Source organism: Zea mays, chromosome 5 (genome assembly GCF_902167145.1).
Source record: "Zea mays cultivar B73 chromosome 5, Zm-B73-REFERENCE-NAM-5.0, whole genome shotgun sequence".
Taxonomy (NCBI): domain Eukaryota; kingdom Viridiplantae; phylum Streptophyta; class Magnoliopsida; order Poales; family Poaceae; genus Zea; species Zea mays.
Genome location: NC_050100.1, coordinates 90898028 through 90970116, shown reverse-complemented (window position 1 = coordinate 90970116; position 72089 = coordinate 90898028). Strand labels below are relative to the sequence as shown.

At 45.9% G+C, this 72089-nt stretch overlaps 1 protein-coding gene and 5 long non-coding RNA genes across 6 annotated transcripts; 3 read left to right on the top strand and 3 right to left on the bottom strand.

Moving 5' to 3' along the window:
• Positions 1–37078: 37078 nt before the first annotated feature.
• On the bottom strand, positions 37079–37454 carry LOC118472035 (uncharacterized). Its single transcript, XR_004849516.1, has 3 exons — positions 37342–37454; positions 37225–37272; positions 37079–37141 (listed from the first exon to the last, which is right to left on the bottom strand). It is a non-coding gene; the product is annotated as an uncharacterized lncRNA (long non-coding RNA).
• Positions 37455–41661: 4207 nt separating this feature from the next.
• LOC111589277 (uncharacterized) lies at positions 41662–42139 on the bottom strand. The gene is made up of 3 exons (XR_002748272.1): positions 41938–42139; positions 41791–41863; positions 41662–41696 (listed from the first exon to the last, which is right to left on the bottom strand). It is a non-coding gene; the product is annotated as an uncharacterized lncRNA (long non-coding RNA).
• An 8615-nt stretch (positions 42140–50754) lies between these two features.
• LOC118472034 (uncharacterized) lies at positions 50755–51490 on the top strand. Its single transcript, XR_004849515.1, has 2 exons — positions 50755–50851; positions 51137–51490. It is a non-coding gene; the product is annotated as an uncharacterized lncRNA (long non-coding RNA).
• A 7964-nt stretch (positions 51491–59454) lies between these two features.
• Positions 59455–60305, top strand: LOC103626692 (probable E3 ubiquitin-protein ligase HIP1). Its single transcript, XM_008647086.2, has 4 exons — positions 59455–59495; positions 59681–59731; positions 59815–59913; positions 60111–60305. The coding sequence occupies exons 1-4, from the start codon at positions 59478–59480 to the stop codon at positions 60282–60284; spliced, it is 342 nt and encodes a 113-aa protein (XP_008645308.2). The 5' UTR covers positions 59455–59477; the 3' UTR covers positions 60285–60305.
• Positions 60306–60485: 180 nt separating this feature from the next.
• LOC103626691 (uncharacterized) lies at positions 60486–61210 on the top strand. The gene is made up of 5 exons (XR_553081.2): positions 60486–60524; positions 60603–60665; positions 60737–60841; positions 60951–61063; positions 61157–61210. It is a non-coding gene; the product is annotated as an uncharacterized lncRNA (long non-coding RNA).
• Positions 61211–62812: 1602 nt separating this feature from the next.
• LOC103626690 (uncharacterized) lies at positions 62813–63555 on the bottom strand. The gene is made up of 4 exons (XR_553080.4): positions 63469–63555; positions 63258–63382; positions 63104–63175; positions 62813–62998 (listed from the first exon to the last, which is right to left on the bottom strand). It is a non-coding gene; the product is annotated as an uncharacterized lncRNA (long non-coding RNA).
• Between the last annotated feature and the right edge of the window lie 8534 nt (positions 63556–72089).

The window sequence follows — 72089 nt, the reverse complement described above, 5'->3', positions numbered from 1 at the left end:
GAAATTACATACATGTTCAGGCCCCGACAGCCACAATGAACAAAAAACACTGGCATTCGAAGTGCCATCACAAACGGGACTCCGGTTCCGTCCCCGAGGGTACGAGCGACCTCGGGCCTGCGGGGCGACGAACGCCGGGAGGCTCGCCAGCGACCTCTGCAGCGGCAGCCATGGCCCCAGGTGAACGCGGTCACCGGAAGGCTCTTGTTCGCGGTCCCACTCAAGGGATGTGAACAAGCCATCAAAGCCAAAGAGCAGGCCACTCCCAAGCGCTCCGGTAGATCCTCGCTGCCGTCCTCACCCCGAATGCGAGGGGGAAGACGGAATGTTGCATCCTAGCTGGACAGCAACAGTTCGCCTTCCCCGGCATGACTGGAGGACGACTCCGTCGTAGCGCGGGAGGACGATTGCCACCACCAGAAGCTAGAAGAGGAGGTGGTTCGCCGACCCGCACGCGAGGTAGAGCCCCGGCTCGCCTCGACCCCCGCCCCAGCGAGGATGACGAACGCACCCGATGCTGAGGGTGGAATCACAGCCTGGTTTGCCTCTCCCCATCCAGGAGCTGGAGGTCACCGTCTTGGGTGGCCGCCGGCGGAAGGGGGCAACCAGGCTGCCTGATGAAAATCCTTGAAGCCGAATGATGGCTGAGAGGTACCAACTCCCATGGAGTTGCGTTCCTCCAACGAGGAGGCGGAAAGGCGGCGGATACCCCCCATCCGGGGGCTTGGAAGATGGGAAGACACGACGCTTAAGGGAGGAAGAAGACATGGTTGCCTTCCGAAAGGAGTCTCCCTCCTTTTAAAGGCAACTCTCCCTACGTGCGCCCCCAGGCGCCACAGGCTGAGTCTTCTCCAACACACTCCAAGGCCCTCCCCTGCGACTCGGGGGCTGGGTCCCGCATGTCATGCAAGCCGGCTCAGGGCAGAAGAAGCCAAACCGCCGCGCGTGATGCGCACGACCGTCCAGCGGTTACAAGCGACCCCCCATTTTCGCCCAGACCAACGGGCAGAAGGGGCGGGCAGCCATGCAGGCGGCATGCAACCGCGCCAGGCGGACGCGCTTCTCCAACTTCTGACACGTCAGCTTGGGAACCCAGGCCCACGCGTCGAGCAACCGGCGCGCCAGTTGCTGCATGCAAGCAACCGCACCGCCACTTGTGCCACCATCGCGCCTCTTCGGTTGCGGAGCCAATGCCGCGACTCGAGGCAACCCAACAGCGCCAGCCTGGCGCGTCGGTCAAAGCGACCGAAAGTGGACCGGCAGTAATAGCGGTGGCAGGCGGGCGGGCGCAGCGGTCACGTCGTCAGCCAGGCTCACGTCCCATCCCGGGATAGCAAGAGAGCCTCCTCTCACGGCGTGGAAGCGGTGTACCCGTGACCCGTTCCTTGAACGGATCGCACACGCGCAACGGCCGCCCCGCCAACCACTCGCCCCGTCGCATTTACTCCGCGGCGGGACAGGCGGCGTCTCTAACGGGAGGAGCGCGCGACGCTTCACCTTCGCCATAATAACCGCGTCAGAAAAGGTACGCCACGTCGTCCGATTTCGTATCCTTTTCCGTTTTCCTCTTTCTCTATCTCTTGCAACAGGGACCGGGAAAGGGGGATGCCCCGAAAGGGATCCTTCTCCGCGAAGGAACCGGGCTCCGAGCCCCCCACTACTGATCAGGGGTTCGAAGGCTGGCCCTCCGAAGGGTTCAACAGCCGCCTCAGATCGCGTGGGCCCGACACCCACTACTGGTCAGGGGTTCGAAGGCCAGCCCCCCGAAGGGTTCCATGGCCGCCTCAGGCTACTCGGGCTCCGCGCCCATTACTGATCAGGGGTTCGAAGGCTGGCCCCCGAAGGGTTCACAGTCGCCTCAGACACCGAGCGAGGGATGACCAGGGGTACGTTCGATACATAACCGAGGCTCGGGCTGCGCTCCCGAGGTACCCTAGGACATTTCCGAGACCAGCGGGAATGATCTTGTAACGGAATCCCATCGGAGGGAGGCATCGAGCCCTCGGACCCCGTCGCCAGGGGACCGGGTCCGGCAAATCACCCGCAGGTACTTTTGGGCGTGCCTCTGGGCCCCTAGCCGACCCCCAACGAACGGGGCACGGACGTCCACTCGGATTACCCGCTTGCAGCTCACCGGAGACACCATGTTCGGTGCCCATCGAGGGTAACATGGCGCACTCCCCCCCTCCTCCTTGCGGAAAGGCGACGTAGGGGCGTATGTAAAAAGTCGAGTCTGTCTCTGATCGTCCTCTCGCCCTGTGCGGAGGCTCGGGGGCTGCTCTCGCAAAAACCGGCTCCGGCCAAATCGTTGACAGCGTCAACATACCAGCCCGAGAGCTTGGGCCCCGACCGTGCACCCGGGCTACGGCCAGTTCGCATGAGGGAACGACAAGGCCAGCCGAAGCGTTACGCGAGGTATTAAGACCTCGAAGGAGTGTAACCACTCCTCCGAGGCCTCGGGGGCTACACCCGGCGGGTGCGCTCACGTGCACCCGCCGGAACGAAAGGCAACCGAGAAAGGCTGGTCCCCTTGCAAAAAAGTGCGACAAAAGCCTCCAAGCGAGTGCTAACACTCCCTTCGAGGCTCGGGGGCTACTGTCGGGGACCATAATTAGGGGTACCCTCAAGACGCCTAATTCTCAGCTGGTAACCCCCATCAGCATAAAGCTGCAAAGGCCTGATGGGTACGATTAAGTCAGGGATCAGTCCACACGAGTGACTCGATCATGCTTCACCCGAGCCTAGCCTCGGCCAAGGGCGGCCGACCTCGAGAGACTTCCGTCTCGCCCGAGGCCCCCTTTTTATGGCGGACACATCACCGGCTCGCCCGAGGCCTTGGCTTCGCTCAGAAGCAACCTTGACTAAATCGCCACACCGACTGACCAAATTGCAGGGGCATTTAACGCAAAGGTGGCCTGACACCTTTATCCTGACACGCGCCCCCGGCAGAGCCGAAGTGACCACCGTCACTCCACCGCTCCACTAACCAGTCTGACAGAGGGACAGCGCCGCCTGCGCCACTCCGACTGTAGCACCACTCGACAGAGTGAGTCTGACCGGCAGTCAGGTCTTGACAAAGGCGCCACGGCGAACTCCGCTCCGCCCGACCCCAGGGCTCGGACTCGGGCTGAGACCCGGAAGACGGCGAACTCCGCTCCGCCCGACCCCAGGGCTCGGACTCGGGCTGAGACCCGGAAGACGGCGAACTCCGCTCCGCCCGACCCCAGGGCTCGGACTCGGGCTAAGACCCGGAAGACGACGAACTCCGCTCCGCCCGACCCCAGGGCTCGGACTCGGGCTGAGACCCGGAAGACGGCGAACTCCTCTCCGCCCGACCCCAGGGCTCGGACTCGGGCTAAGACCCGGAAGACGACGAACTCCGCTCCGCCCGACCCCAGGGCTCGGACTCGGGCTAAGACCCGGAAGACGACAAACTCCGCTCCGCCCGACCCCAGGGCTCGGACTCGGGCTAAGACCCGGAAGACGGCGAACTCCGCTCCGCCCGACCCCAGGGCTCGGACTCGGGCTAAGACCCGGAAGACGGCGAACTCCGCTCCGCCCAACCCCAGGGCTCGGACTCGGGCTAAGACCCGGAAGACGACGAACTCCGCTCCGCCCGACCCCAGGGCTCGGACTCGGGCTAAGACCCAGAAGACGGCGAACTCCGCTCCGCCCGACCCCAGGGCTCGGACTCGGGCTAAGACCCGGAAGACGACGAAACTCCGCCTCGCCCGACCCCAGGGCTCGGGCTTCGCCTCGGCCGAACGACTTCCGCCTCGCCCGACCCCATGGCTCGGGCTCGGCCACGGCAACAGAAGACGGACTCGACCTCGGCTTCAGAGGAACCCCCACGTCGCCCTGCCTAGGGCACAGACCGCCACGTCAACAGGAAGCGCCATCATCATCCTACCCCGAATCGACTCGGGTCACGGAGAACAAGACCGGCGTCCCATCCGGCCAGCTCCGCCAGAGGGGCAATGATGGCGCTCCGCAAGCTCTATGACGACGGCGGCCCCCAGCTCTCTTACGGAAGCAGAACGACGTCAGCAGGGACTCGACCGCTCCAACAGCTGTCCCTCCGCCAGGCTCCGCCGCACCTCCGACAGCCACGACATCACACCAGGAGGGTGCCCAGATCTCTCCGGCTGCCACATTGGCATGTACCTAGGGCGCTAGCTCTCCCTCCGCTAGACACGTAGCGCTCTGCTACACACCCCATTGTACACCTGGATCCTCTCCTTACGACTATAAAAGGAAGGACCAGGGCCTTCTCAGAGAAGGTTGGCCGCGCGGGACCGAGGACGGGACAGGCGCTCTCTTGGGGCCTCTCGCTTCCCTCACCCGCGTGGACGCTTGTAACCCCCCTACTGCAAGCGCACCCGACCTGGGCGCGGGACGAACACGAAGGCCGCGGGACTTCCACCTCTCTCACGCTCGACTCCGGCCGCCTCGCCTCTCCCCCCTTCGCGCTCGCCCACGCGCTCGACCCATCTGGGCTGGGGCACGCAACACACTCACTCGTCGGCTTAGGGACCCCCCTGTCTCGAAACGCCGACAAAATGTTACTGATGTTTCTGTTGCCATCATCTTTATTTTGTAGCTTGGTGTATGATAAAGTCGCAACAGAAACATCAAAGAGACAGAACTCTCTATTGCTGACGCTGTTTCGATGATTCAGTGGAGCCTTCTTGCAGTTTGTCTATTTTATATGAACCATGGTCGATGTTACTATTTATCTTTAACTTAATTATTGTTAACAATCGAATACTACATTTGTGTGGATTTGGAAGCAAGTGTATTTTACAGAAAAGTTTTTTGAGAGTCATTTATATGAACCATGGTCGATGTTACTATTTTCATATAGCTTAAAAAGTTCTTGTACTCATCTTTTTATTTTGATGATGACTGTAATATAACCACTTGTATTTATAGTTTGGGATCATGTGTGGCCTCCAGATTAGGTGCGACCCGGCCATTGGCTAATCTGCGCTGCCGTTCCGCGTCGGGACCTCTATCACCCTCGATGGAGAGCCCGCCCAACCATGTCGTCCCTGACGACACAGCAAATGTCACCGGTGTAGCCTCCCTAGTCGGGCGCTGCCACCTGATTTGTTTCTTCCTTTATCGTCGTGCCATATCCTCCGGTGGCGATGAGCTACACTTGCTGCTTATGAGGTATGTTGCTTTTGAGCCACGAACCAACGAACCAAATAGGCTCTACTGCTCTTGAGTTTTTATACAACACCTGTCACCTAGGTGCCAGACCAGGTAGAGAGCTAGAGACGATTGGGCACTTGGATTGTTTTGGTTAACTGTTGCAGCGGTACAGATCAAGAGTTGATTCCAGTGTTCGGTGCGTTGGTGATGCACCTCTGCACCGGCTTTGGCCCCGAGGCGCTACCGGTTGGGATACGGTGGACCATGGACGAGAGGGATCCGGGGTGCTTGTATGGAGATCTGGCTGAACTGCCGTGCTGGGGATTCTTCAGTCTCATTGTACATCCACTGCTAGGCGAGGCACGATGTCGACGTGCTGGCGTGCTGCTACGGAAGGTGTTAGATATATGCAACAATATGATATTCCATACTACCTTAACCATGTGGAGGTAAGGATAGATTTTCTATAAGCAATTGCTAGAATGCCATACATCTACAATTATTGAGAAGATGACCATTTACATTTACAATATATACTTTTTTTTATGCAGCTTCTCGAAGCATGTGAGTTTCTATGTTTATTGTTGAGCATGATCTGAAACTTTGTTTTCTATCAATGCTAGGTTCCAGGTAACAAATAGATCTCTAAACTTCTTATTTTTTTACACAGATTTTCTTATTTTCTTCATATCTAACCGGGAGAGCTTGCTATCCTGCACTTGAACTACTTCTGCATTTTTATAAAATTTATTTTAGTGATTCATTGCATCAAGAAAACTATTATTTGTGGACAGCCTGGGGACAAATGAGTCCTTTTAAGTAGATGTTGTTATCTGCTCATACCATGCAATACTTTTCCTCAACAAGTGGTGTTGTTTTAAATACTAGAGTAGAACTACATCCATGAAAACTATCACTGCTCATATCCACGACAAAGCACCAGTGAACGTGTGTGCGACGAGGAGGGACCGCCTGCTGTTCTGAGTCCAACCAACTAGACCTACAACTAAAAGGTATGCTATATATATATAATATGGTGCTATTTTGACGTGATCCAGATTGTTATTGTAGGCCGCACACAAAACAGGGATCGATAAAATAAAACCACAATTACTTCTGATTCTAAATTGAAAGCATTACATAGCTTCGAAGGTATATACTTCTCTTTCGATTCTTTGGGCAGTTCAACCACATTAGCTACTCCATCCTGAGATTCTAGAACTGATCATCATTCTCTTCATCCAGGTCAACACCTTTATCATCTCTAATTATTTTAGCGTCTTGATGTCATTGTACTTGTGGACAGGGGCTAGCTTTCTATGTGTCATTGTACTTGTGTACAGGGGCTAACTCATGTAATTTCAGACTCTCTGGTATTCTCTATTACAACATTTTCAGGCTAGAGCACAGTGTTGTTACCTAATCCTTTGTTTTATTTTTTTACCTTCAAGCTCTGGAATTACATTCTCCTTAAGCAAAAAAGGAATGCCACTGTAATTCTGGAAACATTAGCACATAATCCTATCTTTTAAAGGGTTATACCTGGTTCTTCGTGTGCAATCTTACCAATTTTTGCATGCAATTGATCATTTGTTTCTTATGTGGTTATATCCTCTTTTTCTTCAAATAGCCTGTACGTTTGCTGCCAACTTAGTCTCTTTGTCTCCATTGTAGATCAGGGCCAATGTAGCCACATTTGGATTTGGAGGACCAACTAAGGTACTCCTCGTGGCAACGCCTTGAAGTTTTATGCTTCTGCTCGCTTGAACATCAAGCGTATTGGTCTGGTAAAGAAAGGCGTGCAGGTAATTAACTAAATCATATGTTTGGCGTTTATCTGATTAGTTTAGTCTTGTACTTTAATGTGTGACATTCAGTACATTCATAACGTAACTTTGATTTAACAGAGATATACATGTCTACATGAGACCTATTTAACTGAGCCAGTACTAGACACATGTAATAGGCATCTACATGTGTTGTCACTCGACAATTGTAAATGATTAGTGAATTTAAAATAACTGACTCTACATATGCCATATTGGTGGGGTGAGCGCTTGTGCAGACCAAATGATCACTTTTCAAAGGTAGCAGCGGCAGCATGCGTATGCCATGTAAGTACTGAACTTCTACATATGCTCGAATAATTGTGCATGATTTATTGGTTACTTTTTATCACGATACGAAGTCTGTTATGCTCCTAGCTATGTGTACTGTCATGTATAAATATTTTTGTCAAAAATAATTATTTTGCATAAGGCACCTTTCTCCCGAACGATTTGGAAAACACATGTATTGTGTTGTGCTTCCCTGTATCCTCTAGAACGATGTAATAGATTACTACCTTCTTATGTAATAATTTATTATCTGATATTTTGTAATATTTGTATCTTAACAAACTAACATATGAATTTGGTGATTTTTTTATTTCTATTGCATAGTACGAGCACATACATATATTATTTCAAAATGAAATATTGTGATTGCAAGCTTAAATGTATTTTTTGTACAACTAACACATTTCATTTTTATACCAGCTGCATGAAAACTCTTACTGAGTTGTTCGACAGTATGCCGCACCGGAATGTGTTGTCGTGGACGATGGTGTTCGTGGGATACACACAAGTATAATTATAATTAAGGTCTTGTTTGGGAGCAAGAGTATTGGAGGGGCTTGAGAGGACTGCAATCCCTTACTTCCTCTTCATAGTTATTTTTATGAAACACCTTAGGTTTTGACCAGTCGACAATGAAGATAACATATCTTGATCCAAATGCACTGATGAAAGCAATAAACACGCGACTCTACTCTAAAATGACATTGCTGATGATATTATTTTGTTAAATATTTCATGACACTCTTTTGCATGGAAGCCATCTTCTCAGAGGTGCTAATTGAATGGCAAACACTTTATATTAAGGCTATGAGTTTAGGATAAGGTTATCGTGGTATTATATGTTTCCGTTGCAACGCACGGGCACTCACCTAGTAATGTTATATGATTGTTTATCTTGTCTCTTATATTTCATATACTTCTTCTTTTATTAACATATATCGCGTTGACGAAGGTATGTCCTTCATAACCTTCGTCTGAAGATCATTATATCCTAAGGGAAATAATGCTTTGAAGGACGAAGGACATTAATTTTTAACATTTGTGTTGCCTTGTTCTTAACTCATATAACAAGTCCCCAACACTTACCTTACTCTGATTCTTGCTATACTTTTCTTGATCCTGTCTCACCTTCTACTATTCTACTCTGATTATTCTTACCTTTTCTATTCTAAGACAAGGAGGATTTCACACTTTGGAATCCTACATCCATGACCCTCTAAAGAGATAGGAGACCCAAGACAAAATTTAAAAATTATTTTCTCTGCTAAAATGTTGGTTGATTGTTCTGATGATAGATGCCTGATTTGCTTCTTTGATTGATTGAAACATTATAGTTGGGCATCTTAGCATGTACCACCATAAGGTAATGTATTAGCTTTAGTAGGTGACACACTTAGCTAATAAATCCCCCAAAGTAACATGCTTCGTAATTACCTGCCTTGTCTATAATCCTTTCTTTCTTACCATATGTTTCTAACTCAGATGGTCAATACCAGGAAGGGTGATGGAATTGATCTACCCCCTAATCGACACAGTCGGAGGATATACAGACAACCACAACAACAAGAAGAAGAGATGAATCCTCCCAATCCTCCACCAGCCGGAGCTGACCCAGCTGTTGCAGCCCAGATGCGGATAATGCAATAGATGGCAGATACTATGGCAGACATGCACGCGCAGATGCGGCAGGAACGCCAAGAGATGCGCCAGGAGAGGAGGGTGCAACAGCAGCAAGCACCACTTCCACCACCACCACCACCACTTCCACCCCGGGACAAGCACCGGGAGTTCATGAGCCACAAGCCGCCTACCTTCGCCAGCTCGCCAGATCCACTACATGCTGATGATTGGTTCAAGTCAGTTGAGAAGATGCTAAACATCGCCAGCTCGCCAGATCCACTACATGCTAAAGATTAAAAAGAAGTAATTTCTGTCATTGAAGCAAGGCAACATGTCTGTCAGCGAGTATCGTGACAAATTCATCCAGCTATCAAGATATGCTCCTGAGTCAATGGGCCACTATAGTACGCACTGGTTGCTCACACATTTCCATCATTCTAGAGGATGCTTGATAAAGCTCTCGCTATTGAACACAAGCGTGTTCAACTGGGAGACTTGAAGAGGAAGGCCATTCCTAGGGGTAGGGTAGCAGCAGTGTTCGTCCTCGCTATGTTTCGCCCTAGGGTACCCCAGCTCGTTCAGGAGGAGGACCACCTCCAGCTCAGTATGCTCCACAGGGAACTCCACAGACGCCTCACACTCGTCAGGCTACCCCCACTAGCACCCCGGCAAGGCCTACAAGACAGAAGACCGACCCTACATGCTTCAAGTGCAGTCAGATTGGGCACTATGCTAATGCTTGTTCGGTGGGGAATTCCAGTGCACTAGCTCAGAACAAGCAACATACTCCTGGCAAGGGATTCTCTATTGCTAGGGTTAATCAAGTCAGCGCTGATGCTACTACTGAAGGAGCTGACATCGCACTTGGTATGTTTTATATTAATGCAATTCCTGCAACAATATTATTTGATTCAAGTGCTACACATTCATTCATGTTTGCTTGATATGCCAACACAAATGAGTTACCACTGAAAAATATGGAAACACCAATGCTAGTAACTACACCTAAAGGGTCTGTTGAGGCAAATTATATGACACATAGATTAGCGTTGACAATTATGGGAAGCGAATTCTGGGCTACCCCTAGAATATTAGCAGAAAGCAGTGTAAATCTGATCCTTGGTATGTCATGGTTAAGAAAGGCAAAGGTCGTTATACAATGTGGTAGGGGTACTGTAGAACTCACCAGCCTTAAAGGAGGAAGATTTGAAGTTGAAATTACAGTAAATACCTCTACCAGACGTGTGGTATTCTTAATAGATGGGAAGTTTGTTGGTGACAACATCCATGTGGTTAGGGATTATCCAGATGTCTTTTCGGAGGAGTTACCACGGATGCCACCAGAGAGGGAAGTTGAGTTTGTCATTGATCTCTTACCTGGGACTGCTCCTATTTCTAAACGCCCCTACCGAATGTCCATAGAAGAGTTACAAGAACTTAAGAAGCAGTTAACGGAGTTGCAGGAGGCAGGGTACATTCGTCCGAGTTCCTCACCTTGGGGAGCACTGGTACTGTTTGTACAGAAGAAGGATGGTTCGCAACGGATGTGTGTGGACTATAGATCACTTAATGATGTCACCATCAAGAGCAAGTACCCATTACCTCATATTGATGACTTATTTGATCAGATGAGAGGTGCTAGGGTGTTCTCTAAGATTGACCTCAGGTCAGGCTACCATCAAATGAAGATTAGGCCATCTGATATTCCCAAGACAACTTTTTCTACCCGATATGGTCTATATGAATTTACAGTCATGTCATTTGGCTTAACCAATGCATCAGCTTATTTTATGAATCTAATGAATAAGGTGTTCATGGAGTATCTCAATAAATTCGTCATGGTATTCATCAACGACATTCTTATTTATTCCAAGAATGATAGTGAGCATGAGGAGCATTTGTGGATGGTGCTACAGAAGATATGGGATAATCAGCTTTATGCCAAATTTACCAAGTGTGAATTTTGGCTTGATGAAGTACATTTTCTCGGGCATATCATCTCCAAATAAGGAATTGTTGTGGATTCGGCTAAAGTAACATCGATAGTTGATTAGAAGATACCAAGTACAGTCTCGAAGATCCGGAGTTTCCTGGGACTCGCAGGTTATTACTGGCGATTCATTGAAGGGTTCTCCAAGATTGCTAAGCCTATGACCTCATTGTTAAAGAAGGGCAAGGAGTTTAAGTTGACTGAGGAATGCCAAGAGAATTTTGACCAATTGAGATCTAAGTTGATGGCAGCCCCAGTGTTGATTATGCCAGATCTACAGAAGAATTTTGATATATATTGTGATGCAAGTCGCCAAGGCCTGGATGTGTGCTTATGCAACAAGGACACGTCATCGCCTACGTGTCTCGCCAGTTGCGGAAACATGAGTTGAATTATCCCACTCATGACCTAGAACTGGCAGCCGTTGTGCATGCTCTCAAGATTTGGAGACACTATATTATGGGAACCAAGTGCCGAGTCTACACTGATCACAAGAGCTTAAAATACATCTTCACTCAGAAGGATCTCAACCTTAGGCAACGTCGATGGTTGGAGTCATCAAGGATTATGACCTGGAAATTCACTATCATCTTGGCAAGGCGAATCTGGTTGCGGATGCCTTGAGTCGGAAAGGGAGGTCCATGCAGCTATTGTCACCCAGTTACCCGATGAGTTAGCAGAAGATTTTGAGAGGCTCAATCAGGGAATAGTTGCTCATACTGAAGGAATCACTATCGAAGTGGAACCTACCTTAGAGCAAGAAATACGAAAGGGTCAGATCGGTGATGCCAAAATTCAGGAGATCAAGGATCTGATAACGGAAGGTAGAGGCCCAGATTTCACGGAGGATGAGCAGGGCACGATATGGTTCAAGAATCGGATTTGTGTTCCTGATATCGATAGTCTTCGTGAAACCATATTGAAGGAGGCACATGACTCAGTTTACTCCATCCACCCTAGTAGTACTAAGATGTACCAGGACTTGAAGCAGAAGTATTGGTGGTATGGACTAAAGAAGGATGTTGCTTCACATGTTGCACTATGTGATGTTTGCTAGAGGGTGAAAGCGGAACATCAAAGACCTGCTGGTTTGCTACACCCTCTTAAGATACCTGAGTGGAAATGGGAAGAGATTGGCATGGACTTCATTGTGGGTCTACCCCGCACATCTGCTGGGTATGACTCTATATGGGTGATTGTGGACAGGCTAACTAAAGTAGCCCACTTTATTCCAGTGAAGACCACATATTCAGGAGCCAAGCTAGCAGAGTTGTACATGGCACGGATTGTGTGCTTACATGGTGTGCCTAAGAAGATTGTGTCAGACCGGGGATCACAGTTTACTTCTCGGTATTGGAAGAAGTTGCACGAGTGCTTGGATACTGTAACACCCTAAATTTAGCAAATGCAAACAACCCTATTTGAATTATTAAATTTTAGTGGAAAGGAAAATATTTTTTTTCAAATAAGGAAACCTTGATATATATAATTTGAAGAATTTTTTTTAAATAGATAAAATTTTACAGAGTGTTTGAATGCATTCGTGCCGAAGCATATGTTTTGTTTGATTCCATTTTTAAATCTAATTCTGGGATTTAATTTTGTGAAGAAAACTTTATTTTATAGAGTAATAATGAATTGTTAAAATAATATACATAGATTAATAATGTTCGTTTGTAGGTACTTCATTTAATTGATTTCCTTTTCATGAAGCCCAAACTATTTAAATAATAGACTTTTGACTAAAATAATTTATTCTTTAAATTGGGTATTTTTATTTATAAAATACTGTCTTTTAAACTTATTATAATTTTTGAAATATTTATTTATATATATTAACATTTAACTATTATAAAGGAATTTCGAAATTAAAAAAAACAAAAAAAACCCAAACGTTGGCTCGCTCAGCCCACCAGGCTGTTCAACCATTTGCCAGCATATGACTTAAGTGCCATCTCTCGCTTACTCCCTCCAGTGCAGTAAAGGTAGTCGTTTAGGACATGATTGTGCATACCAAGGAGTGATTAATTTTCATAGAGTTTTCCCTGTTTGCCCCTATTAAATAGGGATATGGTGCATTAACGTCACTAAAACAATCAAGCTTGATTGGTTGCTGCAGCAGCTCCAAGGCATTCTAGACTGGAGGTCTTAAGTTCGATTCCTCTTAAATACATCTTTTTTTGTGCAATTACTAGGGGCAACAACGTCCAAATCCCAGACCCACGCGCGCTATGACTTCTTTTTGTGCACGCTCGGTCACGCGCAGGATGACTTCTTTTACTGCACCGGAGGGAGTATGTGTATGACGAATGGGTCCACTAGGCTCAGCTCTTCTTTTCCATTTCCCTCACCCGTCGCTCTCTGACGGTGCCCAAATTCTAGACGCTACAACCATTAGTTGTCAGGAAATTGCGTCCGCCGCCGCCATCCCTGATCTGGAAGCGATGCCGACCTAGCTCCCCTCGCTCTGCCTGCTCGTGTTCTTTGTGAGCGGACATGACGCGCCTGTTCTCCTCCCGCGCACTAACTGCGACATCCGTCCTTCTCCAGTCCCCAATAATCACTGACTGTTATCTCTACCATTAATGGCGACAAGGCCCTTCGTCTCCCTCTCACCGTTTGATTTTCTCTTCCCGGCCTATAAAAGCGATGCCCGCGCGAGCGTTGAAGCCCCTTAAGTGTCAGCAGTTTCTATTGCCATTAATGGCTGCAACGTTTTTCCGTGGAATAGTAAAGACGACGCCGTTACTCACCTCCCCGACCTATATAACATGCTGCCTGCACCTCGCCATGCTCGTTCCTCGCCCTCGAACGAGCTCTCTCCTCCCCTCTGCTGCTCGGCTCGCTGTTGCTCCCTCGCCACGCACTGCTACTTGCCGACATCTCACCAGTGTGTCACGTCGTCATCTGGAGCCACGACGCCCCCGTCTTCTCGCCGTGCCGTGCCGAGGACCATAGTCCTTGCTCGTCGGTGAGCAGCAACTCCCCCTCGCTCTCTGTTTCCATATGTCGATCGACATTCATGCCCGACGTCGAAGATCCCAGCACCCTCGCTGCAACGTCGTGTCACCACGGCAAAGCCCTCACCAAGCGCCACCCAACCCCGTGATGTCAACGCGTTGTTCCCTACTGCCCAGCCTGCTCTGCTCGTGCCGTGTCGGAGGTAGAAGAAGGTGAAAAACAAAATCACAAGCCATCCCTCCAATTATATGTTTAATCACGTATAGTCCTTGCGACAGTTTTTCTATTTTAAAATATTTATTTGATACTCAAATAAATTAAATACTATTTTGTTAGCTTTATAAATTTGTGCTAAAAACTTTAAATCAGTGTTCGCAACAATTTACATGTTTTTTACGTAATTTAAATTTTATTAGTAATTATTATAATTGATGCATAGTTTTATAAATAAGAGAGGAATGAAATGATACATATTTTTAACAAAAAAAGATATTTATTCATATTGTTGGTTGTACACAAAATGTAAATTCACTAGCTAACCCTTCTAGTCTACTTTTATTTATGTGTAGGTCCCTATTACAATTTTTATTATAAAATTTAAATTTAGAACTAAATAAAATAGAAATGGTTTTGTTAGTTTTATTAATTAGGTGATAAGCATTTTAATTGGTGTTTCCAACAATTCACGTATTTTCATAGTTCAATTTGAATTACGGTTGTTATACAATAAGTATTAACAATAAGTGTTAAAATGGATTAATTAGTGTTCTTGCTTTTGTAAACTAAAATGGTAATTTGTATAATGTCGAATACAATTTCAATTTCCTTCTTAAAGAATTAGATCATTTGTTCCTAATTTAGAACTAAAGAGAATTAATAAATTAATTATCCTTTATCATAATTTATTAATCAAACTTATAGTCAATTTGTTCTTAACTAGATATATGGCATGATTAATAATTTTATAGAATTTAGTTCACATTATATACGAATCACTTAGCTTTTCCTAAAGGAATAAAATAAAATAATAAGAGTTTAAGTTCTTTTATAACTTAAAATGTTACTTTATATATTGACTTCGAATATAATAATATAGGCTATGTGTTTTCTAATGAAATTAAAAAGATGGTTAATTGTTCATTTTCTTTTGCATGAAAATCTACTTAAGGGCCTATAACCTAGCTTTTCATAAAATAGGTGTTTAATAATAATGATCGTTTCACATAAAATCTATTTAGACTTATATCTTAATTTATCATAAGTGATAGGTTTAACAATGAATTATATGTTTCATAATGCTTCATAAATTAACAATGTATTTCATAAAGCATTAATCCTAGATATATAACTTATATCTTTTCTAAAAGGTTAAAAAAAGGTTTAATATCGTTATAACGTGTTTTATCGTCTTATAAACCCTTAATCTGAGACGTATCACATATGGCGTTTTATAAAAGATTAATTTGTTGAACCAAATATTTGTATATTTTAATTAATATATTTTAAGCTCATGTCTTGTTTTATAAAGTATATATCACACCTTTTTGAAAAGAATATCTTTTTATTATAACCCTTGCGACATTTTTGAAAAGCAAACGTTCTTTTCGTTAGGCTTTCTTTTAGCTTTACGTATGGTGAATGTGGTATGTTATTGAGTGGTGTTTGTTCTTCTTGTTTGTTATGTGATGTTTAGAGATTGATTCGGTAATTGAGAATCAAGATATATTCTGTGGAAGAACCTCAAGTTTTCTATAAGCAAGGCAAGTGGACTTCTCCCTCTGCATACTCTATTTGATCCCAAATAATACATTTAATAAAGTTTACTCTTTTGGATATATATGCATAACTTGACGGGTTACCTATTTAGATAAGCTTTCCAACCTTTTACTCCTTGTTTAACCTGGGATTATGATTTAACCAAGTAGCTATGCTATTGCTACAACTTAACTTTATGCAGTCACTCCCGCTTATGATATTAATGTTCCATAATTGTAAGTTTACATTATTGTTGTTAACCCGATGGTTAAACAAGATTATTGCATATTAATTGGAACATGGAGTGACCACCCGGGAAAACAGTGCTACCATGAGAACTATCATGGCTCTGGTCTTTGCTAAATAACTAGGGAAGTCTTATGTTGGGTGCTGGTCGTGGTCGACAGGAACGGGGCACCTGGCAAGCTCTTATAGTTCTGGCTCAGGTAGATTGGATACGGGCATAGTTCCCAAAGCTTTACCCTGCAGTCTAGGCTATAAGTTGGTTACGTTAGGTGTGCCTTATGCAGTTTGACCATTTCCAGCATTTGCGTAATGAGAACTCTAGGGAGAAGCCTTGTAGTGAGACCCTGGCCATTCACCTCGGAAGTGAATACAGGTCTAGCTAACCCGGGCTAGAAGGGAATCGCGACTCATGGGTAAAGATGTGCCACCTCTGGAGAGTGTAAAACTGATATATCAGTCGTGCTCACGGTTAAGAGCAGCCTGGACTCCTCACATGATAATTGAACTTGAAGATCGAAATAAATCGAAATCCGATGATCTGCCAATGGTTTGCTTAAGTGGTTTCACTTAAGTGTTTTTGATATACTCTTATACCTTTGTTTAATGGGAATACTTGGGATTCACATCTATTAGTAATCAGGTGTTGATAATAAAATGTTGACCAACTAAAATGCTTACTGCTCAACCTCAGCCTCACCTTGTTACCTTGCATTAGTTTTTTCCCCACTTGCTGAGCCCCGATCATAAGTGAGCTCACCCTTGCTTAATTTTGATCAGAAGTTGCAGTTGAAGATATGATGCTGAACTCCATGGATGCTAGTCTAGTGATACCCCCGGTCATCTTCCTGTGCATGGATGTCCATGTTTCGCTGTACTTTGATGAATAAAGGTTGAGACATTATGTCTATTCGAAGTGTACTATGTTAATATACTCGTTATTTACGCTTTTATGCATTGTTCTTTTGATATATTACACTTGTGACGTCAACATATGTGTGGAAATAGATCCTGGCATGCATATTATCGGGGACCATAATTAGGGGTACCCCCAAGACTCCTAAACTCGGCTGGTAAACACCATCAGCACAAAGCTGCAAAGGCCTGATGGGCGCAATTCAGGTCAAGGCTCCGTCCACTCAAGGGACACGATCTCGCCTCGCCCGAGCCCAGCTTCGGCCAGGAACAGTAGACCCAGGCGGATTCACGCCTCGCCCGAGGGCCTCCTCAAGCAATAGGCGCACCTTCGACTCGCCCGAGGCCCAGCTCAGGCAGGCTTCGCGGAGAAGCAACCTTGGCCAAGATCGCCTCGCCAGCCGACCAGATCGCAGGAGCATTCAACGCAAGGATCGCCTGACACCTTATCCTGACGCGCGCTCTTCAGTCGACAGGGCCGAAGTGACCGCCGTCACTTCGCCCCTCCACTGACCGACCTGACAGGAAAACAGCGCCGCCTGCGCTGCTCCGACTGCTGTGCCACCCGCTAGGGTGAGGCTGACAGCAGCCAAGTCCAGCCTCGGGTGCCATAGGAAGCTCCGCCTCGCCCGACCCCAGGGCTCGGACTCAACATCGACCCCGAAAGACGGTCTCCGCCTCGCCCGACCCCAGGGCTCGGACTCAACCTCGACCTCGGACGACGGTCTCCGCCTCGCCCGACCCCAGGGCTCGGACTCAACCTCGACATCGGACGACGGTCTCCGCCTCGCCCGACCCCAGGGCTCGGACTTAGCCTCGACCTCGGAGGAGCCTCTGCCTCGCCCGACCTTGGGCTCGGACCGACCACGTCGCAAGGGGGTACATCATTACCCTACCCCTAGCTAGCTTAGGCTACGGGGGACAAGACCGGCGTCCCATCTGGCTCGCCCCGGTAAAACAAGTAATGATGACACCCCGCGTGCTCCATGACGACGGCGGTTCTCAGCCCCCTACGGAAGCAAGGAGACGTCAGCAAGGTCCCGACAGCTGTGCTTCTACAGGGTTTAAGCGCTCCTCCGACGGCCACGACATCACATGAACAGGGCACCAACGCCTCTCCGACAGCCACGTCGGCATGTACATAGGACTCTGGCTCCTCTCTACCGGACACGTTAGCACACAGCTACACCCCCCATTGTACACCTGGGCCCTCTCCTTACGTCTATAAAAGGAAGGTCCAGGGCCCTCGTACAAAAAAGGGTGGCCGCGCGGGAGAACGGGCTAACGGATAGGCTCTCACTCTCTCCCTCGCGAACGCTTGTAACCCCCTACTGCAAGCGCATCCGCCCTGGGCGCAGGACAACACGAGCCATGGTTCCCCTTATTGTTTTCCCCCTTGTGTTCCGTCTCGCGCCGACCCATCTAGGCTGGGACACACAGCGACAATTTACTCGTCGGTGTAGGGACCCCCCCAGGGTCAAAACGCCGACAGTTGGCGCGCCAGATAGGGGCCTGCTGCGTGTTGACGAACGGCTTCCCGTCAAGCTCCAGATGGGTAGTCTCCATCAACCTCTCCAACACGGGACGATGCTCCGTTTCGGGAGTCTCGAGTTCATGTCCCTCGACGGCAGCTACAACATGGTACTCCTTCCTCCGCGCCGCGACAACGACAATGGCGGCCTTCAGCCCGCCCGACGGCGGCGGAATCGACGACGTCTTCCCCGCGTGGCGGAAGAGCAGCATCCGGGTCTATCCCTTCACCTTCCCCGCTGACGGAGGAGGAGGCGGGGCAACCATGGCCAAGCTAGAGGCGGCACCTCATTGGCTGTCGAGCGAGTCGACGACGCCGGCGCCCCAGCGGGGGACACGTCGGGCGTCGACCTCGCGTCTGAGACGAAGACGGGCGTCGTTTCCCCGCAACACGCCAACCCCAAGCGGACGGATGACGCCAGCACGCTCGCGAAGGACTTGCTGGGCGTTAGCCTCGTACCCGAGATAAAGGTGCAGTCCGTCCCCGACGCGACTTCGTCACCATCCATCGATCAAGAGGTACCGTTCGTTTTCCATCCTGTGCCTTTTAGATTCAGCTTCGATCCACCAAGCGACCCTGCTTCGGTAGACGCTTTCATAAAGGCATATCTAAACCTTCCGGGGTACCATATGTGGTCAACCTAGGACCGACTGACGGCCGTCTCGACCTACGGCCCCCCGGGTTCCGAGGAAGATGACGAGCCCGACTATGGTTGGGATTTCTCCGGGCTCGGTAACCCTAGTGCCATGCAGGACTTCATGACCGCATGTGACTACTGCCTCTCCGATTGCTCCAATGATGGCCACAGCCTTGATGACAAGGACTGTGGCCCAAGTCGCGAATGTTTCCACGTCGATCTAAGGGGTCTTGACGAAGGCAACCATCTTGGTATGCCGGAGGACGGCGTTCCCCCTAGGCCTATGCCTCGCGTTGACATCCTTTGGGAGCTAGCTGTGGTCCCAGTCCCTGCGGGGGGTCAGGACACACAGCTCGAGCAAATCCGCGAGATGCAGGCCAGGCTCGACGAGGAAGCAGGACAACTTGTGTAGCTCCGGCAGAATATCGGGCAGGAGTGGGCAGGCCGAGCTCCGGCCGGAGAAGCGCGTCACCTGGCCCAGGACGTCCAGCACCGCATCGCTGACGATGCCAGGGCAAGGCTGTCCCCGGCTTCCAATGGGGTCGGCCAGAACCTGGCTGCAGCAGCAATACTACTCCGAGCGATGCTGGAACCATCCACCACCGAGGGGCGGCGTATCCAGGGAGAACTCAAGAATCTCCTCGAGGATGCCGCGGTCCGACGGGCCGAAAGCTCTACCTCCCGAAGGCAGGGGTACCCCCCGGAGCATCGCGCCGCGACTTCCCGATTCATGCGGGAAGCCTCGGTCCACACCGGGCGCACGCAGGACACAGCGCCTGCAGCCCCGGGTCGCCTCAGCAACGAGCACCACCGCCGCAACCGTCGAGCCCACCTCGACGAGAAGGTGTGCCAAGGCTACCACCCCAGGCGTGGGGGACGCTACGATAGCGGGGAGGATCGGAGCCCTTCACCCGAACCACCCGGTTCGCAGGCTTTCAGCCGAGCCATACGACGGGCGCCGTTCCCGACCTGGTTCTGAACCCCGACTACCATCACCAAGTACTCGGGGGAGACAAGGCCGGAACTGTGGCTCGCGGACTACAGGCTGGCCTGCCAGCTAGGTGGAACGGACGATGACAACCTCATCATCTGCAACCTCCCCCTGTTCCTCTCCGACGCCGCCCGAGCCTGGCTAGAGCATCTGCCTCCTGCGCAGATCTCCAACTGGGACGACCTGGTCAAAGCCTTCGCCAGCAACTTCCAGGGCACATACGTGCGCCCTGGGAACTCCTGGGATCTCCGAAGATGCCGCTAGCAGCCGGGAGAATCCCTGTGGGACTACATCCGGTGATTTTCGAAGCAGCGCACCGAGCTGCCCAACATCACCGACTCAGATGTCATCGGCACGTTCCTCGTCGGCACCACTTGCCGCGACCTAGTGAGCAAGCTGGGTCGCAAGACTCCCACTAGGGCGAGCGAGCTGATGGACATCGCCACCAAGTTCGCCTCTAGTCAGGAGGCGGTCGAGGCCATCTTCCGGAAGGGCAAGCAGCCTCAGGGGCGCCAGCCGGAAGACGTCCCCGAGGCGTCCGCTCAACGCGGCACCAAGAAGAAGGGGAAGAAGAAGTCGCAAGCGAAACGCGACACCGCCGACGCAGACCTTGTCGCCGCCACCGAGCACAGGAACCCTCGGAAGCCTCCTGGAGGCGCCAACCTGTTCGACAAGATGCTTAAGGAGTCGTGCCCCTATCATCAGGGTCCCGTCAAGCACACCCTTGAGGAGTGTGTCATGCTTCGGCGCTACTTCCACAAGGCCGAGCCACCGGCGGAAGGTGGCAAAACCCACGACAACGACAAGGAGGGCCATAAGGCAGAGGAGTTCCTCGAGGTCCATGACTGCTTCATGATCTACGGTGGGCAGGTGGTGAACGCCTCGGCTCGGCACCGCAAGAAGGAGCGCCGGGAGGTCTGCTCGGTGAAGGTGGCGGCGCCAGTCTACCTAGACTGGTCCGACAAGCCCATCACCTTCGACCAAGGCGACCACCCCGACTGCGTGCCGAGCCCGGGGAAGTACCCGCTCGTTGTCGATCCTGTCATCGGCAACGTCAGGCTTACCAAGGTCCTCATGGACGGAGGCAGCAGCCTCAACATCATCTACGCCGAGACCCTCGGGCTCTTGCAGATTGATCTGTCTGCGATCCGGGCCGGTGCGGCGCCCTTTCACGGGATCATTCCCGGGAAGCGCATCCAGCCCCTTGGACAACTCGATCTGCCCGTCTGCTTTGGGACTCCCTCCAACTTCCGAAAGGAAACCCTCACGTTCGAGGTGGTCGGGTTCCGAGGAACCTACCACGCAGTGCTGGGGAGACCATGCTACGCCCAGTTCATGGTCGTCCCCAACTACACCTACCTCAAGCTCAAGATGTCGGGCCCCAACGGGGTCATCACCATCGGCTCCACGTACCGACACGCGTACTAATGCGACGTGGAGTGCGTGGAGTACGCTGAGGCCCTCGCTGAATCCGAGGCCCTCATCGCCGACCTGGAGAGCCTCTCCAAGGAGGTGCCAGATGCGAAGCGCCACGCCGGCAACTTCGAACCAGCAGAGGCGGTTAAGACCGTCCCTCTCGACCCCAGCAACGACGCCTCCAAGCAAGTCCAGATCGGCTCCGAGCTCGACCCCAAATAGGAAGCAGTGCTCATCGACTTTCTCCGCGCGAACGCCGAGGTTTTTGCGTGGAGTCCCTCGGACATGCCTGGCATACCGAGGGATGTTGCCGAGCACTCGCTGGATATCCGAGCTGGAGCCCGACCCGTGAAGCAGCCTCTGCGCCGATTCGACGAAGAAAAGCGCAGAGCCATAGGCAAGGAGATCCACAAGCTGATGGCTGCAGGGTTCATCAAAGAGGTATTCCATCCCGAATGGCTAGCCAACCCTGTGCTTGTGAAAAAGAATGGTAGGAAATGGCGGATGTGTGTAGACTACACTGATCTAAACAAAGCATGTCCGAAAGTTCCCTACCCTCTGCCTCGCATCGATCAAATCGTGGATTCCACTGCTAGGTGCGAAACCCTGTCATTCCTTGATGCCTACTCAGGGTATCACCAAATCAGGATGAAAGAGTCCGACCAGCTCGCGACTTCTTTCATCACACCCTTTGGCATGTACTGCTATATTACTATGCCATTCGGTTTAAGGAATGCAGGCGCGACATACCAAAGGTGCATGAACCACGTGTTCGGACAGCACATTGGCCGAACGGTCGAGGCTTACGTCGATGACATTGTAGTCAAGACGAGGAAAGCCTCCGACCTCCTCTCTGACCTTGAAACGACATTCAAGTGTCTCAAAGCGAAAGGCGTAAAACTCAATCCCGAGAAGTGTGTCTTCGGAGTCCCCCGAGGCATGCTCCTGGGGTTCATCGTCTCCGAGCGGGGCATCGAGGCCAACCCGGAGAAAATCGCGGCCATCACCAACATGGGGCCCATCAAGGACTTGAAAGGAGTACAGAGGGTCATGGGATGCCTTGCGGCTTTGAGCCGCTTCATCTCGCGCCTCGGCGAAAGAGGCCTGCCCCTGTACCGCCTCTTAAGGAAGACCGGGCACTTCACTTGGACCCCCGAGGCCGAGGAAGCCCTCGGGAACTTAAAGGCGCTCCTTACAAGCGTGCCCATCCTGGTGCCCCCCGCTGCGGGAGAAGCCCTCTTGATCTACGTAGCCGCAACCACTCAGGTGGTCAGCGCCGCGATCATAGTCGAGAGATGAGAAGAAGGGCATGCATTGCTCGTCCAGTGGTCGGTCTACTTCATCAGTGAGGTACTGTCCGAGACCAAAATCCGCTACCCGCAAATTCAGAAGCTACTATACGCGGTAATTCTGACGCGGCGAAAGTTGCGACACTACTTCGAGTCTCATCCGGTGACTGTGGTGTCATCCTTCCCCCTGGGGGAGATCATCCAGTGCCGTGAGGCCTTGGGTAGGATTGCAAAGTGGGCAATGGAGACCATGGGCGAGACAATCTCATTCGCCCCTCGGAAGGCCATCAAGTCCCAAGTCTTGGCGGACTTCGTGGCTGAATGGGTCGACACCCAGCTTCCAGCAGCTCCGATCCAACCGGAACTCTGGACCATGTTTTTCGACGGGTCACTGATGAAAATAGGAGCGGGCGCGGGCCTGCTCTTCATCTCACCCCTCGGGAAGCACCTCCGCTACGTGCTGCGCCTCCATTTCCCGGCGTCCAACAACGTGGCCGAGTACGAGGCCCTGGTTAACGGGTTGCACATCGCCATCGAGCTAGGGGTTCGACGCCTCGACGCTCATGGCGACTCGCAGCTTGTCATCGGCCAAGTCATGAAGAACTCCCACTGCCGCGACCCGAAGATGGAAGCCTACTGCGACGAGGTTCGGCGCCTGGAAGACAAGTTCTACGGGCTCGAGCTCAACCACGTCGCCCGATGGTACAACGAGACTGCGGACGAGCTGGCTAAAATAGCCTCAGGGCGGACAACGGTCCCCCCGGACGTCTTCTCCCGAGACCTACATCAACCCTCCGTCAAGACCGACGACATGCCCGAGCCCGAGAAGGCCTCGGCCCTGCCCGAGGCACCCTCGGCCACCGAGGGTGAGGCACTGTGCGTCGAGGATGAGCGGAATGGGGTCCCGCCTAATCGAAACTGGCAGACCCCGTACCTGCAATATATCCACCGAGGAGAGCTACCCCTCGACAGAACCGAGGCTCGACGATTGGCGCGGCGCGCTAAGTCGTTCGTCTTGCTGGGGGACGGAAAGGAGCTCTACCACCGCAGCCCCTCAGGCATCCTCCAGTGATGCATATCCATCGCCGAAGGTCAGGAGTTATTGCAAGAAATACACTCGGGGGCTTGCGGTCATCACGCTGCGCCTCGAGCCCTCGTTGGGAACACCTTCCGACAAGGTTTCTACTGGCCAACGGTGGTGGCTGACGCCACTAGGATTGTACGCACCTGCCAAGGGTGTCAATTCTACGCAAGGCAGACCCACCTGCCCGCTCAGGCTCTGCAAATAATACCCATCACCTGGCCGTTTGCTGTGTGGGGTCTGGACCTCGTCGGTCCCTTGCAGAAGGCACCCGGGGGCTTCACGCACCTGCTGGTCGCTATTGACAAATTCTCCAAGTGGATTGAGGTCCGACCCCTAAACAGCATCAGGCCCGAACAGGCGGTGGCATTCTTCACCAACACCATCCATCGCTTTGGAGTCCCAAACTCCATCATCACCGACAACAGCACCTAGTTCACCGGCAGGAAGTTCCTAGACTTCTGCGAGGACCACCACATCCGAGTGGACTGGGCCGCCATAGCTCATCCCATGATGAATGGGCAGGTAGAGCGTGCCAACGGCATGATTCTACAGGGACTCAAGCCGAGGATCTAAAACGACCTCAACAAGTTTGGCAGGCGATGGATGAGGGAACTCCCCTTGGTGGTCTGGAGTTTGAGGACGACGCCAAGCCGAGCCACGGGCTTCACGTCGTTCTTTCTAGTCTATGGGGCCGAGGCTATCTTGCCCACAGACTTAGAATACGGTTCCCCGAGGCCGAGGGCGTACGATGACCGAAGCAATTAGACCAGCCGAGAAGACTCACTGGACCAGCTGGAGGAGGCTCGGGACATGGCCTTACTACACTCGGCGCGGTATCAGCAGTCCCTGCTACGCTACCACGCCCGAGGGGTTCGGTCCCGAGACCTCCAGGTGGGCGACTTGGTGCTTCGGCTACGACAAGATGCCCGAGGGCGCCACAAGCTCACTCCTCCCTGGGAAGGGTCGTTCGTCATCGCCAAGATTTTGAAGCCCGGAACATACAAGCTGGCCAACAGTCAAGGCGAGGTCTACAGCAACGCTTGGAACATCCGACATCTACGTCGCTTTTACCCTTAAGATGTTTTCAAGTCGTTCATATACCTCGTTTACATACACAAGTAAAGTCTAACCATCAAGGAAGGGTCAGCCTTGCCTCGGCAAAGCCCGACCCTCCCTCGGGGGCTAGAAGGGGGGAACCACCTCTACGTCAAAATTTTCCTCGAAAAAAGTCTTTCTGTCAGAACGTCTTTCGCGCTTTTCGACTACTTCGATAGTGGGATCTTGAAAACGACAGAGTACACGTAAGCAGCAAGGCCGACCGAGCTGAGGGACTCCTACGCCTCCGGGATACGAATACCTCACTCATCACCTTCTGCGATAAGTAACTCACGCTCGGATAAGCGATTCCGCTGACCGGACAAGTCTTAACGCTCGAAAACATTTCTGCCGAAACGATTTCTCGTGCCTTCTTGACTATGTCGATGATAGAATCCTGCGGACGAGTAAGAGTACATGTAAGCGACGAGGCCGACCGAGCCGAGGGACTCCTACGCCTTCGGGATACGGATACCTCACTCATCACCTTCCGCGATAAGTAACTCTCGCTCGCACAAGTAATTCTGCTACCGACAAACAAGTCCTGATACTCGAAACAAGGGGAAAAGAAACACAGCTTTATAACACGACAATGATATGTTTGGGCCTCGGCGGCAGCAAAAAACAGACGCACGCTACAGATAAACTGTTCCCGCAGGTTCAGACATCAGTGTGGGGAGCAGCAGCACCCTCGGCATCGACTCCACCTTCGGTGGAATCCGACCCGGCCTCGGACAGCAACACGGTCGGAGGATCTCCACCTTGAAGGAAGATGTCAACACTGCGCCTGAGCCATCGCCGCCAGGATCTCCTCTAGGAACCTGGCCCGAGTAGACAGCTGGACTAGCCGCTCCGTAGCCTCAGCCAGCCGTCCCCCGAGGACGCCAGCCCGGCTCATGGCCTCGGCAGCCCGACTTCAGGGTTGTTTCCGCCAATGGACGACCCGGCCAGGCTCCGGCCGACGAAGCTTCTTCTCTAGCCGACTCCGCCTCTGTCCACGCTCACACCGCTGCCTCCGGCTCATCGCAGAGCGGCCGAGGGTTCTCTTTAACTGAGCAAGAGAAGCCTTGATTGGCAAGGCCAACCGAGCCGAGGGACTCCTACACCTCCGGGATACGGATACCTCACTCGTCACCTTCCGCGCAGGGCAACTCACACTTGGTTAAGCGGTTCAGCTAGCCGACAGGCGAGACCTGGTGCTCAAAATGAGGAAGAAACACTGTATTACACCCAAAATACCTAGATGTTCAGGCCCCGACAGCTGCAATGAACATACACCGGCACTCAAGATGCCATTACAAACGGAACTCTGGTTCCACTCCCGCAGGTACGAACAACCTCCACATCGGAGAGCCTGCGGGACGACAAACTCCGGGTGACTTGCCAGCGACCTCTGCAGCAGCAGCGATGGTCCTAGGGCGGACGCTACCGCTGGAAGGCTCTCGTTCGCGTCCCCACTCAAGGGACGAGAACCAGACATTAAAGCCAAAAAGCCAGAGGTAGGTCCACGGGTGGCGCTGACGGTCTCGTCGGCGGAGAAGCTTTCTCCAGCTGCCACCACCTCAGCACCGGCGGCGGCGTCCACCTACCCACCAACACCGCACCAGCGGGCGCCGGGCGCCCCAAAGCGCATCAGCAGGTCCTCACTCCCGTCCTCGCCACGAAAACGAGAATGAGACCGTCCCGGAACACGAGTACCGCCCTCGTGGCGTACGACGTGTTGTGAGACCCCCCGGTGCGGCTGGCCACCGTCGCCCGGACGGAAAACGGAATGCTGCACCCTGGACTGGGCAGCAACAGTTCGCCTTCCCCGGCATGGCTGGAGGGCGCCTCATCCGCAGAGCTGGAGGATGGTTTCCACCCCCAGAAGCCGGAGGAAGAAGCTGCACGCCAGCCTACGCGAAGGAAGGCCCCGGCTCGCCTCACCATCCTCCCCAGCAAGGATGATGAAGATCCTTGAAGCTGTGGGCGGGGCAGAGGCGGCAGCCCGGCTTGCTTCTCCCCACCATTGAACTGGTGGTCACCGTCTTGGGTGACCATCGGTGAGGGGATGCAGCCGGGCTGCCTGATGAAAATCCTTGAAGCCAAGCGATGGCTGAAAGGTGCCAACTTCCGCGAAGTTGCGCTCCTCCAACGTTAGCAAGACGAAGGCAACGCGGGTGCCCCCCATCTAGGGGCTCAGAAGGCGGAAGGGCGCGATGCATGAGGAAAGTGCGAAGGCATGGCTACAACCCAGGAGGTCGATCCCTTTTTAAAGGTGACTCACCCCACTCGCGTCCTCAGGCGTCGCGGGCTAAGTCTTCACAAAAGCGCTCAAAGGTCCTCCCCCTACGACACGGGGGCTAGGTCCCACACGACGTGCAAGCTGGCCCAGGACAGAAGAAGCCAAACCGCCACGCGCGGAGCGTGTAACTGCCCAGCGGTTACAAGCACTCCTCCGTCTTCGCCTAAACCAGCGGGTGAAAGTGCAAACCGCCATGCAGGTGGCATACAACCGCACCACAGGGATGCACCCTTTCGACTTTGACGCGTCCAGCATGGAGTCCCAGGCCCACACGTCATGTAACCGGCGCGCCGGTTGCTGCGTGCGAAAAACTGCACCGCCACTTACGCCAATGACTGCGCCTTCTCGACTGCGAAACCAGTGTCGCGACTCAAGGCGACCCTGCGCATAGCCCAACAGTGCCAACCAGGCGCATCGGTCACGGATCAGTCAGCCACGGGAGAAGGCGCGACGATCGATATGGCCAAAAGTGGGCCGACAGTAATGGCGGTAGCAGGCGAGCGGAAGCGGCGGTCAAATCGCCTGCAGGCTCACGTCCCCTCCTGGGGCAGCAGGAGAGCCCTCTCCCACGGCATGAAGACGACGCGCCCGTGTTCCGTTCCTCGAACGGCTCGCGCAACAGCTGCCTCGCGAACCACTCGTCCCGTCGCATTAACTTCGCGGCAGGGCAGGCGAATCCTTTGGCAGGCGAAGCGGGCGACGCTTCACCTCCGCCATAATGATCGCGTCAAAAAAAGGTGCGCCACGTCGTTCGATTTCATATCCTTTTCCTCTTCCCCTTTCTCTCTCTTGCTACAGGGACCGGGAAAGGGGATACTCCGAAAGGGATCCTTCTCTGCGAAGGAAGCGGGCCCCGAGACCCCCTACTGATCAGAGGTTCGAAGGCTGACCCCTCAGAAGGGTTCGACAGCTGCCTCAGAGCACTCGGGCTCCGAGCCCTCCTACTGGTCAGAGGTTCGAAGGCTGGCCCCTCGGAAGGGTTCAACAGCCGCCTCAGGCCACTCGGGCTCCGCGCCCACTACTGATCAGGGGTTCGTAGGCTGGCCCCCCGAAGGGTTCGACAACCGCCACAGAACACGCAGAGCGAGCGATGACTCTGGGTACGTCCGATACATGGCCGAGGCTCGGGCTACGCTCCCGAGGTACCCTAGGACATTTCCGAGACCAGCAGGAGCGATTCTGTAACGGAATCCCATCAGAGGGAGGCATCGAGCCCTCGGACCCTATCAAATGGGACCGGGTCCGGCAAATCACCTGCAGGTACTTTTGGAGCGCGCCTCTGGGCCACTAGCCGACCCTTATAGAACGGGGCACATGCGTCCACTCGGATCACCCGTTAGCAACTCACTGGAGACACCATGTTCGGCGCCCTCCGAGGGCAACATGGCGCTTTCCCCCCTCCTCCTTGCGGAAAGGCGACGAAGGGGCGTATGAAAAAAGCCGACTCAGTCCTTGACCGTCCTCTTGCCCTGTGCAGAGGCTCGGGGGCTGCTCTCGCAAACCCGGCTCCGGCCAAACCGTTGACAGCGTCAACATACCAGCCTAAGAACTCAGAACCTGACCATGCACCCGGACTACGATCAGATCGCATGAGGGAACAACCAGACTGGCCGAGGCATCACAAAAGGCATTAAGACCTTGAAGGAGTAAAACCACTCCTCCGAGGCCTCGGGGGCTACACCCGGCGGGTGTGCTCGCGCGCACCCACTGGAACAAAGTTTAACCGAGAAAGGTCGGTCCCCTTGCAAAAAAGTGCGATAAAGCCTCCAAGCGAGTACCAACACTCCCTTTCATGCTCGGGGGCTACTGTCGGGGACCATAATTAGGGGTACCCCCAAGACTCCTAAACTCGGCTGGTAAACACCATCAGCACAAAGCTGCAAAGGCCTGATGGGCGTAATTCAGGTCAAGGCTCCATCCACTCAAGGGACACGATCTCGCCTCGCCCGAGCCCAGCCTCGGGCAGGAACAGTAGACCCAGGCGGATTCACGCCTCGCCCGAGGGCCTCCTCAAGCAACGGGCGCACCTTCGACTCGCCCGAGGCCCAACTCAGGCAGGCTTCGCGGAGAAGCAACCTTGGCCAAGATTGCCTCGCCAGCCGACCGGATCGTAGGAGCATTCAACGCAAGGATCGCCTGACACCTTATCCTGACGCGCGCTCTTCAGTCGACAGGGCCGAAGTGACCGCCGTCACTTCGCCCCTCCACTGACCGACCTGACAGGAAAACAGCGCCGCCTGCGCTGCTCCGACTGCTGTGCCACCCGCAAGGGTGAGAGTGACAGTAGCCAAGTCCAGCCTCGGGTGCCATAGGAAGCTCCGCCTCGCTCGACCCCAGGGCTCGGACTCAACCTCGACCCCGGAAGACGGTCTCCGCCTCGCCCGACCCTAGGGCTCGGACTCAACCTCGACCTCGGACGACGGTCTCCGCCTCGCCCGACCCCAGGGCTCGGACTCAACCATGACCTCGGACGACGGTCTCCGCCTCGCCCGACCCCAGGGCTCGGACTCAACCTCGACCTTGAACGACGGTCTCCGCCTCGCTCGACCCCAGGGCTCGGACTCAGCCTCGACCTCGGAGGAGCCTCCGCCTCGCCCGACCTTGGGCTCGGACCGACCACATCGCAAGGGGGTACATCATTACCCTACCCCTAGCTAGCTCAGGCGGACCAGCATCCCATCTGGCTCGCCCCGGTAAAACAAGTAATGATGACACCCCGCGTGCTCCATGACGATGGCGGTTCTCAGCCCTTTACGGAAGCAAGGAGACATCAGCAAGGTCCCAACAGCTGTGCTTCTACAGGGTTTAAGCGCTCCTCCGACGGCCACGACATCACATGAATAGGGCACCAACGCCTCTCCGACAGCCACGTCAGAATGTACATAGGACTCTGGCTCCTCTCTGCCGGACACGTTAGCACACTGCTACACCCCCCATTGTACACCTGGGCTCTCTCCTTACGTCTATAAAAGGAAGGTCTAGGGCCCTCGTACAAAAAAGGGTGGCCGCGTGGGAGATCGGGCTGACGGATAGGCTCTCACTCTCTCCCTCACGAACGCTTGTAACCCCCTACTGCAAGCGCATCCACCCTGGGCGCAGGACAACACGAGCCGCGGTTTCCCTTATTGTTTCCCCCTTGTGTTCCGTCTCGCGCCAACCCATCTGGGATGGGACACGCAGCGACAATTTACTCGTCGGTCCAGGGACCCCCCGGGGTCGAAACGCCGACACATATGCTATGCACCCGACTCTGCCCTTAGAAACGGGTGTGACAGATACAAGATTGAATTTTAGTTCTGCTTATCATCGTCAAACTGATGGGCAGACCGAGAGGACCAACCAAGTACTAGAAGATATGTTAAGAACTTGTGCTCTTAAACATGGTGGCAGTTGGGATAAGAGTTTATCATATGCGGAGTTTTCTTACAATAATAGCTACGAGGTCAGTTTGAAGATGTCCCCGTTTGAGGCTTTGTATGGCAGAAAGTGCAGAACTCCACTGTATTGGGATCAAACTGGTGAAAGGTAGTTCTTTGGACCTGAAATTATACAAGAGGCAGAAGAACAAGTCCATCAAATAAGGGTGAATATGAGAACTGCACAGTCAAGGCAGAAAAGCTATGCGGATACCCAAAGAAGGCTACTAGAGTTTAAGGAGGGTGATCATGTATATTTAAAGGTGTCAACAATCCGGGGTATGAGAAGATTCAAAGTTAAAGGGAAGTTGTCCCCTCGCTTTATTGGACCTTTCTTGATCTTAAAGCGAGTGAGGGAGGTTGCATATCAATTGGAACTACCTGATCATCTTGTGGATGTACATGATGTCTTCCATGTATCGCAATTGAAGAAGTGTCTCAAGGTACCTAAAGAGCAGCTAGCTATGGAGGATCTTACTGTCCAAGATGATTTGACTTAAACTGTGTATCCTATCAAGATTCTTGATACCTTGACTCGTGTCACAAGGAGCAAAGTGATTAAAATGTGCAAAGTGCAATGGGGCCACCATGGAGAAGATGAGGCTACATGGGAGAGAGAAGAACTACGAATAGATTTTCCCCACCTCTTTCCTAGTCCTTCCTAAATCTTGAGGACAAGATTCTTCGTAAGGCGGTAAGATTTGTAATACCCAAATTGTAAGGAAAAATAAAAGGAGAAATTATTTTCCTTTATATATGTGTGTTATCTCTATTTACCATCACATGGGAACACCTCATTTAAAAACAAATAATCGATAAAAACATGTCACTAAATTATGCATCATGTTGGAGTTTATTAATTGTACATTTGAAAATAATAACAATGATATTAATAAAATATAATGAGGATTTGGAATGAACCCCACATTGAAATTTAGAAGAATTTGGAAAGTAGGAAAAAGAGGAAAGAAATAAATATTATACAATACAAAATAAAATTTTATTTAAATGGCTTCACCACATTGGGTATGATCAAATTGATAATTAGTCTGAGTATAAATGTGCCACAAAGTTGAACTTAAATTGAGGTTTTGAAATTGGAATTCAAAATAAAGAGAAAGCAAAACAGAAAATAAATAAAGAAAAGAATAAAGGCGCGTGGGCCAAACTTCAAGCAACCAGCCCACCTTACCTCTCTCCGCACAGCCCACTCAGTAACACGGCGCTGACACGCAGGCCAACCTGGTCAGCCACTCACGAGCGCGCACCCGACAACTGGGGCCCAGCCGTCAGGCGCGAAGCCACGCCCACGTCGCCTCACTGCTTTGCGGGACCGGCGTGTCATCGGTTTCTTCTTTCCCCCACACTCGCATGAACTCACCGTGGATTCCGCGCGCACCCAGCGTCGTTGCACAGTTGACAGGCGGGCTCAGTCTGGCAGCCCGTTGTGCGGTCGCATTTCCCTGCTCCTGTGTCTTTGCCACGCGGTCCCCGTTGTCAGTCGTCCTATAGATCTTCTCCCACGGGCTCAACGCCATCCCGCGTCTTGCTGCTTCCGTTGCGGCCCCGTCGACCTGGTAAGCGGCCACCTCCAGGCCATAAGTACCGCGCCGTTGGGACCCCGTCACCGCTTCTACCTTAACCTCCCCCCCCGAATTGGCGTCGCCATTTTTGCTAATTCCGCCGCTAGAGCCGAGCCCACGGAAAAGGGAGAGATTCCGCCGCCGCTACCAAATCTGCGTAGACGCCACACCAGGATTAGTGCGCCTGGGCGGGGAGCTTCGCCGCGCTTCCGTGGTGCAGTCGGCTACCTTCGTAGATGGAGAAAACCACTGGGTGGCTGGCGATTTCTCGCTGGACTCGCTGTACTGGCGTGAAACCGTGCGTCCCCGTGGCCGGAGCTCCCTGTGCCTTACCTCTGGTATGACTACCCTTACATCCCCTCATGCTAGTTACCACACCATAAATCTGCATGCTACGGGGGAAAATAGGATGCAAAGCCTTCGAAATTTGCGAACCCCTTCACCGTGTGTTTTTATAAAAGAGACCCCTGGGAAATAGAGAATTAACCCACGGTGCATCTCTGGTGTAGTATGAGTCTAGGGATTTTTATAGGATAGCCCCTGCCCTTTCGGAAATTTGACGCGCAGTTCAGATAATTGATAAAACCAGAAAAATTATTTAGAAAATAGTTTTTAGTACATATTTAATTGCAAAAACTTGCTAAATTCATAGAAAATTCATACTTAGTCCAAATTAACCCATTCCAATTTCTATAATTATGTAATATTATTGTTTATCACCTAGTGTCTCTGTTTTGACATGAAAACAGTAATAAAATTTAGTTCTTAGTTAACCTTGTAACAAATACATAAAACCTTTGGAAATTCATAACTTAAAATCTATAACTCCAAAATTAACGATTCCTGTTCCTAGGATCTTATTTTAATATGTAATTTATTAATGTATATTTTGTTTACATGTTTGGTGTGATGTTAATTTCCCTTTTATACTATGTATGTTTGAATTGATGCGAGTAGACGAGCAAGCTACTGAGGAGCCGGGTGTTCAGCAGGTGGAGACTGCTGAGCAGGAGCTCGTTGAAGGCAAGTTGTGCCCTTGATCACTTCTTTTTATCCAGTCGTGTTTTTATTAATCATAATGATATGCATAGGTTAATTTTGATGGGATCCTTTAGGTTACCCTAGTTTGATTATCTTTATACCTTGAATCCACTAAACTTTTTGGGTAGTACTTGCTATTGCTTTATGTGGTTTTGGGTATGGAGATACATTATTCATGATCACTTTTATTATCAGTTTATTATTACTGTTCATGTTAAGATTATTATGTTAATGGGAACATGGAGCGACCACCCGGGAAAACAGTGCTACCGCAAGGGTGGTATGGGACGCCCTTGGCTGATTAACTAGGAAAGCTAGTGAATGACTACCTTACCTGATAGGGGCAAGGATAGTAGGGGAGTGGTCAGTGTAGGGAGGTCCTTGGGTTGATTTTGCTGCGATGGCGGTCAGGCGAGGGATCCCTGCACTGGAGCATCCTATAAACTGTAGCGGGTTTTCTGAAGCTAGTGGAACTTTGTAAAGGCATCGTAGTGTTACCCTGCCTCGCCTCCTCGGTAGAGGTGTATGGGATTGGCCGTCTCTTGGCAGATGAGTAACATTACTTGTGGGTAATGATGCGCAACCTCTGCGGAGTGTAAAACTGGTATACTAGCCGTGCTCACGGTCATGAGATCTATATAGTGGCCAAGGATAAGATTTCTGCCCCCACAACCTTTATAACTCCATGTTGTATATATTTAATATTAGATCGCTAGGGCCCACCTGTCGGGACTCAGTACCCTTGTATGTGCCCCTTTTGGACTATAAAAGGGAGGGCACATGCGATACAAGGACACATGCTCTCTCAGACTCAACTTCATCCCCACTCAAGCTCTCAACAATATAACTCACACTGGACATAGGGTATTACGCTCCGATGGCCCGAACCACTCTAAACACTTGTGTGTTCTTGTGTTCTTGCATCTCCTCATGCTAACCCTAGGCTGCCCCTCGTTCTTATGATTAGGTGGGTGCATTTTGTCACTCCACTAGAGTTCACCTTCGGTATTTTTCTGTAACTAAACTTGTTTCTTGAGACGTGACTGATTCACAAAGGATATTATGTAATTTTACTTTGATAAACGAACATTCATTTATATATGGATCATTTGTTTATCAACGACGACACCAACTAGCAAAGCTTCTTTTCCTATATTCATCGTTATATGTGATCGACATATGGCTAGTTATCCCAAAACAGGCATCAAACATGTGATATCTTTTTCCACACCTCTAGCAAATGGTTGGAAGTGTAAAATTGCCTTTCTAAGTTCAAAAGGTCTGATTGAGAATATCTAAATGAATTCTTATTGATTTGGCTGGAGTTACTAGTGGCATATGAAGCTGAAACATAAGTATTAGCTTTTACCCACCTTTCAATAGTTATTATTCTCATAGCTGATTCTCTCATTCATTGACATGTCTTGTGGTGGAACCATGTATTGTGAACTTATAGACGATGAATAAGGATATTCATGTTGTCTGTTGCTAGTAGCATTAAAACAAAACACATAATTCATAGTTGTTATTAGCTCTTGACCATAATTTCTAGAATTATGACGTGTATGATAAAGACCATTAACAACATAAGTATCATCCTATTCAATATATCTATTATCAATATGACTAGCAACACCAATATGAGAATTCAGAAAACTTACAAAAACAATTAGAACCATATGATGTGCTTACAACATGCACCTCAGGGTAGTTGTAGTAGTTTTGTGGTGTATTGGTGCTATATCTTGGTACTCCATATGGGTAATGAATTCGACCACCTTGCTAATTTTTATAGAAATTCGCACAGATAGGAAGCAGGATCAAAAAGGGTCAAAACTAAATGCGATTGACTTTTTGGGCCTTATGCAATAGTAATAGCAAGCATAATGATGGATCAATGAATAATATGTGTAGGGCATTGAGATTCAACTATAAGGTAGAGCTAGCAATCCTTCCCTAACAGAGTCATCAAAAAATATGTTGCCACAAATTGGATCACAAACCAGCTAGGGTTAGTTTGCTCAGGTCCTCATGGACCAGAGAATGTAGTGAGAATATCACACTTATACGGTGAAAAATGGAGAAATTTACAAACAAACTAGCAAGGGATAATTGATTGTGCTTACATGAACAATGACTAGTTTTTAGGTAAACTAGTAAAGGAACGTCAAAGCTCTCGTGTGGGAAGGACCCGTAGGGGCAAGAGCATCATCGGGTTGCCCTAGATCAGCCAACAAACCTAGAGCGCCATCCTTGATCATCCCATGGAGCGATGAACAATAACATTGGGGTTGCTAGAGCAAAAAAGAGATGAATAGGTTGGTTTTTGATTGGTTTTGTGTATTGGACACCTTAAATAGTTGTGTCTATTTTATAAATAAGGAGGGGTGATCTAGGACTGCCGAATAAATCAAAAATATTTTAGATCTGATCTAGGGCTAATGAAGTCAGCTAAGATGACTTGTGCAGGCTCGAGCAAAAAACTTTTGAAATTCATAATTAATTCGTGTCAGGACTTAAAAAGAGGCTATCCATATACGTTTTTTATTAGCTTGACGAGAGGAGCGCAATAGTAAAATTATTTTTTATATTTAAGCAAGTTTAAATGGTTAGCTTAGCGGATTTTGGCGTTGAATGGTCAGCACCTAAAACATTTTTTTCGTTTGGGCTGCAAATGCGATGATGCACATATGCTTTCTAACCCTCCTACTGAAAGAAATATGATAGTGGAGTTTATTATATACTAGGTAGGTGCCCGTGCGATGCCACGGAACATAAATTGCGAACCTCCAATGGACTTTATTTGAGACAAGTGATGCCCAAGAAAATGGGGGTAAACTGACACAGCTATCACTTGCGTTACTTGCCCTATGCGCGAAAGAATCTAACACAACTATCACCCATGAAGATTTCCGGTTAACTTGTGGAACCGGACTTCATTTGAGACAAGACAATAATACCAGTGTTGAGCTTGCCACTCGGCCATGGCACACACGAGAACACGGGATGATCAAGTAAGAACTGAACAAAATGCACTAATACAAAAGGTTGGCTTGCGTTCGCTTCCTTGCTCCACAGGAAGCATAGCTGATATACAAATCGAGAAGTTTTACATATAGACTTCCCAATATGTAAATGGAGAAGTTTTTATACAAATCAAGAAGTTATACAAATCGAGAAGTTTTACCTAGGAAGCATAGCTCCACAGTAAGAACTGAACAGAATCTAGTTTTACACGAGAACACGAGAGCAGGACCTTTTTTTAACTCTACATGTAAAACTTCCGTGGAAAACGTCTTGATCCCAGATTCGAGCGGTGCCATAACCACTCCATTGCCACCCGAGGGAGGAATTTCCAATCTGTTCTTGCTACTACAACTTGTTCCATGCTGTGTGGTGAAAACAGATGTAAGAAAATGCAATCAGAAGTTGTTTGTTCATTCTGATGGGAAGACAACTAACCTCTTCAGAAAAAGTTCCAGGCGCCTCTGAATCACTTGGGTAAGATCACAATCAGGCTCATCGGAACTGTCCTGAGAGACAACCAAAATACACTTCAATAATAGTGACCCCTAACCAGAGACTGGCCCGACGACCTGATCACTGGTACAGTCTGCACATGTTCAAACTAACTTGCTAGGCAGACGTACTTGGTCTATCTTCAAGGAAACCAAAGTCACAACATCACCAACTTCATCATTCTCATCATCTGAACTGGAATCATGCCCTTCAACAACTTCCTCGGTGTACTGTAAGAAAGTTTGCCAAAAAAGGGTACCTGAGAACTAAGCCGGAAAACAATCTATAAATGTATACATGAGTAACAAATTTGCAGGAACATCTGACCTACCTTCTCCATATCCACTTGCTCTTTCCTGGTAAATCCATTGGCAGCTAGTTCCTTGTCCAAGGAACCAGCACCCTTTTCCACGGACAAAAAGGAAGGTCTATTGTTTCCTTCATCATCATTTTCAGATCCAGCTTGTTCTTCATTTTTCACTGACCTCAGATTGAATCTAACAGAAAGAAAAGAAATCACAATAAGAAAACAAGCCTACCAAATTAGGCTCATTTGAAGCTTTCTTGCATATCTTATAACCTTTTGTTAAAGAACTTGTAGATGCATTCAATGTCTCGGTCAAAAAACCTGCAAAAGTGAAATTCCTTTTTTTAAATGCAAGACACTTTCACATTAGTTATCTGAGAAGCTTCATACATTTGGGCATTACGGTGAGAAACAGACACCATCTGTGGAAAGTCAATCACTGTAATTTTTTCATCATCGTCAATCTGCATGACATTGGCATCAAAGAGTTTGATTATACACAGAGAGTACAGACGCCCATAAAAAGGAATGAGCGACTCAGCTCATACAATTACAAATGCCAAAGCAACGCCAAGCACATTTAGCAGGTCACTGTACCATATCAAGGTCCTTGAAGTACTCGTGCTCAAGTGCTTGCCTAGCTGTGATTCTTTTGCTTGGCTCATATCGAAGCATTTTCTGTCAGCAGACGGAAATAGGTGAATTCAATACAACGAGGATATACGATGCAGCGGACATGATCAGCAATCCATTTGACTTACAGAGAGAAGGTCCAAGCCAGCAGGTTCAAGATTTGGGACTATTGTTGCCAGGTCCTGGAATGAAGGCATGGGATACATATGACAAACACAAATTGTAAGCTATGGATGAGGATACACAATGCACTTGCCACATGTGCCCAGGCAGCGAAACGCTTATGCTGTTGTCTTACCTGAGATTGCCACTTGGGGAAAGCAGTCTTGAAGTCAGGCAAACAACTGACTACAGGCCAACTTTGTTCATTCGGTGTACCTAGCACCCTTCAACAGTGACCATGACACAAACAGAATCAGATAAACCTAAAATGTGCAAATACAAGATAAGAAATCTAACGCCAGCACAAACATAGAACCTGAATATCTTGAACAGTTCGTCGATCTCAGAATCACCAGGGAATAGTGGCTTTTGGTTCACCATTTCCGCAAAGATACAGCCCACAGACCACACGTCAACTGGTGTGAAATCAAGAAATGCATCATCAAATGCAAAAGAAAACTGGTTCCTAAAATATCAAGACAATTCTGAAAATTGCCCCAAGGGAGGATATGCCACTCTGTGCTATCTATGCGGTCGCTTTTGATCCATCAAAAGCATGTGACTGACGATGATCCCTGAACAAAGCCACGAAAATGATAAGATTCCGGAGATTGGTACCGGCGGGGCGGGCTGCTCGGTGCGACGACGCACGTGTATAATCCATGTAGTAGATGCAGTTGAAAAGGGTCAGCTTCATCTAGTAGCTCACAGTAAAAAACAGGACCGAGGCCACATCTCGATCTCGTTATGGTTTGCTCACTCAGAAAACCTGTTAAGTTTCAGTCAATATAGAGAGATTCTTGGGCCCAAGAACAGGTTGCATAAAGTTTACTTTCGTTCATTCCTTCATTCACCGCCATTATTAAGCAATAATCCTGCTGCACGGGGTCAACAAAAGCAGTTTCGTTTTGTATGCACCATCTATGGCAATATTAGTACTAAGGGCATGTACGAGAGGTAAGGAATGAGGGCAGGCATACCTCACCACGTTTTTTGGAAGGGGAGCTCGCCGGAGGGGATGGAGAAGCCTCGCGATGGTACTAACTCACAGACCTGCAAAGAGAGAGAAGAGGTGAGGAACTAAAGGCAGAGAGGATCCATGCGGCTAGTGGAGGGGGAGGGGGCGGGCACAGCTGGATCTTGCTTGGACACGGAAGGGGCGATTGCGGCTGGGTGGCATAGACAATAGAAACGGATGGTCCAGATAGATGGGAGGCAGAACGGCAGAACGAGGGGAGGCAGACTACTTTTTAGATTAAGAAGGCTAGTGAGACTCCATGGGATGGGATCCGAAGCTGTAGGGAGGCTCTGAGCTCCGCCCGCCCCACCCCGCCCCACCGCTGGCCGGATACGTCCCTGATAGCAAAACCACCTATTAACAAGGAGTAGAACCGCAGCAAGCAGGCATGTCCAGTGAACCCAAACAAGGTGAGGGATTCGAACACATAAATACAAACAGCATGACCCAGCTGCAGGCAAAAGATCACTGAAACACAAGCAAAATTGACACAAATAGTACAAACATAATACACGGGGGGATAATATTGTTCCTGCCTTTAGTTCTATGCTAATAACCTGAAGTTAATATTACAATTCTGCACCAGAAACCTCCTCCCACTATATCCCAAAACTCAAAAGGGATCCAATTGTTCCCTTTCTTTGGCATAACCAAGGAAATAAACCATTAAACTGACACCTTATTCCGGGGATACTAATGACCTCTAATATATGAACTCATCAGGTATATTCACATCGGATCTGATGCTAACCAGAAGGAACAGAGCGAAACAGACATAAATAAGTAAGACTTGCACCTGTTTCTCTGATGGTGAATACTGGATCTTAAAGGAGCATATCAGACTTGGCAGGCAGTCTCCTATAGAAGTTGAAAGGCACGGAGGGCATCCTGCTGCGGAACCGAGGATGTCGCAGCAGGTAAAGCATGGCTATGACCATCAAAACCTGGGACGGCGTCACGTACAGCACAACGGCGACCACCACGGGAACTGATGACCTCAGTGCCTGAACGAACCATTGATCCAGCTAGTGGAACCGCCTCCGTTGGCTTGGACATCAATTCAGGGACAGCAACTGTGCTAAGACATATGTATCAAAAGATATTTATATAACCTTCATAGGAAGGCAAACCATGGCATAGACAAGTACAAGTGCTGATTACCACAAAGTACACAATAGTCCATACATGGCAACAAAATTACAAAGCACTCTTCATTACAACACATTTAGAGTAGTTGACATAAACAATAGCACAAAGTACTAAAGCGTTATGAACTATGAGATGTGCATCGCATGCATGATGCATGTGTCATGTAGTTACGATACATTATGAACATGTCCAATCTCACGAAACACAAACTGTAATTGCACAACAAACTAAGTTTGCTTGGACAGACGAGCAGTGCGAACCTTTTTTTTATAAAAAAATGGAGTGGTACACTGAAGAAATATGCATGTTTACCTAGTGAAATTTCTGGCCCGGTTGTTGATTGGGGCATGAAATGCAATCCCGGCAGCACCTTTAGATCTATGCTCAGGAAATGAAACAACAAAATGATAAGTGGAAAGTTAATGGATTGTGCAATATTATACTCTTATCTCATAGCTGGACAGTGCACCCACTTCCTTCTGCTCCATTAGTTCCGCTCTCAGACGACATGCCATAGTTCGGTCGAGCAGCAACGCTGCCAGCCACATTCTATTCACTGCTTCTGCTCCCAGAAACTGCAAGTCCACTCTGTCCACCGCTCCTGTTGCCTGCGCATCGGCTAGCAGGCCCCCCAGAGTTCCTCTTACCTAGAATCTCTAGCTTTTTGGCCTTGTAGACAACTGGACAGTTTCACATGTAGAGATCAGATGTCATGCCCAGCCATACAAAAAAATCTTTTTGGTCCTTCTGGAATGGTTGACATGCATACCTGAGTTGAGCTCCAGCAGTTGAATCAGCATGTATGAGATGTTTACACCTGCGACCGCAAAGGGGTAGTCCCACGTAGTTCGCATTCCTTGCTGCTTCAGCATCAGTCTCTTGAAAGAAGCGTGCTTAATTGGTGGATCAGCCACCAGCAACCATCAGATCTTGAAAGAAGCCGAGCTGATCCAACATGGAGACAGTAGGATACCTGTTCTTTTTGTTTCTTTTCTTTGAAAAATATAGCTGTTTGTTTCTCTGACCTCTGCATAATCCCAAAGAGGGCGGCGACCATTGCACATCGGTGTCTTGTAGCGTTATCAGACTATTGCTCGTGTCAGTAAGTCGAGCCCAAGTTACCTGCAAGAAAAGGTGAATGCTCTATGACAAGGAGACTGACAGGATGGTTCTTTGAGTGTATTTCTTCCACTTTGGTGGCACCAGTTTGTGGTTTCACCAGTCGCCAGTTGCCTGCTACCTCGAGTAAGCTAGAAAGATCCCTTTGTGCTCACTACAACCAAGCACCGTTCAGCTTAGCACAAAATAAGAACAGAAGCATAGAAAGGAAATAATTATAGAATCATTTGACTCACGAAGCTAGAAGGTGCGATGAACCCTATCCCTCCATACCTGTAAGTCACTGTACAATACAATAGTACGGTACTTCGTTTCCAATAAAAAGATGGAAACCCATAGGAGTCTTTTAAGCACAGTACTACAGTAGGATAAGCTGAAGCTTCTAAAACACCAATGCATCTTTGAAAGTACAAAAATCTGAATTGCCTTCATATTTGCAACATATAACTAAAATATATGTTGGCAAATGTTCCTAACGATACTACGAACCTAAAAGGCAACAAAATTAATTAGGATAATAAGTTGAGTATCATTACAAATAAAATCATATCTATCTAATGTGCCTAATAATTTCTTGTATTTCTTCTGGAATGTTGTATTTGGATTCATTGTCCTTGTACTTCAATAAATCTACTAAGAATTTGGTCCTCAGGTCATTCCCATTCTGCACATTCATTATTACATATCATTGAACTCGATTAATAATCAATTATAGAAGAACAATATTGACAAAGTATTATAACAAATAGGGTACTCACAGTGCAAATGCAGGGTAACCTTATACCATTCCAATCGTGCATAAAGTTGATAACAAGAAAGCCAGATAAATCCCTACAAATTAAAATAATATGTTGTTACATATATGTAGACAAAATTAATAAGTTGTTCGGGTTAAAAAAAATTACCAGTTTAATGTTCTTGGAACCCATGTTGGTACTATACGACGCCACATATAAATATCGTCTTTCCATGTAGGATTGGCCAATTCCATGGCAGCATTCATATTATTGGCAATATAATGTATATTATGAATATAATGCATGCTAGGATGATCACCCTTAAACCATGATGGTATAGGCATGGAGTCCATTATATAGATGCTTCTAGTGTCCATGTTAAGTACATATAAGGTAAAGTGACCCAAGAAAGAAAAGGGCAATAGAATCTGCAAGTTAAAAAATTAGTTCAAGTAAGAGAAAAAACAATATTACAAAAATGATGAAGAGTATAGCTTACTTGTTTGCAATCTGAAACATCGTACTCCATGTCAGGCCAACATTCTAATAATTTTGCCAACATGTTGATATCTGGCTTTGCACGAAGGCGAGGGTCTCGACCAAATTTAGTTATGGACTACTTTTTGTTAGTAAAATAATGATATAATGAACACACTTATATAAATAAAGACTAATTACTTGAACTTACACAGAATTGTAGATCCATGTAGTAGTATTTGTCTTCCAACAAGAACAAGGCATCATTGCATGCGATCATCCGAACAGCCATGTTAAAACAATCTGTATCCATCGGCTTATTTACATCCAATATATCTTTAAGTTTTTGAAGACTTAAAGAAATTGGATAAGGTTTAGTGCTCTGAATCCAATGTTTCCTATTAAATGAACATTTGTTTTTATAGTTAAAGCAAGTTAAAGCCTTCGTCCATATCGCAATCTAAATTTATTATTTCAAACAAATTAATATTGCGAGGGGCTACTGTTGGGGACCTTCGGCGTCCGAAGGTCCTCAAAAACAGGATTTAACAGTATTTCTGTAGTACAATGTGTGAACAGGTACCCTCGGACTAAAGTCGGCATTGCAGTAGACCGAAATAATACGAAGCTTGCTACAGAGCCGAAGGTGTTGAGCAGGAAAGCTTCGGCGTAACAGCAAAGAGTGGAACCGACTTAAAGATGAAAAGGCTATTCAGACCTCGATAGACTACTATAGAGTTATTATCAAATGTAAAGGGCATGAATGTAATTTTATAAGGGCTGTGTCCCGTGTCTATAAATAGGTGAACAGTATCCCCGTACTGTTCACGCTGACTTGGCATTTGCTTTTTGCGTCACGCTTGTACTGTCATTTCCTTCCGATTGAAGGTACACTTATAGCTCAATGATATTTTTGTTTATGTTCAGTAATAATAAATGATTGTTCATGTTTTCTCTTACATTCTTTATATTTTATCCTTCGTCATTGTTTGATGAATTTATGAAGGTATGGCCTTCATAACCTTCGTCCACAAGTTATTATATCCTAGGGGAAATAATGCTTCGGAGGACGAAGGACGTTAACGATTAACATTTTCTATGTTGCCTTGTTCTTAACTCTTAGCACTTGAGAACAAGTCCCCAACATTGGCGCCCACCTCCGGTGAACTCACTTCCATTTCTTGAGCTTTTCAACATCTTCGGCAAGCATCACCTTCGTCATGCCGCCGAAGAAGGCTTCAGCACCAGGGGCTGGCACGCTGCAGCCGCTGGACCCCAATCAAGACGTCCTTTCTCTTAGAGAGGCACGAAGCCAGAAGAGGAAGGCTACCAGTCCAACACCTCCGGAGGATGATCTAGATCAGGAGATTCAAAATCTGGAAATCCTTCAGCAGCAGGTTCAACGCAAGAAAGAAAAGATGGCCAGGGTAGCTGAACTGCAGAGGCAGATAGACGAAGCCTCTGAAGAAGTTCGTCATCTTGCTCAGGACGAGCAACACCGAAGGCCTCAGCATCAAGATCTTCATCAGGAGGGTTTTCCCAACGAAAATGATTGGTATGACAATTTCCATCATGGGAATTTTGTTTTTGATGATGCTTCTCCTCTGTCCGCTGAGCTGCAGGCTACACCTTGGCCCCCGTCCTACAAGCCGCCTCAGCTCCCTGTATTCGATGGCCACTCAGACCCGAAGCAGTTTTTGATGAGCTACGAAGCAACAGTGTCTTCGTATGGTGGCAATGCTTCAGTCATGGCCAAATCTTTCGTTATGGCTGTCAGAAGTGTTGCTCAAACCTGGTATTCCTCCCTTCGACCAGGCACGATCACTTCATGGCAGAAGCTGAAGGATTTGTTGTTAACCAGCTTTCAAGGATTTCAGACGAAGCCGGTCACTGCTCAGGCTCTGTTCCAGTGCACTCAGGACCACGAAGAATACCTTCAGGCATATGTCCGAAGGTTCTTGCGTCTGAGGGCACAGGCACCAACGGTGCCCAATGAAATTGTCATCGAGGCCATGATCAAGGGGCTTCGGCCAGGTCCGTCAGCTCAGTACTTCGCCAGGAAGCCTCCTCAAACTTTGGAGAAGCTTCTCCAGAAAATGGATGAATACATTCGGGCCGACAATGATTTTCGCCAAAGAAGGGAGGAGGCTTTCAGGTTTTCTGAAATGACCAGGGGCTTCGGAGGGAGGTTTTACCCGAGGCATGTGAGATCAATTCACAATTCTACACAAAATGATGACAGAGGAAGCCAACAGCAAAGGCCACAATACTCCTCATAGGCTTCTGGACAACAGCAAAGCTCCTTCCGGCCACCAGCTCCAAGAGGCAGAGGCGCCAGGGGCTTCGGAGGAAGATTTGGCGATCAACCGAGAAGAATCTTTTGCTTATTCTGCGGTGAGAACAAAGGCCATACTACCAGGATGTGCCATGTTACTATACAGAAGCAAAAGGAAATAGCTGAAGCAGCAGCACAACAAGCCCAGCCGAAGCAGGTCATGCATACAGCTTCGTATCATTCGCCCTACATCCCAGAATATGTGGGCAACCATCCTGCAGTCTCTGCTGCTTCGGCGAGTCAGCCTCAAGCTTCCTGGCAACAGCCTCCGCCTCCACCTCCGTTGCAACAAGGCCAGCAGCCAGAAGGGAGCCAATATGCTCCGCACCAAAGGGACTTCAGAGAACAGTCCGAAGCTCGCACGGTCAACAGCAAAGTGCCAGAATCAAAGCACATCTATTAACAAATATCCTACCATAATAGCAATCTTTTTCATTCAGTTTTATTTTCTGTAATAAAGGACATTGTTTAGGTTTCATGTAATTAGTTTCGTTGATTCCTACAAGAAAAATATGTTTTCTTCACAGGCTTGTGATAATAAAAAGGACCTTCGGACTGTCGAAAATTCTTCGAAGCAACAAAAAGTCGTTCTACGGAACGCAGAGTAAGTTTGACGAAGTCACAAAAAGTCGTTCCGAAGGGAGCGCAGTGTAAGTTTTCTGCTCCAAAGTCGTTCCAAAAGGAATGCAGAGCATACAGCGAAAAGTCAACGCTGACACCGCCTAAGTAAAAGGCGAAGAAGCTCCAAAGACGTTCCTAAGGGAATGCAGAGCTTATACCGCCTAAGTAAAAGGCGAAGAAGCTCCAAAGACGTTCCTAAGGGAATGCAGAGCTTATACCGCCTAAGTAAAAGGCGAAGAAGCTCCAAAGACGTTCCTAAGGGAATGCAGAGCTTACAGCGAAAAGTCAACGCTGATTCCGCTGAAGTAAAAGGCGAAGAAGCTCCTAAGGGAGGCTTATAGCGAAAAGACAATGCTGATTCACAAAAAGATTGTGTTTTATCGCGCAAATATGCGTGTATCTTCGGAATATCACCTTACATAGCATAACATCATCACATCATCCTTGCATAACATAAGCATCATACATCATAATGCATGTGGCATAAGAAAGAGATATGACATTAATCTTCGGGAAAACGCTTTGAAAAAGGGGCAAATCATGCCAAGTCACAAGGAGAAACAATATTGATTTCTGAAGTATAGCCTTGAAGATTGTTTCTACGAAGCTTCAGCACTTTTCCAGGATACTTCGGATATTGTTGTGATAAATGGTAATTCTTCTTCACGAAGCATGAAAAGAAGGGAAGGTGTTTTTTCGCCAAAGACTCAAAAACGGTATGTATGTACATATACTATATTAAATGAGAATTAACTTACTTTAAATATTTGGCGTTGTCTATCCCCATGATATATGTGCATAATACAAACATTAGTTCTTGCGTGTTTGTTGATGTTACTTTAGCAGGCAGAACATATGGAGATATATATGGTTCAATCTGATGTGATGTATTTGACGATTTAGATAACTCACATGGAGTATCGATTATTTGAACATCACTTGAACTCTCTCCATCTTCATCCACATTGTGGTCAAGATTTTGATGTCTTTTCTTTGTGTTTAATCTCGAGTCCCATAATATTGCAGGTAGCTTAAACCTAAACATTGTTATATCATCCTGCAAGTATATAAATTAGAACAAAAGAAACATTGTTCCTATAAATAAATATACGTCCTCTACCTGAGTTACGTTATCAGATAGGGAGGATCCTATCCAGTATTCTATATAGTTTATCATCCATAGCCCGCAAGATACCCTAATATGAAATTTAACAGATCAGGTGAGTTTCTATGTATATATGAAAATAAATACAACCAATTTGTAGAGTTGTGGTCACATGAATTTTACCCATCGGTTTGCATTTGTGTTGTGATCTTCTCTATAACTGGCCATGATGCAACATCAAGATTCGACCACTTGCCTTGGTAAAGCTCTTTATGTTTTGCTGCAAGTTTAATCTGTCTTTCTAGACCTTTTAACTATGTATATATATATAAAACATATCAAGATTTATAGATAACAAATAATGTAATGATGAAATAATCATAATATAAAAGAAATGATTACTCACTATAGTATAAAGGTTTTGGCGATCCGTTATTTGTTGTCCCATAGAATCGAGTACATGTACCTCACTTTTTTTTGCATTCAGAACTGCCAGGTACCAGTGAAAATTTTCTATATTCATTGGAAGGAACACCTTCATAGAACATACATTAACATTAATTTGTAAGTATTGTGCACCAATATATTACATATTACATATATTAAAAATGAGATGAGTTTTAGGTCAACCATGTCAGACTGTAAATAGTTGTCCACCCTTTTTTCAATTGTGTCTTCCTTACAATTTAAGAGCACCTTAGGGTCGCCATCACGCTTAAGCAGACTGGAAATGAATGTGTTCTCCAAGAAGACCTTTCCACCTTCTCTATGAAGTAAATGCTCTTCACCCCTGATACAGTGTATATATGCACTGAGGGCCTATACACCAAAAGAATACAATTAGCAAATCAAATATACATGCTAGCTTTAAATATGTATACCATATTGTATAATATGATAATTATAAATATATATACTTTATTACTGTATATAATATGGACATACAGATGCACTTACTTCATCAGACAATTGGATGTCACCATGAAAAAGACATTTCATATCATTTCTATTTAACCATGCGCTGTCGATGTTCACCACAACTTGTTTCCCCGGTAATGTTTTAATGTATTCAATAAGCTGAACATCTTCTGGGGTGCACTTATAATCTATACAATGAAAAATATTATTTATACTTAATAAGCAAATGATATATGTGAAAACCAATAAGATGCGAAAAATATTACCTTCAGAGACAACTCGAGCTACATTCAATTTCTTTGGTTTTTTATGTTGTGATATTCTAATAAGTGTGTCCAAAGCATCTTGTTTGTTCTGCTCTACCATATCCGCATCAGAACTTATTTGACTTGATTCATTTGGAACATCCAAAGATGTCAAGTGTATCACATCTGTATGAGGAGTGAATGAAACATAAGTCTCTTGAAAAAAGCATTTTTAGGAGTACTCATAAGACAATATTTACATTTAGGAGTGTAGATAAGAGAGCCTACCCGGTTGTGGTCCAAGATCGGCTTCAGTTGACACTTTAGCATGATTGAAAATACAGTCAATGCCTACTCCCACAACATCGTGTGATTGTTTTGCAGCATTACCAACACTGACCTTACTATCCTCGCTCTCTATAGCTATGACGCACAAGAGAAGAATTAAGGGTCAAACAAATATTTATTATGCAGACCTTAGTTTTTTTGTAATTGATAATAGCACTTACCTAGTTCATGTTCATCCGTGTCATTAGTTGACAATTGTGCTGAACAACCACTTCTAGCCACAACCTCATACGATGGTTCAGCAATATTGCCAACATCGACATTTCCTTCCTCCACCACTATATCCATTGTGATTTGGTCTGTACCCATCAAATTGAAAGTGTCAAACATAATTTTATTGACAAAAGTATTTTAAGTATATAAAGTACATCATCAAATAGCACGAAACTAAATAAAACACAAACTTTAGCTTAAGTTCTTCATTCATATAGATGTGACAAGTGAACTTGTATAAACTTATGGTGGAAAGGGACACAGGCCTGCTACCATCCTATTTTGATGAAGTATACCCGATGCCATTGATCTTATAGGATGTATATCATGGCATTATTGCAAAGATACAACATTGCTTCTTATAAAAATGCTAAAATAATATGAACTATATATTGTTGTATTATTATGACTGAATTTAGAGGTATCAGAATTTAGCAACAAACAAAGTCACTCTATCAATTTAAAGGTCTCAGAATTTAGCAGCAAACATGTAACTTGGAGTTTAGAAAAAAAGATAGCAGCAAACATGTAACTTGGAGTTTAGAAAAAAGAGATAGCAGCAAACAAGTATCTTGTTTGCTTGCGCTAAATGGTAGATCTTCAAAAGATAGGAACTGGAGCATCATCTAATTATGGCATATGCATCCTCAGGACAGGTTGTGGTGCTGCCAATAACATAATTAGTAAGTTTTACCTTTTTTCTTCCTCTTACTTCAGAGATCTTCTAAAGATAGGAACTGGAGCAGCAAACCATGTAGACAGAAGAAAAGCTAAAGGACTACATGTTGAAGTAGTAATAGTTACTGCAGTACTGCACACACTGCATCTGATTTGACTTGTTGTATGGTAAATTGCCCGTCCATGCAGGTTTGAACCACAAAGGTTTCAGTCATACATTTCATTTCCTGAATAGCTGTTTCTTCTAGATCCTAGCGCATGTCTGGGTACCAAATTCAGGCTGAAGGCGGCACATTCCCCATGCCAAGACAATCTTTATTATGCCATGACAATGGAAGTGATTTGTTCATTTTGGCTTATAACTTGCTTACTGACAATATTATGACTCATGAGATGCATTCTTTTCCGTGTCCAGTGATATTATAGTTAATCATGATTCAACTGAGCTGACAGTTTATGCCATTGTTGGTTGCAACAATTGTAGGTTCTATACTTTGAAGATTTTGTACCTTGTCAGATATCACAGTCCTCTTTTGATGTGTTGATGAGCACAGACCGGCAAAGCTATGGTTTCAAGTTAAAAGGAGGTTTGCTGGGTGATGAAGGAAATGCTTTTCTTGAGTGGGATAGTATGACATTTGCTCGTATTGGTATTGGCATATTGCTATTCACACTTACCATGAATGATATCCAGTTTCCACACTGTGCACTGCATACTCTTTTGGTCATTCACAGGCCTTTTTTCCAATGAAAGCTTCAATTTATATGTAGAAGGTGGATTTTCTGTCGATCCTTGATTTTCTTTAGCCACTGCTATGCAACAACAGCAGGGATCTCAACAAGAAAGATACCTTGTGAGGAAGGCACTCAAGTCTGCTCTATCTCACTTGAAAGCAGACCATGCAGGAGGTTTTCTTAGTTGCCATGGCCAGAGAGTATGTGCCTTCTACATATATTTTTTTAGTTTTTTTACTACTACCACTCCCTGTACCAAATTATAGGCTGCTTTGGTTTTTCTAGTTATATATAGCTTTGTTGTGAACTCTGTCACTTTCATTCAAACTGTGAATCCCAGTTCTGTGCATTTTGGGCTGCTCGAGACCTGTATTATAGAGTTGCAGCTTCCTAGGCTCAAACCAATGTTTTCAGATTGGCTGATCGCTCCTGATCGCCAGAGGGGCGATTAGCTGACTAATCACGATTTGTCGGCGACCAGCCCGATTAAACGGGCTCTGATCGGTCAATCGGACATCCTGATCGTCCAGAGCTATAGGAACCGATCAACCTTCATATATATAAAAACTACACGCCCATGGACATGGCTTCAGGTTCAGGCTTTCAACAAGGCAAACAGCCATACGTGATACGCCAATGGACATGGGCAGCAACAGGCCAACAGCCATACTACAACATGAAGCAAATAATCACTCGAAGGTTTAAGGTTTTCAGCATCTAAGTAGAACTGAAAAAAATGCCACATCATTCTTTCTCAGTGCAATGCACAAGCATTTCCACATGGATTCAAATAATGTTTTTTACCCCCTTTGCAGTGATCCAAAATGACAGACGAAAATAAAAATTGGAAAAGAAAAAAAGACACAGCTGAGAAAAACAAAGGACAGAGATTCCCTTTCCTGCTCTATTATTAGGAACAGACAAAAAGTTCCCTGGGTTCATAGTACAATATTAGGAAACAGGAAAGCAAAGAAACAACACAAAAAATTACAAGGATTCTAGCCATTGGTTCTTGAGAGGGAGATAGCCATTGGTTCTTGAGAGGGAGATAACTACCCTTCGTTCTATGGATAGCCAAGGAAAATTCTTGCTTGAATTTAACTCTATTTTATGTCTTAGTCGGATCTATTGCATTGAAAGTCCAGTAATTTTGTACTATCTACTCAAAATTTTGAACTGCGAGATATTATTGTACCTTATTATATTATATATCACGTTCTACGTTTCCTTCAGTTGATTGAAACCTGATTATTTTAGTTAATTTTCACGTTATCATGAATCTCATTTAAAAGTTTTACATCTTATACCAGGTTTTGGAAACATTTATTGAATCTACACTCTTGTACAACCAACATTTGTCCTTGACTACCCAGTTGAGATATCACCATTGGCAAAACCACATCGGAGGTAAACACTCCTATTTCATTTTGCATGGCACCCATATATTATGAGATTCAAATGCTGCAAGATTTTGTATTTCTTAATAAACAATCTATAGGTTTAGTGACATAATAATTAGTACTATTTCAGTTCACAATCTGTAAAACTACATCATGTGGTACAGTAGTAGACCATTATGAATATTTTTCCCCTTCAAAACTTTCTTTGTTCCACTGATGGCATGTACTTGAAATAAAAACAAAGGCGGACCAAGGTGGTTGTTTAACTTCTAATAGTCTGTCCGTGACGTAGCATCATAGTACAGCTGTCACGTCCCTGAGGATGTAGCTGTGGGAGCTCGCTGGCCACCGGTTTCCTGCCCGTGGTGGATGGTGGCAAGGTAGATAGCAGGGAGATGAGATAACAGAGAAAGGAGGTGAAAATGGGATTGGTTGTAATGACTTGTTTATTGCTGAACTAGACCTTCCTGATTGATCCCAAATACCCCTCCTTTTGCCTAATTAGCCCCTGTTACGAGCGCCTATAAATGTTCCCGACCGTAACAATAGCTCAAGGTTACACCTGGAAACTGGGGAGAAAAGGAAGATGTAATTCAGTCTGAGTTTTATAATATGTTATTTAGGTGATCATTAAGATAGATGGAAATCACAACTTGCTTGTCAGATCATTTCAAATTCAAATGTGCATTTTCAAATTCAAATGTGTCTATTCAATAACATCTATTCAATGCTCATCTGCTTTCTTTGTTGTATCAACCAAATGACCACTAAACAATAGGAAGCTAAAAAGGAGCCAAAATAGAGAAATAAAAGGCAAAAATACATCTTCACCTAAAAACCAAAATAATTAAGTGCATTACAAGTTGTTAATTGCCATTCATTCATCAATGTCAGCTACGGCGTAAGGACCTCCTTATAAACGATATTCTTTGTGTATGTTGCGCCATTTATCGCTGAGTTCCTTTCAACCCCCTTCTTCTTCTTCTCATCGTGGACTGGAATGGCAAGTATCTTCACTTTCGATCGAGCGGTGGCCCTTGATAGAGCAACATAAAGCTGGCCATGAGAGAACACTGGTTCCGGCAAGTACACACCAACATTAGGAATCGTCTGGCCCTAGGCCTTGTTAACCGTCATGGCAAAACTTAGTCTTATCGGAAACTGCTTCCTTTTAAACTGGAAAGGGAACATCTCATCATCAGAGGGGCACAGGGGTACGAGGCAAGAAAATTCACATTCCAGCATGTTGGCCAAGGACAATTTCAGCATCAATACTGTTTTTTTGGAAACCACGAACCACCAACCTCGTGCCATTGCAAAGTCCATTAGCAGGGTCTATATTCCTAAGCAACATGAATGGGCATCCAACTTTGAGCTTCAGAACGTGCGGGGGTAGTCCATTAGGAGTCAGCGTGTTTAGAAACTCCGATGGGTAATAGTTATTAGGATCATCCACCGCGGTGTCAAAACTATGGTACATCATCTACTCCCCTTGGAAACGATTGATCATCCTCATATTTATCATATCCACCCAGTCATTCCGTGTAGACAATATTGCTCTTGAAGTGATGTAGCTTGTGTTAGACATGTTTTCATTTAGATTGGGGTAAATGTCATCTATCAGTCTATCAAGGTCGCGGTCATTACCAGTATATGGCACACATACCTCATCTGGAAGACGAACATCACCATCGTTGTTCGCTTCCTCAGTTCCACCACCGACGTGCAACAAATATTCTGCAAACCATGGGTCGCTCTGTGCCCTCATGTTTTGAACAAGCTTTAGGTGGCACATGGATTCCCAGAGGTAAGAACTCCGTAGAGAGGCAGCAACTATCTGAGCCCTTGACCCCTTGCGTACAACAGGGAGTACTTGTCTGAAATCACCCCCGAACACAACAGTCCTCCCACCAAAGGGCAGCCCAGGCCGTCCCATTATATCACGCATGCTATTGTCTAGCGCCTCAATTGCTTGTCTCTTAGTCATCGATGCCTCGTCCCAGATAATGAGCAATGCTTTTTGTAGCAACTTTGCTGTCTCGCTTTGTTTCGTGAAGCTACATACAGCACCATCATCAATAGTAAGTGGTATCTTGAAGCGTGAATGGGCAGTCCTCCCCCCAAGCAATATGGAAGACGCAACACCAGATGTAGCTGTTGCAACTGCAATCTTGTCCTGACTGCGTAGTGCCGCAAGCAGTGCCTTATACAGATAGGTCTTTCCAGTCCCACCAGGCCCATCCACAAAGAACACTCCACCGTTATTGGTGTCAACGACAAATAGGATCTTATCATAGGCAGACCTCTGCTCCTCATTTAGGGTTTCTTTCATAGCAACGTCTTCTGCTGTCGGCTCGATACTTTGCTCCTCGTAAATCTCTCTATCAGTACCATGTGAATCGTCATATTTGTCGATGATAGCAGGGAGAGGGAATGTCTTTATGTCTTTACCCATTGACTGCAAAATGTTTCTAATGTCAATCAAGACCATCTGCTGCACATGGGTTTTGCTTTGAGTACTACGGTGATAGTCCTTTGACATTGAGTCAAGGTGTCTCTGCCAAAATTCTGCCACATCGTTCGGCTCGCAGTATACCAGTATTGTTGCAAACAACCTTCGTAGTGCTGACGGCATTTGGTAAATAGCGGCTTCGTTGAGACACTCATCTATTGTGTCGTCTGCTTCAAGCAGTCCCCTCCTTTGTGCTGCCTCACGAAAAGATGGTAGTGTGTCACCATCTATTGTCCTTAGATCCGCATAGGAGGTAGCACCCGTCACATGGTTTAAGAGAAGTCGAAGATAAAAGCGCTCCCCCTCAGCTGGATGAGTAGAGACTATTCTACCAACCTGTCCACCCATGTTTCGTTTCCTCCTTTGCCACACTTTGCCTTGCTGCAAAGTGTACCACTCAGGAAAATCATGGTAAAGGATGCCCCGAGCCTCCTCATGTAGCCTATTTGCCTCAAAATATGCCGTAAGCATTGACCTATCGGCACCTGGACATTGGACAACATGATTTACTTTAGCATGCTCGTGAAATGACACCATATGCATGTTTTCAAGATGGAGCTGCAGTTGCATCACTGGTGGAGTTTTGACTTAGATCAAAGCTGAATATCCTCCAAAGGGCTTCTGGAGGGGTCACCCACCTAGCATCTCTATACTGCTTGATCTCATCAACGTCACCATCAGCCTTGTTTGCGTCTGTCACAGCCACAGACGCACGATCGTGGCCTTTGTATATGTATTTGAACAAGTATTTGACAGCCTTGATGCTCCCGCACGCCTCAACATTGATGTGACAGTTGAAGAGCCGGAGAAGGTAAGGGTTGTAAGGGACGACCCATCTGTTGTCCAATTCACAACCTCGAACCGTTTCCTTACGCCCATCATCACGACGCCTATAAATAGGATATGAATCCTTTCCTTGAGACGTTGCATTGCTAAAAGCTCTAGGATAATGGTTTTTGCATGAAGCACGACCCTTAGTGCATGGGCATTTAGGATTTAGCAACCCGCACGGTCCATGCATCATATGCTTGATAACCATCTTGTATAGTTCAGGGTACTTCTTCTTGTCAAGGATCTCAGCGGAGATAAGGCGATCATACTGATCAGGACAAGTTAGCTTGTACTTTCTCTGCATGATGAGTAGGAAATGGACATGAGGCAAACCTCGCTTCTGGAACTCCACGACATAGACATAAGCTCGGATTTTTCCAAGAATATGATGCTTAGTCAATCTCTTCTTCAGTTCCTCTAGTTTTGCACGGAATATGCGAACAACAAGGTCCGGACGATCCTGTGGTGACTGCATAGGGAGAAGCTCTCTGGTTATTTCATCCCAATTGGGGTTGCACGTCATAGTGAGGAATATGTCTGGCTTCCCAAACTTCCGCACAAGGGCCATAGCATCCATATACCGACGTCTCATGTCACGAGGACCACCGATAAATGATGTAGACAGCACGGTTCGCTTTCCAATTTTGTCTGCTCTGTTCTCGCCTTCATGCAAGCTATCTACCAAACCCTTGTATAGATCCGCCCTTATTCTGTCTTGGTTTTTACGTATGAAATCCAAACGAGAGCTCTCAATCTTGATGTAGGTGTCAACCGCGAACTGTTGGAAAAGCCGCTTCCCATGAAGTATTGGATTGAATATACTTGGACGAATTTGGAATCTGTAGCAGTAATAGTCACGTACAGACACGCATAGATGGCTAGGTCGTTCTGCAACCGCAAGGTTTATTAATTAGTGTTGCTAAAAACATATTTAACAAAGGATTATATAAGAATCACAAAGAAATAACTAACCTGTATCATCATTTTTTGCATCACTTCTCCTATGTTGATCGCGGTACGCGTCTACTTCGTCCATGGAAACATTGGACTTAGGAATATTGGCATGCCATCCAAGTTCACCTTTAGGGAAGAACAATGGATATGATAGTGCATCATAGCATCCATGATATGAACGGATGTCGTGGCTTGACCTATCCTTCCCATGCAGCATAACACTATTACTGAATTGACCTCGACGTTCACTCCCCTCAATCCAAACTGCAGCGACCTCCGAAGTGATGGGTACATTATATAACTTCTGGTTCAGCGTTTGGTCAAGGTTCAAGGCGATATGGTAGTCTTCAATGTTATCAACGTTCCCCATACTCCTAAGGTGCTCAGAGTATGGGTTTCCCTTAAGTATTTCAACCAACTGTTTAATAACTGCCTTGTCTTTCTCAAATTGCTCTTGACGACATTTACGATATCTATGCTCGAGGCTGGGATCATCATCGTAGAAGTAGAGTTCAAGGTGTTTATGTTCCGCCCCAACTTCCCTATCGAACGACCTTACGTTGTGGTACATCATGCCATGTGCACGGAACGTGTAGATACCACAATCCATGTTTGTAGTCATACTATCAAGGCAACAATACAGAGAAGTGAATGAGAAATGGCCGTTAAAAAATCGAATGTTATCACGGAAGTGCCTCGCATCAGCATCTGAGCACTCCCACAGCCTCCTAAGTTGGGGTGGTGTCTCGAACGGGGCTAGATCAATCTGTCCATTACGACAACAAAATCCAGGTGGTTAATACTGAAACTTCTTCGCTTTGCAGTAATCGCAGTCAGCAACAGTGCTCAGCAAATGTGTTTCTTCAGGTATGTTACTATACACCTTGTCGTACAAGTCAGGTACGTCAGGGTTGACAGTAAAGGCATCTTGGGTTTCATCAATCTCGATATCCTCAATAGATTCACCATCTAAATTTGTTTTCGAGGAACAACGGGTAAGACGAATAACTTTAGAAACTTTCAAATCCTATATCCTATATATATATATACTATTACAAACATTATGTAAGTACCTTGCCCAGCGAATAGGTATCCATCTTCTTCGTCATCAGCTTCAAAAAGTACATCCTCGTCATGATTCTCTACAAAGAGCACACCTTCATCGGCATCTATTGATTCACATGGTTTTAACCACTAAGAATAATTAGGGAACTAATTGTGGAAGGAGCTTGTAATTACCATTGGTGGTGACATTCGGGGTTATCTGTTGTTGCATCCCAACGTCTGCTCCTTCAGTCACTTTGTCACTATGTGGAGCAGTGACTGGACATTGGCTTGTACTTTCTATTGACGGAAAGTTGTGTTAAATCAATTGGCCACTATAACTTAAGTATCATATCAATTAAGGACGAATTAGTAATTACTGTTGTTTTCGATATCTGAAGCAATCGCGTGATCAATTTCATTGTGCTCACCGCCTTCCATTTCGCGATCCCTAGTTGCAGTAGCAAAGTTTCTTCTAATGGCAGATTGAAATTTCTGGTTTTGACGAGATATCAGGCTCTGTCTTTCGCCAGACGACACATGATGCTCATGTCGTTGTCTTCTAGGAGACTATGTCATTTTGTCCATGTCAACATCCTTAGTCTGCAATGAAGCATAAACAAAAGGTGTTGCACTCAACTCAGAGATAACCATGTCCTTGGAGCTAGATAGAGACACAGTAGGAGGTTGAGAATCTGCTGAACTCCACACAAGCTCCGGCGTAAACTTCGGATTCTCAATGGCGATCGAGTCTTGAGCTAGCATTTCTTGTTGTCTTCTACTATAGTTTTCCCTTGCACTCTTTTGACATGGTTTAGTATTACGCAATGCCCTTTGTTCCCTTGTTAGAGTTGCAAATCGAATCTGTTCTCGAATTCTCTTACGTTCCCTTGCATCTAAAACTTCTGAACTTGGATTAGAATCATGTTGATGACCGGTCTGAGCTGATGCGCCTTAAAGTTGAAAGTAACAAAGCTCTTAGGTGTATATATTATAGGTTGAATGATGAGAGCTCAACTCACTATTGGGGCACATTTGTTATAATTTTCGTCTTTCAATAACATAACACAGAAACATAATAACCTAGAGTGTCAATGCTTTGATGATTATTATTCTCTTTGTGTGCAAGTATGCTGCAATCTACAAACTAACCCAAGAGCACATAAGAAAAGCATTACTTTAAAGATGAGTGACACACGAGTATAGTTAACATACCTTTTGAACGCTCATGGTGCACAACATTTTCATTTTTGCTTGACTGACGACGCCTCTTCAATTCATTTTTATTTTCAGCACTCATCGTGGCATATCGTGCTCTTTCTCTTTCCCTCTTATGTTGTCTCGCATCATCACATCCACCTAACCAGTTATATCCTTTTCCATTATTAATCGTTGTTGTTAAATTAACATAACAAAGAAATGTAATTACCTAGAGTGATACCACACGGTATAGTACAATCAATGATGCTTCCGTCGCCTATAGCCACATCTGGACAATCATCTACACAAAGTAACTCGATAACACATAAGAAAAGCATTACTTTAAAGAAGAGTGACGCACAAGCAGCCTTAATTTACCTTTTGAATACTCATGGTGAACAACGTTCTCTTTTTTGCGTGACTGACGACGGTTCTTCAATTCGTTTTTTTTTTCAACACTCATCGCCGCATATCATGCTCTTTCTCTTTGTCTCTTACATTGTCTCGCATCAGTTCGACCTCCTGAACCATCATATATTACCCATCAATAATCTCCATTGTCAATACATGGTAAACAAACATATTCACCTTGAGTGTTATCACACGATTTAGTTAAATCAATTATGCTTCTGTCGCTGACAGGTACCTCTGGACATTCATCTACACAATATGAACATCGTTATTTTCCTTTTTAAAACCTTGGTGAGAGATCAAATATTGCATTTTATTAGTAGATATACCTTCAAGGGTGTTGCTAGACAATTCTCTTAATGGAGGTCGAACATCGTTATTGTTGAGCGGATCCATCTACGTCTTTTAGTCTACCAACAGACCTGTGTAGAAAAAGATTAGTCATATTCATACTTAGATTATTGCAATTCTGGACAGGAAACACATCTACTATATCTCTCCCAAGCCCACCTGCTACCCTTGAACAATGTGTAGTAGTAGACCTTTGCATGCAATTTTATTTTGTTTGAATAGTAGACCTCCCTATCATGCCTGAATTAAGAGAGGTTACATTTGTCTGCTTACCTTATTTCAAGTACCGCGAACATGTTGTATGAATCAATAGAGACACCAAGTTGAAACTTTTAAGGAAGGGTATCTTAACACATATATATATGCGCCCATGGTAATCAGACAACATGGATATGTTTTTCTTGATATTGTGTTCATAAATGTGCCCATGGTCTAGGTAAAGTAAAACATTCTAGGGACAGTCAGGGCTGTAAGAAAACAGAAAAAAATATATGTAGCTCACGTAATATCAATTTTTTGAAGTTGTATTCCTTGGTACACAACTCGTTTCTACTACTATTTTAAAAAGTCAAGTTTAACCTACCAGTTGAGTAGTTGTCATTGCCAATAGTTGTCTTTTTTATAACACCTCATTTTTATAACTTCTGAATTTTATCCCTTGTGGTTACGATTTCATAGTTAACTTTGCAGAATTAATGCTTTGAAGGTGACAAGCAGTACACACAATAGTTCCACACGTCCCAGCTAAGGTGAGGCATGTCATACCGTGTTTGTTGATGCATGGATCTTACTATACTTTGCCAATTTACATTCACTTATGTATTGATTGTTTGCTAAGTGTGTGCACTTTTATGTAGACTGTGGACAATGATCTTGCACTGCAAATATACATAAAGGCTAGGGCACCCCTAAAGTTGTTGCTGCATTTGCTGAAAGGAGGGAGTTTGACAAGATACTGATATACTCAAAGCAAGTTCGTTATTTGGTTTTATTGATTCTGTTTTCAGTTGTTGTAACTCATTTGAGCTTCAAATTTTATTTCTACAACTTGGTTCCAGATGGAAGAGCAGATGGCGTGCTTTCTCTGCATGAGTCATCCACAAAGGATGTACAACCAGCTCAGGAACATCTTTCATTGGAAGAAGTCTCCACTGAGAGTTCAATAAGGCCATTCTTTGTGGAATTTGATAATAACATTTTCTCGTCTAGTCATCATCATCGCTCAAGTACTCGAGCTGAAAGGGGAAGACCAAGCTCCCTTTTTGAAGAAAGTCCTCGACAAATGTTCCATAATCTCATAGGGGAGGGGGACAGCCATAGACACATAACCATGGAAGGAATTACAGAGGTTGATTTCTAAAATGTTTCCTATACTGGTTCCAGTTGTTATGTTTTCATTGTTAGATCTTATGTCATTATAATCCAGTTAAATATATAGTGATACTGGTCTTGATTTTGATAAATATCCATAACTTCGACTCCGATGGTGGTTTAAGTGTAACATTTTGGAATGAAATAGGTTTATTTCTGTAGGTTTTGGCTGCATTGGAGAGGATTGAACAGCAAGCAGAGCTGACCTATGATGTTAGTTCTTTTTTACCCTTTGCTCCACAAGCCCATTATCATCTTTCTTTTGCCTGAAACCTTGAATAAACTTTTTTTTGCAGCAATTGCTAATGCTGGAGGCTAATCTATTTTTTGGCGCCTTTGCCTCCTATGATCGGCATAGAGACATGCGGATGGATATTGATGATATGTCCTATGAGGTACTATCTTTTATCGTGTCTTGTCCTGCCTGAATGGTGGAGGGGTTTTATTAGAGGATGCTTTTCTTTCTGGAGGATTCTTCCTTATTCTGTGTTTGAAGCCCTTACTGTGATTCGAGCAGTAACTATGATCCTTTACGAAATACTCTTCGTTCATATTTATCCTCACGGAAGAGGTGCTTGTATCTTCTGAACAGGAATTATTGGCACTGGAGGAGAGAATAGGCTCTGTGAGCACAGCTCTTTCAGAGGAGCAGTTCACAAAATGCCTCAAAAGAAGCATATATAGTCAGGTCGCTTTAGAAGTCAACAAATCAACCGTTGATGACATGAAATGCAGCATCTGTCAGGTAAGCGGTAACCTTACCTAGCCACCTAGGGGATCTGCTATTTCTGTTATTCTGCTAGTATAAAACAAAATGCATATGAGGATTTTACATTGAGCACTTTCTTTCCAATGTGGAACTGACCTGTTGTGTGGGACAGTCGGCGTTAAGTAGTCCAGGTTTTGCCTGTCATTCTCACAGAAGACAGGCCCTTTTATGCTGCTATTACCCCACTTCCCAAACGTCTTATTAAAAAAGGCTGGGTTGTACTTGCGAGCCCTCCAGGTCAGTACCTTCGCATTGGTGCAGCTGATATCTCCGCTTCGTATTCCTGTTTAACTAACCTTACATTTTGTAATGCAGCATTACTCAGAGTTGCCTGATATCAAGCGTGCCATTGTAAATACCCATGTCATTGAACCACAGGTTTGTCGACTTCAGTTATTTTCAGATATCTTTTTTTTAATGTTTTGCCCATTAACAACTTCCTTGGACAGACACTTGTTGAGTTCTTTGGCACATTGTCAAGAGAGTGGGCTTTGGAATGCATGAAAGACCTTCTACTGGTTAATCTGAGGGGAAATCTTCAGATTGTTGTGCAGGTATTCCTGTTCAGTTTCTTATGCCCCTCCCCCTCTGTACCAACCCATTGGCATTTATTTTCTTCCTTCTTGGTTCTAATTATTGGGAAATCTTGGGGGACATATGCAGGCCGCGAAAGAATACTCTGAGCAGCTAGGGGTTGATGCTTGCATCAAATTATTTGAGCAATTCAAATCTTATGAGGGCCTTTACTTTTTCTTGGGATCCTATCTGAGCTCCAGGTAATTTCTCTTGCTGACAGCGGAATGCCTTTCTCAAATTTTGCGTGTCTTTCTCAAAATGCAACACACCTGAGTTTTCTTTACATGCAACAGCGAGGACCCAGATATCCATTTCAAGTATGGATTTGCTAGGAGTTTTTCCAACTGGCCTTGCAACTTCAACACCTGAGACAAATACATCTCAGTCCCAAGAGAGCAGTGACAGCAGTGGTAATAACAAGAGCAAGAGCCATTCAACAGAGTCAGTAAGTTGTCGATCTCACGGATAAAGCTGCTGCTGAATCGGTGGGAGCTGCAGCTGCGCCATCCTCGTGGTCGGCCAGGAGCCCCCACCGCACGGATCAAGGTACACTCGTTGTGAAGGGATATGCTTGGATCAGAGTAGGGGTGGGTGAGGACTGTCCATTTATCACCTTCAATTTCTTTTATATTTTCTTTGGATTTTGACACTCCTTTCTTTTGCTTGCTTTTCTCATCGGATCTAACTTGAGGATGTGATGACAAAAAATACATACCTATTTTAAGATTTGTCTTCTTTGTTTGGTTTAGGTTCTCTATGCTTACAAAAAGGAAAGGAAGGTAGGATTTCAGCCATGCTCTTATAGAGTGACTCGTGCTCAAATCTAGAAATTGATATCACCTCAGGTTTGGGTTTTGAGAGCTCACTTCTCTGAATCTGTAGTATGGCAGTTTGATTAAAGTCTTAGTATAAAATGTCTTTCAAATTTCACGCACTAAATAAAGCAGCATCGGGAGGGCCATTTCTTGAATTTTTTGTCTGCACTTTATTCAGGTGAACCAAAATGTTCTCCCAGGTCTTCGAACTGAAATACAGTAGTACTTTAGAACCGCAACACTACAACAAAGTTGCCACTGCATGTAAATTAGACAAACAGAGAGTGCACACAACCACTGAAAGACACATTTATAACCACCAGCACTACTTTATATCAAGACAACCCAAACAAAATTTTACTGAGATTTTTTGTATGAAACTTGGTGTAAGTGGTTGTGTGCATCCCTCGTTTGCATTGTTACTGGGATTTTGGAAATTCATATAGCGACTTGATGTTTCTCAAAGGTAATATTGAATTATTTGTATCATTTTCTTTGCTTTGATTATCTAAATACTTATATTTTCTTTGCTTTGTTACGCTGTCCAAGTCAAGTGGTGTGTACTGCTGACCTGCTGTCCAAGACTCCAAGTACTACGTATGCTATTGGCAAATGGCAATCCTGTGTTGTACATATACCGCTTTTGGTGTGCGTTGCCTTGCTGTTTGCTATCCAAAAAGTGTGTGTTGTTGTCCAAGACTCCAAGTGTTGGCTGTCAAGCTGTGTCACATGTGTACTTGTTGTGTTGGCCACTTGGACCTGGTCGTGGCCCTGTGACATGTGTGTTGCAATGTTGCTTAGCTCAGTTTTTGTGTGCCTGAGTGCCTGAATGCCTATGTTGGATGGCATATAACTTATTCACTGAGCCAGTAACTGTTGTAAATTCACATGATAAATCAACCCGAGATTTCTCTGCTGCTGGTTTTATAAGAAGCAATAGCACACACGAAAGCCAACCTCATATATACAAGCAGACAGAACAAGAAACCAGAAAAACGCCCCACTGTAAAGGAAGTAGTTACTAATAAGAACACTGACAAACAAACTAATGATGATGAACTTATTTATTAGATAATAGAGAGGTCACATAGTTCTATAAAAAGCGGTTAACATTGAGATCGAACACACGACCAATAAAAACAGAACACAAATCATTATTAATAAGTTTCATCTGATACATGACTAACAAAGTATTCTACTATAACAAGCTAGAACACATGTCTCAATCCGATGTTACAGTCGCCAAATGTGCTCGTCTGTTCTCTAGAAATTTGTCGATGAAACGACTCCTTGGATTGTCAATCAACGAACGACGAATTGCTGCAATTTAGAACATGATTTGTAAGGACATGATTATTTTAAATTATTGTCATTCTAATTGTATCTATATCTATAATCTATAAATATATTATAAGAACCACTCACTCTTCAAGCGGTATATAGTGTGATGATCCGGGTTGAAATGAATAGTGCTGTGGTCCGAGGTTTCCAAGCACCCTATTGTTATAATAGTATATAATTATTAATAAGAGTAAGAATTAAGTATATATTGAAAGATGTTAGGCACAGAAGAAATTACTGTGATTATGGTTACAACGCAGCAAAGTTCCAATAATTATGTTCTTGTCAACTCTAGCTAACGACCATCGTAGAGCATTTCTTTGCAAGAGGTCAGTCCATACCCCCACGATGATTAGATCCCACCTATTAAAAACCTTAATAGTCTGAATAAGACCTAACAAATGCATAATGCTGTTAAAAAAGAATGTATATATGAAAATTAGTGCCACCTAGAATCCATTAGTACAGCTTCTCTATACGGTCTTCCACCGATATGCTTTAATGGTTCCAAATGAAGAACTATGCCAATAACATCTGAACAATTCACATATGATTAGTTACCTTTGAATCATTTAGACTTCAGGCGTTAGTGATATATATATATATATATATATATATATATATATATATATATATATATATATATATATATATATATATATATATATATATAACTATATGGAAAGAAGGGTTATTACCTACGAATGTCTTATGCAGTTGTTGGTAAACCTCATGAAATGGCATAAGATACTTTGGAAATGGAGGAAATTGGATTGGCTTCGTGAATGGATCCACAATAGTATGTGTTATCAATCCCAACTCTAGCCCATGACCAATATTGCGAAATTGAAGTTCCTCCCGGTTTAGACAAAATGCCACTCTATACAATGTATATGTGCATCCTTGTGTGAGTAAGGCATCGAACCGTTGGACATTATTGCCGTTAGAAATTGCTTCGATTTAGGATCCCTAGATATTTGGGAATACAGGTTGTATGAGTCGAAGAATTTAATTATAATAACATGAATATATTGGCTCTATTTCAATGCTTGTTGAAGTGACTCACAGTGATGTCCTGTAGGATGTAGTGTTGACTATTACGATGCCTAGGGAACTTAACAACTACCCTCGCAAAGACACTTTTTACTTGTGGTAAGTTATTGACATCTTGAATATCGTCAAATAGCACGAAACTACATAAAACACGAACTTTAGTTTAAGTTCTTCATACATATAGATGTAAAAAGTAAATAAACTTATATAAACTTACGGAGGAAAGGGAGACAGGCCTGCCACCGTCCTATTTTGAGTACGTCTACCTAATGCCATTGTTCTTATAGGATCTATCATGGCATTATTGCAAAGATACAAAAAACATTAAAACGACTAAATGACATATAATCTCTTGTCTATTAAAATGCTAAAATAATATGTACAATATATTGTTGTATTAATATGACTGAATTTAGAGATATCAGAATTTAGCAACAAACAAAGTCACTCTGTCAATTGGGGACAGGTACAAGTGTATTGTACAAAAAGTCCTCCCATGCAACATACAACACCAGAAATTATATAATGCACCCATAATGAATTATGTCGGTTTCTCCAACACACTGCAGGCTGCATTTTTCAATCTCTTCTTATTTCTTTTGGATTAGGTTCAGCATTTCAGTATTCATACATTCATTCATGTTCCAGGCAGTTTTATATCCTGAATCCGGAAAAGAATTAAAGGCTTACATTTCCTTCCTCCTATTTGCAGTGTCATTACAGCTTCCAGTGATTATACTATTAAAGGTGCTGATCTTATTGTCTCATATTTACAGTTCAACTGTTCAAGTTGCAATTGTTCAACAATTCACAGACATTTTCATCAATATTCATCAGAACTTTACAAGGACAGGTTATTTGAATTCACATCCTATTTTTTATTTGGCCTATTTTTTCTGCCTGCAAAATGCCTAGATCAAAATCCTCAGCTGACTAATAAATAAACAGGCCCTCTCATACTCCAGAAATTGTTGTCAAATAGAAGATGGACAGTGACTGAACTATAAGCTGAACTTCTTTGTGTTGTAATGCTCCTGTGCATCATTGTTGGGCCTATCGTCGAATACTTAATGTTTTATCCGTACCTGATTTTTATTCATATTCGTATATCCGTATTCTCAAAGTTAGATATTTAAGATGTCAATATATCCATATAAATTATAATATTATATCTGACACTACTTAATAAAAGTCGTATCTGATCCGAATTCGAATAATAAGATTACGGGACGTACTCGTAATAAGATTATGGGGCGTACTCGTTGATTCGCACATTCTTCTAAATGCCTAGGAGTCATGTAACACGCAATGATTTGAACATTACAATGTTTGATAGTGACGTTTTAAGAGGAAGTTGTTGATGGAGATTAGTTTCCTGAACATGTGCTGGCTCATAGTTTACTCATCTTGTGTGGTTCAACAAGCAGGACTCAAACTCAAAGGAAAGCACTAAAGAAGTTTAGAAAAAAGAGATATAAGCAATAATACTTTCCCTTAAAGATGTTCGCTTGCGCTAAATGATAGATCCAAAAAAGAAGCATGAAGAGAAGCAGGTGAGAGAGAGAATTGTGGACGGGTACAAGTGTATCGTTCAAAAAGAAGAGGGGAGAGAAAGAATTGTGGGCGGGTGCAAGTGCAACATACAAAAAGCATGCTACCAGCTAAGCCTCCCAACTATAATTTTGTTATCTAAGAATTAGCATCAACCTCTATATACCGGAAGCATGTTATAAACTTTATACAGCCCAAAGAATACCCCAAATACACACAAGTCTGGCATTTTTTTAATGTCCCTAATTATCAACCATTTATTGATTAGTGATAAATAATGAACAACCACTAAGATTATGTCAAATTACAATTTAGAGGACTCAGAATTTAGCAGCTAACAAATACAAAGTGTTATATATTGCAGAATTTAATTATCACTGATTGTAGCATATTAGTGCTAGAACAATATATGTTGCCTAAGTGTCCTAACCATAAGATGGTGAACATTATAGTTTCAGGGAAAGAAGGTGTTGAATTTTCAGTGGTTACCTAAAAATCCAGCAATGTCTAGCAAGCACCACTCAGCAACACAAATCAAGTTCAAACTTCTGTTCAAAGTAATAGAGCAAACATTAATAGTTAGTAACCATGCAACAGGTAGCAACGATTAGAAGGTAGGAAATACAAAAATACCAGCTATGATGTCCTCAAGATGCTGGCCAAGTGTGCCAAAACATAAGATCGCCAATGTTCGAGGTTTAGCCTTCTATTACAAACAAAATCGGAAAAGTTATGAATAGCGGTTTAATGTTTGGAGTTTAAACGGCAAACATACGTATACAAGGAAATATTAAATTGTTTCGATGAGTTTGTTAACATAGATAACTTTGATAAGTTTGTTTGCAAGATGGATACTTGCTAGCAGGAAAAACATAATGGACAGGACCCTCTGGTCATACTAACTACGAAGGATAACCTTGAGATACTGAAGCACTATGATAAAAAGCATTACATAAGATAAATCAAAGGTTCTTCTTATGTGTTCTTGCACTCTTGAAAATCAAAGCAGCTTATGCTAATCCAATTGATGGGATTGATGGGAGCATACATATGTATGAGTTTGGACTGCTGAAAATCAAAGCAGCTTATGCTAATCCAACTAATGGGATTGATGGGAGCACAATGCAATAAACAGCAAGGAGAACAACAGCCTAGCTATTAGTGGGATTGATGGGAAGCAAAATTCAGCATAGTGTTAGGTCAGTGCAATGAACAAAAAGCAGAACAACAAAAACTGTGTCGTCTGTCCCTTGAGCTTTTAAACAGTCTGAACTAATGCGAACAGGAACCCAAACAATATATTTCGATTGATGTGAACAGCAAGTCAAATGCTATTTGGTACTCTGAATTGGTGTCAACAGCAAGCCAAACACTACATGATACTCTGAATTGGTGTCAACAGCAAGCCAACTACTCATCATCTTCGAGATCGTATAGGATATGTTTAAACTGAACAATAGGACAAAGATGTTAACTATGAGTCTATGACTGTAGTCCTAAATCACATGACAGAAACATATTGCTACAAAACTTATTTAAACTTGTGCATAACATTCGACACATAGCTATCATGGGCTCTCCGGTACTACAAGGCTATCTAATTAGTTCTCAACATAAAAATAGAACTACAAAGAGTATTACCTCTATGTGATTTCAGTCGTCCTCGTTCTCCGGCACGCGCGCAGTCTTGGTGATACCCACTTGAGAACTACAAAAAAGGAAGGGTTGCAGAACGGTGATATCAAGATTATCACTGAGAACATGGATTAAATCCAATGAAAAGGAAGCCTTTGCTCCACCCAATTACAGAACGGTTTAGCAGCTACACTACAAATATGAAAGGCAACCATGGGGAGGGAACCCGCACAGGAACAAACAACAGCAGACGTGCAGCGATGCAGGCGCGCGCATTGCCCTAACGGGAGAGATCTGCGCTTCAGGGAATGAGGTCAGGAGGGAGTGGGGTGGACCTTGGGGGCCTCGTCAATGGCAGAGGAGAGCTCGGAGAGGAGATCGAAGCAGAGCAGTGCGTCGGGGGTCTTCTGCCTGGCTGATGCCACTATGGACTCCAGCATGACACAGGTAAAGTAGAGGTCGTGCAGAGGGAGCATGCGAGAGTGGAGGTCGTGGGTAGAGGGAGAGTCCGCTGACCGGGGGGTCGTGGGATTGGGGACGGTTGTGCCGCGCATGAGTCCGCTGACCGGTTGGGTGAAGGCAGCCGATGGGGAGGAGTTGGAGGACGGCAGTGCGCTGGAGGCCGCCATTGGGGAGGAGGAGTCCGACGGTGCGGTGGGGGAGGAGGTGGAATCCGATGAGGGGGTGGAGGAGAGGAAGGGGAGGCCGCCGGAGTTGAGCGCAGTGAAGGAAGCGCGCAGCACAACCGTGGCTGGAGCCGCCTACGGCCGTGGCTAGAGATTAGGTCGTGGTCGTGGCTGGACAGTGGGCTGCACGATGGGATGGGCCTCAGATCCACACAAAAATTATTGGGCCGCACGAACCGCTGCCACATGCGCGTGCCATTTATTTTATTAGTGCCACATCGGCTATTGAGAGTGACGGAACATGGCTTATAAGGGACGCTGTGGATTCTATGTTGCTCACTAAGAGAGACGGAACGGAACATGGCGCATAAGCTTGTGCATGAACTGTTTGTTTTGTTGCGCGGGACTAACGGGCCGTTGGCAGAACGCGTCAGAGGCAGAACACGTCAGAGGCAGACTACTATTGCTTACTTAATAAGTAGTAGAGATTTTGGACTATTTTTGGTGTTAACGAACCCCATTAGTCAATGGCAAGAAATCTGTGTAGTCTTGATGACTCTCTCTCTCATTTCATAACGTTGTTGTATGAACTTTGGTTTTGTAAATAAAGACTACTCCAGTAGATGGCAACCCCTAGGGACACTCGGCAAAGTATATTGTGTTGAGTGACAACAGGGAGACACTCGGTAAAGAAGCTATTTTAGCGAGTGTCAACGTCTGGCGCTCGACAAAGTTAACGGCTGTCAGCTATAGATGGCTGCTAACGGCCCTTTGCCGATCGTCGTGTTATACCGAGAGTTTGACACTCCGCAAAGGGCGCTTTGCCGAGTGTCTCACTCTCGGTAAACGCGGTCATTGCCGAGAGTCTTATTTTGCCAAGCATGGCACTTGGCAAAGGGGTTTTGCCAAGTGCTTGACAAAATACACTCGGCAAATCACCACCTAAGAGGGGGTGAATTAGGACTTCTAAAACTTTCTCTAAACTATGCCACAAATACAACCCTAGAGCAAAACCTATGCAAACAATCAAATTAGAATGTGCAAACTAGGTTTTGTCTAAGTGTTGCTATCTCTACCGCGAAAGCTAAGTTTTAATCTAAACAAACTAGCTAAAAAGACAACATTGAAACTTAAATGCTTAATGTAAATGCAGAAGCTAAAGAGTAAGGTAGAGAAGCAAACTCTCGTGGATGACGCCGATATTTTTACCGAGGTATCCGGAACCACGTAAGGTCCCGACTAATCCTCGTTGGTGCCCCTATGCAAAGGGAAGCCCACGTGAGGGCCAAGCACCTCGGTCGAGTAACTCTGTAGAGAGTCGTGGGCCTTCTCCACATGCAAGTGGTGCTCCGCTTCCAGCTCCTCTCGGACGCTCCCCGCCGTCTCCGCTATCGAGCTTCCGGCTGAAAACGCTGCGGGCCTCGTTCCCTCCGGTACACGGTGGCGGCCGTGACACAAACGTGGTTGTCACGGTCTCGCAAGACTCTCGCCCCACTCGGTACAATTACAACGGCTCACGCAAGAGCCGAGGGGTTTGTGACGGAACCTCCCAAGTAATTAGGCCCACCTACAGTTGTCCTTGTCCAACGGACCTCAGACACCCTGTAGATGTTCCTAAGTTACTTGACAAGCTCGGTATCTTTCCTTACCTTACCAGGAACGTCTCACCCGTCTTGCAGACATTACAGAACATCGGAGATAAAGAAATGTGGAAGCAATTACATAAACTTACATTTATTTCAAAAGTAAGCTTGAGTTATTTTATTATAGACCAGACTAAAAGTGAGTGCAGAGTAGTAATATTATACAAACCAAGGGAGGCACAAACTCCTCCCGATAGGTTATAAGCAAAAGATCCTAAGTGGAGGACCGAGTCCTCCCGCACTTCAGTCTTGTTTTTCCTCATTTGGTACCACCTTGGAGCAGAAGCAACAAAAATTTGTCGCTTCCTCACCTAAAAACAACAAAGGGATAAACCCTGAGTATGGAATTACTCAGCAAGTCTTACCCGACTAAGGAAAAGACTCTCAAGGGTATGCTGGATAAATAGGAGTCAAGGAGAGGCTTTAGCAAAAATCAACTTATACTTTTGCAGAAGTAGCTTACTAAAGTGAGTCCTTACTTTCAATCTTTTAACGCCATATTAAGTATTAATAGACTCTATTTGCATCTAGTCTAATTTCACATCACATCAAGACAACATCATTTTTATCCATAGTGTTCAGGTCCTGACTTTAGGTTGCAGGGAAGTGACCAAGTCTTCATAACCGCGAAGGTACGGCGATCCGAATCGATTATACTCAGCTGAGGATCTCCAATCACACGACATATGTAGCACTTAACCCTTGCATATGTCAACCCGCCACCGGGGTTCTTAAGACCGGATCAGGTTCACGCAAACCGAGAGCACAGATACACCACCGTCCAGCCTCTTGCCACGGAGGGTACACGCTACTCTCGCCACCGCTCCACGCCCATTTCGTGTTATCTTATTCCGGCCTTAGTCTGCCCGAGGCAAGGCTTACCCATGACGAGGCATGTGACCAGTTAAAGGGTCCTCGGTCAGCACGCCTACATACGCGTTAATCCTTAACCAACCTGGGTAGAACATCACCTGTTCCTAACCCAAGTCTCAATTTAAGCATTTCCATCCTTAGGATTGTGTCTGTTCCTTAGGATGAAAGAGCATCACAGGGAACTTTGCAGTAAGATCCCACTATTGCTCCAGATGAAAATATTCTTGCAGGTAGAAGCCATCCTCTCCATGGTTAAATTGAGGACAACCTCTATCCACAAGATCTAAGCAAGGCTAAGCATTTTTGTAAATCATAATTTTGATACTTCACGGAAGTATCTATAAAGGTATGGATATCAAGGAAAGTAATGCATCAAAGGGTTTCAAGTAACTCCTATGAACCTAATGCACATTTTACTAGACTTAAGTGTGCAAAAAGTATTTAAAAACACAAGGAAAGGGGTTGCATGCACCGGGGCTTGCCTTCGTTCACAGGTGAATCAGGCTCAGATCCGCAGATATCAAAGTAAAAACAATTCCCGGCCTGAGACTCCGAAGGTGGTGGTGTCTCCTCTTCAGTTACTTCGATTTCTTCCTCACGTTCTAATCATAACCATACATATGTATAAGAATGGATGCCATGGGATGCTCATGAGGATGCAAAGATAATATAAATTTATTATCTATATCTTGAATACAACTTTCCTTCACGAAATTCCGGGAACTTAGGGTTTCCCGAGTCGGTAAAGGAGTTCATAGGGCAGGGGGGGTTTTGGGGTTTGGTGATCAAACAATGTTCAAATCAACCCAAATTCTACCCAAGGATTCTAAATATTATGAGGAACTCATATAAAAATTTTGAGCATTTTTAGACTTACCAATTATTTTCTAAAAATCCATAACCAATACTTTTAACTACTTTAAATACCCTAAAATTTCTTATTTCCACTAAAAATCATAAAACTATTTTTACTAAATTCTAGGGAAAATAAGGAGCCTAGGAAAATTAGTTTCACAATTTTATCATTTTTCTATAATTTTCTACATATTTCTAAAGTTCTTTTGAAAAAGAAAAGGGAAAAGGGTTGAACAGTGTTGGGCTGGTTTCAGCCCAGCGGCCCAGTCCAGAGAGGAAAGGCGCCCGCGCGCGCCCGCGCTGGCGACTTTGCACGAAGGCCCTCACGGTTTTGGCTAATGGAAGTTGGGTTCGGTTACTATGCTTATGAGTCACTGACAACTTGCACCGAGGTCCAAGAAATTCTATTTCTTTACACCGGCCGGTCCCCGACGGCGTTCACGCACAGCCGAGCGCCGGCGAGCTAGCAGACCGGCCGAACGGGGCCATGACTGGCGCTCCCGAGCGGTGGACACCAAATCGGAGCTAACCCGAGCATTTCCCCTAACCTAATTGCACGAACGACCAACTACTGAGCTCTGGCCACGGTGACCGAGAGCATTGCGGCTAGGTGGTCGCGTTCCCGGCGACCAGAGGATTCTTAATTCAATTGCATGCGTCGGTGAGTTTGAGGGAAGCTTAAGGATGCTAAAACGAGATTAGAGAGGGCGTGATCGGACCTGGGGAGGGCTGGCCGCGGCGAGCTGGAGTTCACGGTGTTCTTCAACTGATTTGGGGAAAGTTTAAAATTGGAGCTTGCTGGTGATTGACTGGGAGAAATACTGGGTGGCTTGG

Excerpts from the sequence above, each read along its gene's own strand:
- LOC103626692 (XM_008647086.2), top strand. Across the intron at positions 59,732-59,814 it reads AAGCAGAGCTGACCTATGAT|CAATTGCTAATGCTGGAGGC; the intron begins GTTAGTTCTTTT and ends TTTTTTTTGCAG. Across the intron at positions 59,914-60,110 it reads TTGATGATATGTCCTATGAG|GAATTATTGGCACTGGAGGA; the intron begins GTACTATCTTTT and ends TCTTCTGAACAG.